The sequence below is a fragment of the Manihot esculenta genome, chromosome 18 (assembly GCF_001659605.2).
Source record: "Manihot esculenta cultivar AM560-2 chromosome 18, M.esculenta_v8, whole genome shotgun sequence".
Taxonomy (NCBI): domain Eukaryota; kingdom Viridiplantae; phylum Streptophyta; class Magnoliopsida; order Malpighiales; family Euphorbiaceae; genus Manihot; species Manihot esculenta.
Window position 1 is genome coordinate 15012473 of NC_035178.2, and position 72089 is coordinate 15084561.

The window sequence follows — 72089 nt, forward strand, 5'->3', positions numbered from 1 at the left end:
TTCCTTTAGATGACGATGAGGGTCTTCATTCTCCAAGCCTTGGAATTTTAGTAACATATGAATCATACCTGTTCGTAATTCCAATGGTGCATTCAGTATTGGGTATGTGATGCAAAGGGGTTGCTCTTCAGCGGCAGTAGCTACGGCCATATTGTCTCTTTGTTTTGTTTCAATTGGAGGCTCAGTTGGTGTTGAAGATGAGGTCTCTTCGGTGCGCAAAGGAGATTAGGCAAATGGTTGAGAGGCTTCCGAATTGGCCTGTTTTTGCAACTTGGTTGCTTTTCTCAACCTTTTTGCAGTCTTCTCAATTTCTGGATCAAACTGAATCCTGCTATTCTCAGATCTGGTCATAAAAATAAAAACAAATTGTTAGAGGTCCCCGGCAACGGCGCCAAAATTTGACGGGTGCTGAATCTGTCAATTTAAAATTTACTTCCCTTTTCTTGACTGATAAGAATTTGTAGATAGGGTAAGTGAGTATCGATCCCACAGAGACCTTAATCCTGTTTAATTTAGATGACCAATTTGAAATAGAAGAGTAGTTTAATACAAAAAGTGAGAACAAGAGAGCTTTTTGATGAAAGTGATTTTGCCTTGGGCAAGCTAAAAAAATAAACTTAAAAGAAAATTAATAAATAATGCAATTGAAATTGAAGAAACAAATAATAAAAAAAAATTTAGCTGAAGGTAATCAAATTGAGATATTTTGCAGTTGATCATTGGTTAGAAAAAAAATATTTCATATTATCTATTGTTTGGTTATAGTGGTCAAACACACGAACCCTATCAATTTTTTCTTATGAATAAATTAATTCACTTCGCGCTTAAATTAATTCCTAGTTAACTAACAACCCCAACACGCGTGTAGATTTAATTAGTCAACTGCATTAAGAGAGAAGAACCCAAACTTGATCAATAAAAACACGCGTTTTATTGAAATCAAATCTACTAATTTCTTAATATAAACTAATATATTAATTGTCACTTGTTATTAACCCAATTAAAATAATTACGGATTTAATTAGATTAATTAGCAATATGTTGTCTTCCCAAGAGATTCAATGGGCCCCTTGAATTCTCAAGAAAACAACAATAAATGTTTAGCAACTCATGGCCATAATAAAATTATAAAAATTAAACAAAAGGAGAAGAAGAGAAAAAAATGGAGAAGAGAGTGGGGGCAGCAAGAGAGGAAATGAGAGTGAGAAGTAGAATATAATTCTCTAGGTTGAATGCTAGGAGCCTTTATATAGGCACAAAAAGATAAAATTTAAAATAAAACCTATTATCCCTATCTTATCTCTATCATAATCTTATCTCTATCCTAATATGATTTTTATCCTCATCTGATTGAGTTTGATTCAATTTAACTCCACTTGAAGCTGATCTTATCCTTGCTTAGGTGCAAAATCTATCTTTATCTCTCTATCGCCTCGGGTTACAGGTTTGGTCAAGGTTGTAGCCTCCCAGTATAAAAAATCCTTTAATTAAGCCTTTTTTCTTCTTTTTTTCAACTTCTGCTCACAAACCTGTCCAAAATCAAAATCAAATTAAAATTAAATATTTATATCAAAATTACAGTAAAATCGAGGAATTAAATAAAGGAAAAATTGTGAGTTTTGCAACTCATCATCTCCTTTTAAGTAAAGATGTCCTTATGGATGGAGAAAGTGTATAATTGGGAGAACTATACTCAGTAGGAGCCGTCAATATTTTAAAACACATCACTAATAAAATAGTTTATCATTACTGGTTGGTTTTGATGGTTCGAGTCCATTCCCCTTAAGCAAGAAATGTCCCTTGTAAATGAAAAAAACTAGTGTCGTGAGAGTACACCATCATATGAGCCGATATAAAACTTTAACTAAAACCATAAAATATATATATATATATATCTAAAAAAAGGAGAGAAAATGTGGACCCCTTTGTTCTTTGGTGAAAATTACAATTTTGGAGATTTCATTGGCTAGTTAAGTATATGTTTCTTTATGTATTGACTTAAAATATTGAAATTAATTGTGTGGTCATATATTAAAAGTGGATTTATTGTATTTTGGCCTTGAACTATTGAAATTTCTTTTATGTCTTGTATACATCAATGAGATTTTACTGCAGAATGCTACTTGAGGAATGCTACTTGCTTAATGTATATAAATTTAACTCTTTAAGCCATTAATTTTAAGGATTGAAAATAACTGGATATGAGTTTTGAAAATAGAAAAATCAATGAGCACATGCTTAAGGGCAAGCCTGATCTAAGTATGCGAGAATTGATATTCTACATATTTGTGAGGTTATAATATTTTAAAATACTTAGATTTTAAGTTTAATTCTACTAAAACGGACTGATTTATTTGAATTTTGGTGTTTTAATATGATAAGCAAAGATTGGAGAATAAAAAGGATAAATATCATGTTTGGACTCTACGATTCTGAAATTAAGAGAGTCAAGAGCATAACCAAATATATAAGAAAACAAGGAAATAAAGTCTTCAAACTCTAACTCTCATATGTAATGTGCTAAAAACAACGTTATGGGCATAACCAAATGAGGGTTCAGCTCCCAACATGCGATTAAAGATCTTTGCCTATCAAAACATATCAAACTTGACTCTTTTAAAAAAAATAAACTACTAAATAAAAGAGAAATCATGGATATACCTAAATATACTTTTCCATCTAATTTTTGTTACTTGTATTTAGGCTAAACTAAGACTTTTAGTACTATATAATATGATATTTTGATATACAACATCATCTTTTACTTTTAATTAATTTTGATAGGTAGAAAAAACATTATTATTCTTCTTGTTGCATTTCAACCATAAACATGTGTGCCTTAATTCTCTTTTCATTTCAGTTGAAGAATAATTGAAGTTACAGTCCAATTAGTTATGAAATCTAATTATTTTTATTATTTTCTTATTATCTTTTGATATTTATATTATTATTGTAACTATTATTTATTATTATTCTATTGATTATTACAATAAAGGTTCATTTTGTAATTGTTAGGATAATGTATCGCTATTTAAGTTGATTAAATATATAATTGTTCAATTTAATATCAAATAAGTAGTAAATTAGATTATATAGGACATTCATAAGAAACAATATAATATAGCTTAAATGAACTGAGTGTCATGTTTGTTAGTTAGAATCAGACCTTTCTAATTTTTAATGTGATAATTGGATTAAATTATAAGAGTTTTCTCACGGTTATCCAAGAGTTAAAACTAGTCAACGAGCATCTTTTATCTAATTTAAAAATTAAGGAAGAATTGGAGTTTATTAAGAAATAATTTAGAATTCTCATTGTATTTGTGATGACCAATAAACCTGAGATTAATCATTTGACTGAATTCATCTTATATTGATTTTCTTGCTTAAATTTAATTGCTTTGTTTCTTTGAATTAATTTAGTTTATTTTATGATTAAATTAATTTTTATTTTCTTGCATTTAAAATTCTCATTTTATTTTTATTTGTATTTTCGGTCTTTCAATTAAATTAATTTCTTTTCAGTCTATGTGGAATCGACTCCGCTTACTATTATCATAGTTTATTTTATTTTAAAAAAATAAAATTTATTTTTAATGGTTTCGATACTCATCATACATTAAGAAATTAATAAATTTAGTTTAAAAATTAAGAAATTCTGCTTCTTTATTTTTATCTAAATTAAAAAGTCAAGAAATTTGGTATAAAAATATTGATTTTTGAGTTAAATTCAAATTAAATTAAAACTTTTTAATTAATTTAAATTAAAAATATATTAACTTGAACATTTTCAATAAATATATGAGTGAAGTTGTTGATCATTGAATTGATATAATAATCATTGATTTATGTGTTGTTTGAAAAAATTTATCTAGACCCAATTTATACTGACCTACAATATAAATATATGGGATTTTAAGTGAATCCAACTATAATTTTATGCTCCAGATCCTTCGAGACCTAGTGTAGGCAAAAATTTCTTGTTCCCGTAACTGTGTCCTATTCTAATCCATCCTCATTATGGCAAGTTCAGATAATAATATTCTTTAAATTATTATTATAACATTCAAAACAAATTGCTTCCCCATTTTTATCCAATGCTGGATTCAGAATCTCCTTCGATGAGACGAAATGAAATGCTAAGGATTTTTGGAAGTAGTACAGATCAGCTAGAACTTAGTTATTTTAGAAGGTAAATTAAATCACTTTAGCTGGGAATAAATATTTACATTAAACAAGCCATGGAGTAAATCTAAGCATACCGTACATTAAAATTCGGAAGATTTATTATTTATTTTTTTAGTATTGTCACTATTAATAAATCAGTTTCTTGATTTTAAAAAACCTATTAAAACATTCTTAATTTTTCTCTTCGTCAACAAAATCGTCATTCCATCCAATTCTATCTATTTCTGCCGTGTAGCAAAAAATCAAATTACCTTACTTCTTCTTCTTCTTTTTCTTGAACGAGAAAAAGGAGGAGGAGGACTATTTAAGGACTTTTTAATAAATTTCTAAAAATATAAGAACTGATTTGTTAATAATGACAATATCCAAAAATTAAATACGGAGGTTTATGGAGGGTAAAATTGGGTTTTAGAAATTTTCTATCTCACTCTTCATCTATTTTTAATGGAAAAAAAGGACGGAAAAATTATTTTATTGACGAAAAAAAAATATAAAGATGTTTTAATAAATTTTTAAAAATATAGAAATTAATTTATTAATAATGATAATATTCAAAAATTAAATAATAAATCTTCCTTAAAAATTTAAATTGTGACTCTCAATTCTAAACCGAGTCGCCTATAGACTCGACTAAAAGACAATTATTACATTATAATTTTGAGAAGCATCCATTGTAATTTTACATGATGTATGGTATATATTATTGTTAAAGCTTGCTAAATTAGTGGGAATGGATGACGTTTTAACTTTTATGATCCGTTTGTTTCACAGAAAATATTTTTTAAAAAAATATTTTCATAATTTTAGGTATCCATACATCCAAAAAATTTAATCAAAAAAAAATATTTTTTTATTAAAATAAAAATAAGTTATTTTTTGCATATTGAAATTCTTATTAAAACTTATATATAAATTTGTTAATAAATTTTATTTTTTAAATTAAAATTAAATAATCAAAATAAATTATTTTATTGAAAAATGTTTTTTATAAAAAATATTTTTTTAAAAAAATATTTTTTAAATATAAGTTATTTAAAAAAAAACGGAGCATTAATATTAAAAATAAAATATATTAATAAATGTATATATAAAAGTGTTAATAAAGTAAAAAATATCTTTTTATCTTAAAATGATTTAGTTTCTTTTAATTAAAAAAAATATTTTTCGTTGTATTAAATTTTTTAAGTGCACAAATATCATAAAATATGAAAAAGCATTTTTTTTAAAAATATTTTCCTCAAACAAACATAGCTATTAATTGAAAGTTGGAGTTGTGCCAAGTATACAAACCATTTTCTGTTGAACCAATGTCTCCACCACAACATCGTCCGATTTGACACAATCACTGAACAAGCTCTCCTTATCGGATCCAAGGCGTGGAGAGAAAAATTCAGGCATGTCAGATCTTCCCGCAGCTGTAAATGCCTCAACATCCTCAACTTTCCTAGACGAAAATAATCGATTGGGAGATTCTTTGGAAATCAATCTCCCTGCTGCTGGTTCTTCTTGGTCTTCAACAGCAACACCACCATCTTCCTCGTTCATTTGTTCTGCTACTTCTTTCAATTCTTTATATTCATCAGTTATGTCCTTATTCACTTCATCAGCAACAGCCATTGCGTTCTCATCGCCCAAGCATTTGGTTACGTTTTGGCTTTCTTCTTGCTGCACCAATGAGTCAGTGTTGCTCTCTTTCTCGCTTGTTTTATCAGCGGTTTTTATGTCTTTGTTCTTCCTGCTGATCCCTGCATCAGATTTCTTTCGAGAAATTGTGTTTCCTGTGGCTACAGCATGTTTTGATTCTCTGCAACCCATTTTTGTGAATCTTGAAAAGAAAAGATTCATGGAGAAGCAGAATTTATCAAGGGAGAGAGATTCTTGCCTGTGTGTTTTTGGTTATTCTGGTGATAATAAGGGACGCATCGGCACACTGCATGGGTTGGAATTTGGTGTCTCACAGTTTGTTCCGTTGTTCTTTGGAGGCTGAGATGAATACAAAGGTGGGTACCGTTGTATGCTTAGCCATTTGATTATAGCATGATAAGTTTCATATAGATTTGGCTACAATTCACCGTTGTATATACAAAATAATTTTTGGTCTGACTAAAAGTTCCAACTTTTATAGTTTTTCCATTTTAATATTAAATTTTCAATTTTTGCATTGAAGTCTAAAAATTCAAATTTTTAAGAAATTTTATCTAATTTAAAAAAGAGAATTAAAGTAAGTATTGTCTTATACACGTGACGGCCTAATATAATAATTTTAAATATTTTCTCGGCCGATGGTATATTTTTATTGAGATAGCTCCTCTAATTACGCCTATATGTAATCTGAATTTCTTTTATACTCAAATTATTTTGATTTTTCAAATTTATCCTTTTAAAAGAAATAAAGAAAGGAACATGCATCTCTCATGGAACACTCCATATATAATTGATGATCTCGCTTAAAATGAGTCGTCTACTCTACTCTTCACAGTGTTTGGATGAGGGTGAGGAAAGGATAAATATAACGAGTAAGTTATGTACACTTGTTTGGAAATGGGTGAGTTTACTGTGGACAACCTTTTGTTTGGGAGGTGATTTTTTAAAGTAATAGAAAGTTTTTCAAACGTTTAAAAATTTTAAAGCTGTGTTTGGGAGGATATGAGGTTTTTAAATTAAAGTTTTTGTAAGTTCTTGAAAATCTCCAAAAAAATTCCATTTCTACCTACCAAATTAGTGGATTGAGAAGTGTTTATCTTTAAAATTTTCAAGCACTTTAAAAAATTTTATTTTCTTTCCAAATAATAAAAAATTAGTATGATTTAAAAATCATAAAAAAATTATCCTATAAAACCATATTTTAGAAAATCTTACTTTATCTCTTCTCAATTAGAGTGTAAGGAGGGTGGGAGGATAAGTGTTTTTTTTTTTTTTTTTTTAATTCTCATTTCCTCTTTTTATCTCTTTTTCACCTATTTACAAGTATAAAAAAATATATACATTACCCCTCTTTTGTCTTTGCATTACCCCTCTTTTGTCTTTTTTATTAATTTACTCGTTCCAGACATGTAAATTTTTTTAGTATAACCCTTTTTACTCTTATTCTCCTTATCCTCTTTTTTCCTTCAATTGATTACCGTTCCCTTGCCTCATCCAAATGTAGTGTTAAAAGGATTAGCGCGTGCTTGATTTAGTAGTTAGATAAAATGGATATAACTATTATCTTAAGAGAAGCTATGTACAGTGCCAATACTTGCATTTTCAAATTTTGACAAGTTGTTTGAAGTAGATTGTGATGCTAGTGGCGTGGGAATAAGAGCTGTCTTATCTTAAGAGAAGAAGCCAGTTGCATTTTTCAATAAGAAACTCAATGATGCAAGACGCAAATAGAGCACTTATGATAAGGAATTCTATTCTATATTTCTGCTCTTAAAACATGTGAACATTAACTGTTTGCAAATGAGTTCATACTTTATTCAGACCATGAGGCCTTGAAGTACTTGAATACTTAGAAACAAATTAGTACTAATATGCATGCACGGTAGTGCCAATACCTGCAGAAATTTTCTTTTGTTTTGAAGCATAAATCGGGTGTACAAAATTGAGTAGCTGATCCTTTGTGCCGGAGAGTGATATTGCTGCTGACTTTGAGTCAAGAGATCATTGGGTTTGAGCAGTTGAAAGGAGAATATGCACAGGATGATGATTTTGCAAAGATATTGTCTCAGGTATCCACTAACGATTCAGTTTCTTCATTTTATTTATCTGATGGTTACTTGATGCATGAGAACCAACTTTGCATCCCAAAGACGTCCTTAAGGGAGAAGGTGATTAGTGACTTGCATGGAAGTAGATTAGCAGGTCACCTTAGGAGGGACAAGACTCTTGCAGCAATTAAGGAAAGGTTTTACTGGCTACACCTGAGAAGGGATGTCTATAGATTTGTGGAGAAGTGTTACACTTGTCAGAGATCCAAGGGTCAGTCCAAGAACACGGGGTTATACCTGCCTCTGCTAGTCCCAGAAAATATTTGGGAAGATCTATCTATGGACTTTGTGTTGGGACTGCCTCACACACAAAGAGGCATTGATTTTGTTTTTGTTGTGGTTCACAGGTTTTCCAAGATGTCACACTTTATTCCTTGCAGGAAAACCTCAGATGCAGTCACTGTTGTTAGGTTATTCTTCAAAGAGGTTGTTCGTCTTTATGGGGTTCCAAAATCTATTACCTCAGACCGTGACAACAAGTTCCTTCGCTATTTTTGGAGGACACTGTAAAAACTGTTTGATTCTTTCTTGCACTTCAGCAGTATCGCTCACCCGTAGACTGACGAGCAAATGGAAGTAGTCAACCGGACCCTAAGCAAACTGATTCGCAGACTTTGTGGGGATAAACCGAAGCAGTGGGATCTTATTCTTCCTCAAGCTTAATTTGCTTAGAATAGTGCAATCTATAGTGCTATTGGTCGTTCACCTTTTTCTATCATTTACACCAAGATACCACAACATATTTTAGATTTGATCAAGCTGCCAAAAAGGTACAAATGCTAGTGTTCTAGCAAAGCACATGGCCGAACAGATTGTGGATATATAGAAGGAAGTCAAGCAGAAATTGGAGCAAGCAAACTCAAAGTACAAGGAAGCTGCAGATAAGCATAGGCGACAAGAAGTCTTCCAGATTGGAGATGCAGTGATGGTATTCTTGCGCAAGAAGATGTTTCCAGTTGGTATATACAGTAAGCTGCAGCCCAAGAAGTATAGACCATATTCAATACTCAGGTGCATAAATAATAATGCTTATGTGATAGCTCTCCCAGACACCATGTGTATTTCCAAGACATTTAACGTGGTGGACATATCTAGGTATCATGACTCTGATGGTCCTTTGTATCTGAATCTTTTGCTCCACTCGAGGAAGATTTTTTTTTTCTAGTGGAGCAAACTGATGCAAACGAAATGGGCCGTAATATTTAGAATGGACAGACCGGCCCAAATGCGACCACTAAGCAGCAAAAAATATTTTTTGCTATAACTTTTACTACGAGTGTCAAAATCACTATTAAGAACCCAATTCGGAATGCTCATTCAGATATCTACACCTCCTACTCGCTGTTGGCTATGTATTGGCCCGTCACGAGACCTAAAAACGCTGTTTAAGGCTTCAAAATGACTTTTAAAGTTTTTTATCAATATTTTTTGAATTTTTATATATGCCAATCAAAGGCAAACGTCATATTTTTGTTGGAAAGTTTATTTTCTATTTATAATTACAGACTTTTTCTCTAAACCCATTTAGAATTTTTTTTTAAACGATTTTACGCTGCATCAAAAATGTTTTTGCCCCTTAGTGGTCGCGTTTGGGTCGTTCTGCCCATTCTAAATATTACGGCCCATCTCCACATCATTTATACACTACAAGAAACTTTCGGATTATCGATGGATTTTTCTGTTAGTAATCTAATAAAATCCGTTGATAAATAAATTACCAACAATTTACTAATGGATTATGATCCGTTGTTAAAAAACTTGTTGGTAAATTTTTACCAACTGCTTTCAAGTCCTTAGTAATACTAACGGAAACTTTAAATCCATTAATAAATTGAGAGAAAATTAATTTACTAAGAGATGTGAAATCTATTCGTAAATCCCGTTAGTAAATTGTTAATGGAATACAATCCGTTAGTAAATCCATTGGAAATTTAAATAATTTTAAAATAATTATTATTTTGATTATATAATAAATTTTATTATTAATATTATTTTTTATTAATTTAATGAGTTTTAAAATTATATTATTATTGATATTAAGTTTTTAATTTATGTTCAATGTTTATTAGAAATAAGAAAAAAGAAAATGAGAGAAAATAATAAAAAAGAAAAAAGAAAAAAAGAAAAAAATGATATAAAAATAAAAATTATGAAAAAGAAAGAAGAATGAGAGTCTGAGTAAAAAGATAATTAAAGAAATGAGAATAAAGAGAAAATGATTAGAGAAGAAAATAAATGAAGATAAAATAATAGAAAAAATATAGAAAAAAATAATAGAAGAAAATAATATTAAAGAAAATAATATGAATGAAAATTATAGAGAAAATAAAGAATATGAAAAGAAAGGAAGAAACAATAGAAAAGACAATGGAGAAAGTGAAAAAAAAATTATGGAGAAAAATAATGAAAATAATAGAAAGATAAAGAGAGGAAAAACATTACGAAATAAGAAAGTGAGTAATAAAAAAAAAGAAAATGAGAGAAATGGAAAGAAAATGGATGAAATGAAAATGATAAAATGAATGAATAATAAAATGAGAGGAGTAGGTGTTATATTTATAAATGAAAATTATTAATGGATTTAGTAACAAAATTGTAATCCATTACTAATTTATTAAAAAAAAGGTTTTTTTAATAAAACATTATCAATAAATTTAAAATTTGTTAATAAATTTTTTGATAACCGAAAAAATTAAATTTAAAAAAAAAGAAAGCAAGAAAGTTTATGTTAAATTTTATTTTAAATTTACCAAAAAATTTCTTAAGGGATGAAATTTTTATAAATTTAATATTTTTTTATTTATTAATTTAATGATAAAGTTCAGTAATAAATAAATCCGTTGATAATTTTTTAGGTAAATTACCATAATAATTTTTTAGGTAAATTATCAATGGATTTAGGGTTCGTTAGTAATTTAAAAACTTTTTAAAATTTATTAACAGACTTAAATCTATTAGTAAATTATTAACGGATTTATTAATTGATTTTAAATCTGTTATTAAGTTTTTACATAAAATTTTTATTTTAAAAATTAAAAATAAATTTCTCAAATCCGTTAAAATTAGTAATATATTAAAATATATTAGTAACGCAGAAATTTCTTATATTGGTATTTATATTGCCTCATAGAGTAAATGGAAAAGAAAAACATTAATAGGATTGCATTACTATCTAAACAATTGATAGCGCTTAGTTTAATATCAAAATATTTTATATAATTTTATTTTTAATTATGGTTTAGAAGATTTATATATAAAAAGTTATGTATTCTTGAATTCCAATTAATTTAGAATAAGGTAATGTGACTTATATAAAAACTTTACACAACTCTCTCGAATTAAATTTTTTTTAAATAAGTTAAACTTAACCTAAATTTAACATATACATCCAAGATGTATTAAACTATTTTTTTTTTCACATAAAAGAAATAGATTCCATGCGCATTAAATATATTTAGCTTTTTATAATTAAGTTGTTATTTTAAATATTATGAAACAAAAAATCATATATTAATGATTATTATTGCATTTATTAAAAATATAGATTTAAAAAAAGAAATATGATATATTATTGGGTAAAATTTCATATACTAGAAAACCAAAAGTCACATATTAATTTAGAGTTAATAATAAAACCCGTTCCTTTATGTAATATATACCCATTAACCATTATTAATAATAAAACCTATTAAAAAACATAAAATAATATGCATTTTATGCATATGTAACATATTTATGAAAAGTTCTGATCTAACTCACTCCAAAAACTAGTTTAAAGGTTGATAAATTATTGGTTGATAAATTTTTGCCCTAAGCAACAAACTTAAATAATTGCTTTATATAGAATTCTTCTTAAAAATAATCATGTAGAAAAGTATTACTTTTTTTAAAGATGACAATGTAAAAAAACATTTTTCTATCTAACAAATTTAAAAATTAATTATAGATAATTATCATATAAATGAATAGGCGAATTGGAATAAGTTTTCATATCGGAGACAGAGCGTTAGAAAAATAAACACCATAATTATAAGCATTACATTTTAGTAATAAAATGCTTGAATTATTAGGATTAACTTTCATTTGAAACACCCATCTTCTGTAGGTAAATTTACCAAAACTTGGTACCCAATTTCATGAAGTATACAGAATGCACAAAATAAGTTACTCCATAATATACTTACAAAAGCACCAAAATGCACAGTAACACCTAAAGGACAAAGCTACTTTAAGATGTGGCTAGCAACAACCACCTATACAGATCACTTAGGATGACAATAGTTTTGGTGACAGAGAAAGAACAAACAAAAAAATTTCCTAAGGCTCAGAATCTTGCTTTATAATATATGTGAAGAGTTTGATGAATAATATATATCCATGAAGAATGCATATGAACATTACTTATGAACAATACAACCTAATAAATAGAGAGCTATGATACCACGTAGTGAAGAAATTCTGTGTATTTCATTGAGAAAAGAAACAAATTTATATACTAAGAAGATTATTAATACTGAGCTGTGGAGATCCATACCTCTATACTATTAAGATTAATCTATTATAAAATTAAATAAAAATTATAATCTATTGAACAAACTAAAATCATTAAAAATTAAATACAAATTAACTATATAATTAATGACTTGTTAAAAAAAATTAAAAATCCTTCCACTTTTTATTAATTACTTCTATATTTTCATAAAACGAAAAAATTGTTAACATCTAATTTCGTTAATTTATACAAATTTAGAATAAAATCAACAAAATTTTAAATGTGGTAAGTAATATGTGATCAACTTTTTATAAATTTAAGTCTCCATTATATAAATATCTTCATATAAAATATTCAAAATAAAATTATTTCCTCTTAAAAAAATCATTTTCCTTAAAATGATTTACTTTTACTTTAATTAAAAATATAAATATAAAAAATATAAAAAATATAAAAAATATTTTTTATGAAATAAATAAAGTCTAAGTGTTCAATAATTTAAGTATACAACAGTTTAATTGTAAATATATATTTAACCTTTCTATCTCTATAATGATCAAGAATTTAGCCTCCGTTAATTGTTTCACACAGTAAACATTTTCTAAGAAAATATTTTCTTATTTTGCTCTAATTTGAAAATGATATTATCTTTGTACAGTTGGAAAATTCGGATTGAGGTGGTATTTTTTGAAATCTGGAGCTGTCCGTCGCCTTGGCTATAAGCTTGCCAAAGACTGTAATCCCCCAATTCGAAAATTTTCTAATTCAGCCTCTTTTTGTTCTTTTTCTCAAGTTTCGCTCAAAAACCTGTCCAAAATCAAATTTCAAGTATAAATTAATTATTTATATCAAAATTATAGCAAAATCATGGAATTTAATAAGAAAAAAGTAGTGAATTTTGCAACTTATTAAATTTCTCCACACTTGCACCTTTGCTTGTCCTCAAGCATAGAAATTCAAATCTAACAATAAAACATAGCCATGTCCTCAACTAATCTGAAATTTAATTTGTCCAAAACAAATAATCAAATTGTCATGCAATAGAATGATAGCAAAAATAGCTTAAATTTACCAAAATTCACTTCAACAAGTTTCATGTAAGCGTGTTTCTCAAGACATAAAGTTTGTCCTCAATTTAATTTCAAGTAAACAAAATATTAGAATGTCATATGTTATTAAATTACCCTTTTGAAAGAATAGAATCTTAGAAATTCTTAGACCAATAAAATTTAACGACTTAAAGGACTTATTTTTACACTTTTCTACTATATCTTGTATGAAACCGATGGAGTAAACATGAAATAAATGATTACTGAGCCACTTGTCCCAAATTATTCAGCTCAGATGGCTACTAGCTTCACTCATAATCACTAAATTAAAACAAATGGGGCGAGTTTTTAAACGGCCCACAAAGGGGTGATACTCTCCCAAACACTGATTTTTCCATACGGAATCACCTTAAGGGGTCATCAAGTACCGCACCACTCGAGCCATCGGGTTGGTAACCAAATAATCAAGTAACTAGAGGAATGAGTTATAGGAGTGTATTAATTTCTGATTTTTTTGCTTTTGCACTTTTTTTTTTTTTATACCTCTTAATTTTCACATAATCATATGGTCTAGATAATGTCCTTTAAATTATTCTCAACAAAGGGCAACAACTCATTTAAAAGAATATGCATTCATTATCAATTATTTAAATAAGAACCATACTTCATAAGCTTTCAGAACAAGCCTTAAAAATAAAACTAACAAAATGAACAATAATGAATTTATTCTATTTAAGCTAACATACAAATGATATAAGAACTTGAATTTTGTGAATTTTTTTTGAATAAAATTTAAAACTAAAAATAATACTGAAAAAACCCAGAAAAATTAAAATTCGAGAAATAATTCAGAAAGTGCAAGTGTTGAGAAACTGCTAAGAAACAGAAAATCTTACAGGCTTGAGCAAACCTCTAGCAATTAGCAGAAAATTAGCAGAAAAATTGTGCAGAAATAGCATAACAAAAAAAATTTTCAGAACATAGCAGAAAAATATGTACATCAACCTATCAACCAATCACAAAAACACTTCTATTCTAACCATTTCTTCCCCTCCTCCCCCCCCCCACACTTACTCCTCACATTGTTCTCAATGTAGACAAAATTCAAGCAACAAGGAAAGTTCACAAATAAATTAAAAGTGAGTCAAAGAGAACTTCCCTGAGGAGTAAGTCGTCGAAAACTCAGGCTGGTGGTGGTTAGGGTATGGGTAACCCCAAGTGAGAGAGGATGGCATCTAACTTTGCATCAATATTGTGCATTTTTACCTCAATTCTGACTAGGAGGATTTAATCATCAGGTTCTAGAGGTGCTACTAAGGTTATTGGCGCTGACTTGTCCTCTGTTCAAAATAAGCGTGATCGTGGTGGAATGATAGGACTTGGAGTTGCTTTAGAATCTTGGGTTTTACCTCCCATTCTTTTTTCATCATCATCACTGGATAGGCGTCTTAGCTTTCACCTGTGAACACGTCTGTCACGTGGTTGTGGCCGATGAAGAGAATGGCAGCATCAGGGACGGCGACGAAGGTGCCGAGGACCGTGCTGTTGGCTCAGCGACTGGAGAGAATGGTGTGGCCGCCATTGGGGACGCGACTACGAATCTGCCAGGCACGCGCAAACCAATCGCCAAGGTTGCTGGTGTCGTCAATGAGGCCTGGCATCGGTGCGATGAGGAGCAGCCTTTGATCGAAGGGGCAGCATTTGTCTGATCAGCAGCATCGGACTGGTTATTCGTCATTGAGGAACTTGCAATTTTGGAGAGACCCGCGAGGAAGAAAGAGATTAAGGAAAAAAAGAAAGAAAAATAGGGTTAATTTATATTTCTCTTTTTGTAAAAAAAATAAAACCAAGTAGAATAGAATTTACCTTCCTTTGGAGCAGTTAAAAAAATAATAATAACTTACCACTAAAAAGGTCCCATTAAGTCTAGAATTGTCTAGAAGGTTTAATCTGCTTTAAAAATAACATAAAAAAATATTGAAACTGAAAAATTAAAAGAAACTCACTGGTAACTCTACAGGATGGGGCATACCTGTAACCTTGGGTTGCCTCCCAAGCAGTGCTCTTGTTTATTGTCCTAGGCTAGACTTCAGTAGCATGTTAGATTTCATCCACTTCCATCTTCTTCCATCTTTGTATTCATTCATTACCCAAATTAACTTCATTTCTTTTAAAGGATTCAACTTAGAGGTGATTATGATTGGAAGTGTATTATTACTTCCCAAAAATTCATATTTCAAATGAGCTGGAAGCATTTTTAACTCAAGTTCTGGTGCCCTGTGGCTTAAAGTGTCCAATGAGTGGGCTGTTTCTTTGATTTCTTCGTTGAATTGCGATGTGCTATTATCAAGGCAGTCTATTGTCAAGTTTTTGGTTAAAACTACCTCTAACTTGTCTTCCTTGCTTAATCCAAATACTTCTTGAGCGAGAAAATTAACAATATCTATGCTGCAAAGAGAAAAATTATTATCAGAATGCTCCATTGCATCATATACATTAAATTTTATCTCTTCTCCATCAAACTCCATTGTGAGCATGCCCTCATGCACGTCGATTTTCGTTCTAGCTATACTTTCTTTGAAGTACAGCTGATACAAGTACAGCTGATACATTCTCCCCCACTTTAATCTTTTCGTGCCCATATAATTTTCTTTTATTAGTGCAAAAGACTTTTAGAAATTTCGCATACCTGGATATTTGCTTTATGGTTTCAAGAAGGGGTATGTTTACCTGGACTTTGCAAAAAATCTCTAAGATCTCTTTTTCTTCCTTTTCTCTTTTTGATTGAGTAAATCTTTTAGAAAAAGGAGGACGTATTACCTAAATTGGGGGTTGTTCTACCTTTGATTTTTTAGGCTGATTTTTTGCTGAAATTTCTATTTTTACTTCTGGTATCAGGTCCTTCGTACTGCCTTAGACAACCCTCTTCAGGCTGGCAGATTCCAACTCCTTCCCACTTTGCAGCGTAATTACGCTTGCATTTTATTTTGAATTTAGCACAGTTTGGGAGGGCAATTTCTTTTGAGATTCTAGCTTGCTCATTGATGTAGCAAGTTGACTCACTTGACTTTCCAAATTCTATATACTTGATTTCGTTTTCTGTTGAAAAGCAAGAGTGCTATTAGCAAGAGATTGAACAAGGTCTTCTAGAGACATACCTGATTTTGCAGCTTGATAGTTTGCTCTTGGCTAGAATTTTTGTCGTCAATTCCTATAGCTAAGGTTTGGATGATCTCTCCACCCCAGGTTGTGAGTGCTTGAAAACGAGTCATACTTTCTTTGTTATCCATTGAATCCTCCAATGTTATAAACCTGTTGTACATCTTCTTGAAGGGTATGATACATATCTATGGGATGATCGGCTTGTTTGCAAATACCACAAGTTTGTACATTATTTCTTGCAGCCAACTGTTGGATAGCAATGGTAAGTTGTCAAATTTTAGAATTTAAAGATGCAATACTTATCTCATTCGCATTCTTAGGAATGTCATCATCTCAGCCATACTGTCTAGAGTTGGCAGCTAATTTAGAGATTAAAGTTTTATCTTCTTCAGGTTCCATTTCCGCAATGACTCCTCCACTAGCAGCATCTATTATTCTTCGTTCTAATGGCAAAAGTCCTTCGTAGAAGTGAAGGTTAAGCTGTTTTAGAGTGATTCCATGTTTTGGACAACTTGCAGTTAATTTCTTATAACGTTCCCAATATTCATATAAAGTTTCATTTTTTCTTTGTTTGATTCTACTTATTTTCTTTCTTATAGATGATGCTTTGGTTGCTGGAGAAAACCTTTCTAAGAATAAGTCTCTAATATGTGCCCAAGTGGTGACTGAACCTGGAAGCAAATAGTAGAGCCAATCCTTAGCGGATTCAATCAAAGTAAAAGGAAAAGCTACTAACCTTATTTGCTCGTCAGTTATATCTTGTGGTTTCATACTTGAACAAACCATATAAAACTCTTTTAGATGACGATGGGGTCTTCATTCTCTAAACCTTGGAATTTTGGTAATATATGAATCATACTTGTTCGCAATTTCAAGGATGCATTCAACATTTGGTATGTGATGCAAAGGGATTGTTCTTTAGTGGCAACAGCTGCGGCCATTGTGTCTCTTCGGTTGGTGTCAATTGGAGGCTCAATTGGTGTTGAAGACGTGATGTCTTCGGTGCGCAAAAGGGATTGGGTAGATGGTTGAGAGGCTCCCGAATTGGCCTACTTTTGTAACTTGGTTGCTTTTCTCAACCTTTTTGCAGTCTTCTCGATTTCTGGATCAAACTGAAATCTGCTATTTTCAGACCTGATCATAAAAATAAAAACAAACTGTTAAAGGTCTCCGGCAATGGTGCCAAAATTTGATGGGTGTCGAATTCATCAATTAAAACTTTTCTCTCTTTCGTGGATTCAATATGAATTTGTAGATAAGTAAGTGAGTATCGATCCCACAAAGACTTTTAACTCTTTTTAATTTAAATGACTAGTTGAATAAGAAGAATGGTATAAAGTAAAAAAGAGAGAAGGGAATTTTTATTTGAAAAAATTGATTTTGCCTTGTCCAAGCAAACAAAAAAAAAAAGGCTGAAGGTAATCAAATGGAGAGGTTTGGCAGTTGATCATTGATTAGAAAAATAATTCATTTTATATCTATTGTTTAGTTAGAGTGGTCAAACACGCGAATCCCATCAATTATTCCTTATGGTTAAATTAATCCGCTTTGCGTTTAAATTAATTCCTAGTTAACTAACAACCCCAACACGTATATAGATTTAATTATTTAACTGTTTTAAGAGAGAAGAACCCAAACTTAATCAATAATAACACACGAATTATTTAAATCAAATTTACTAATTCGTTAACACAAATGAATATATTGATTGCTACTTATTATTAAATAATTACGGATTTAATTGGGTTAATTAGCAGTATATTGTCTTTCCAAGCCTCAAATTCCTAAGAGGATAACAATGGAGGTGGTGTTTCTCGAAAAAAAAAATTAATAGAAAATAGATATGAGATTAAGAGAATTTAATCACATAATCTCACAACTTGAATAAAACTTCAATTTGGATTTAACGTTCAACCGAAAAGAATAAATATGATGTTAGGTTAATTCTTGAACAGTTTTACATAGGTTTTTCCCCTAATAAAAAGATAAAAATCATGAATTTAAAATAAACTCTACTACTATCTTATTCTTACCTTATCTTAATTTGATTGTATTTGTTCCCATTTGAAACTGATTTTATCCTTGTACAACTGGAAAAATCGGATTGAGGTGGCATTTTTTGAAATCTGGAGTTGTCCATCGTCTTGGGCTATAGACTTACCCATGACTGTAATTCTCAGTCTGAAAATCTTCTCATTCAGTCTCTTTTCGTTCTTTTTTTAACTTTCGCTCAAAAATTTATCTAAAATTAAATTTTAAATAAAAATTAATTATTTATATTAAAATCATAGTAAAATCATTAAATTTAATAAGGAAAATCGATAAGTTTTGCAATTCTATCGATATCTTATTAATATTCATAACAAAGTTAGTTATATATTGAAAATATTAATTATATATTTAAATATTTTAAGTCTTCTTTATATATTTAAAGCTATTATAGTATAAATTAAATTATACATTCAATTCATTAAAATTAGAATTTTATATTTATATGTTGGTATAGCAATAATTGATTACTAAAGGCCCAGTTTTATTGAACAAGTATAATTAAAAGAGCAATTGACATAATCTACACATACCAAGTTTCTTTTTTTTTTTTCGACATGATTTTCGACATGTGATATTCTTTAAAAATTAAAAAGTGATATGTAGAATTCTTTTCAACCACATGTGCCATATTTTAAAAATTAAAAAGTGACATATGAAGAACTTTTCAATTAAATTAAATTATATTTATTATTATTTTTACAATTTTTTAATTTTAATTACTTATAATTATTTTCATTTAATTAGGAATAAAAATGCATAATGTAAATTATTATTATTATTAATACTTATTCATAATAAATATTTTAAAATTATTAATAATTATTATTACAAATATAAATATAATTTAATATATTTATATTATAAAGTATTGCTTTTATATTTATCATAAATTTTCGATAAGTGCTTGATTATAATTGATATTTAAAAATAATATATCAATACATAAGTTAGAAATTTTTAAATTTGTACTAACAATCCAAATTGAAAATAGTTGTATTTACAAATAAAAAATAATTTTCAAAAAATCACATAGAGAATAGTTTTCAATAACTTAAACGATAAAAAAAGTCATGTAAAATGAGAAAATTTTGAAATAGTGATTATAAAATTCATCACTAATTAATTTTAAAATAATTTATTAAATTAAATTTGAAAGCAGTTCAATTTTATAGTTTTATCACATTAGAGAGTATAATTATTTAACCCAAGTAATCAAATTGAGAAAAAGTTTAGATATAGATTAATTTAATAATACTAATAGTTAATCATTATTTAGAAAGTCAAATAAATTTCAGAATAAAATCTAAATAAAGATAAATATTAATAAATATAATTATAACATTGAATTTATAAATATTAATTATTGTGGTGCATAGAGCGGGTATCCTGCCGGTCTATATATCTATATTAAAGCTGAAACAAAAAGAAAGTTCAAGAATTTTTTCCATATTCAGTATTATATTTTTCTTTTTTCAGAAAATTTTAAGTTTTTATTTTTTTTTTATTTTTATTTGTCAATTTTAATTTAATATTTAGTTTATATTATGATAATTGAAAATTTTAAAAACGCAATCTAATCTAATTATCTAATCTAGTTCTAATAAAACTAGTATGATCTAATTTAATCATTTAACCTAATCATACTAAAATGTAACTTTTAAAATTTTGAATTATTTGAATTTCAATATTCTATTTTTCTTTTTTAATAAAATTTTAATTTCTTTTTTATATTTTGATTAGTTAACTTAATTATATTTTTTAATCATAATTTAATTTATTCATGTAACCTAATTCTATTCAAACAAACATCGTTCTAATCTAATCATCTAACCTTTTAAACTAAATTTTTAGAATTTTTTGAATTATATATATATATATATATATATATAAGCAATTCAAAATTTTTTTTATTTACACTCACATGTTTAGTCTAGTAATACATCTGAGTAAATTTGAGAAATCTCATGTTCTACTCTCCCAATTTTCACTTAAAAAAAAATATTCTTTTATTTAGCATTCTATTTTTTGTGATTTTATTTTTTTAATTATATTTTATAATTTTCTTTGTAGTAAATGCAGTTGAAACATTTTATCCAAGACTTCAAGTTAAAAAAGAAAATTTTCTAAATTTATTTTCTTCTCCTCCTCCTTTATATAAGTCATTATTTTTTTCTATTATTTTTGTAACTTTTTTTTTCTATGTAAGTTATTCTTTTTATCTCTTATTATTTATGTAATTTATTTTTCTCATTAAATTGAATTTTTTTAATCATTTATTAAGGTTTCTAGAGATATTAATTTCAATATAATTTTATAAGTATCTGCATATAATACGAAAATTAAACTAGTATATGTATAAAGTTGATATCTAAAAATATATTGATAAGAAATTGTTAAGTGTCACAATTAACAATTGTTAAATATATTGATAAGACAACTGCGGAGTATGACCCAACCGAGAAGAATGGGCATTTCAAATTTGAGAAGAGAATTTCGATATGTAAGATATGAAAATTTATAATTTAGAGCAATTTTGCCTTTTAATTAATTTTTTAAATATTTTTATAGTTTTACTTATGAAGATTTTATTTATATTATAAATAGTCTCACTTGACTATTAGAAAATCATTTTATAATTTTTGAAAAATTTCAATAAAACTGTAGGTTTTCGGCTTATATTTTCTCTTATATTATCCTAATCAAATAATATTAATTAAAATTTCAGACGAAATCTAATTAGTATTTTATTAAATTTCTAATAAATTCAGTTTAATACGCTGAAAGAATGAGTTTAGTTATTATTATTATTTTTAAATGGAATGCGTTTATTTATATTAACTATACTTTTATCTGCATGAATGAATAAAATTTTAGTTTAATGATTTTTAATATAATTTTTTATGTCAAATTTTTTGTCACAACTCACATAAGAGAAGATGAACTTGTGATAATTTTTATTAAACCCATTTTAAAATACACTCATTTTTTGTGTTTTAATTTTTTTATTATAATGTAAAATTAAAAAGTATCACTTTAATAATTTTATAATAATTTTAATTCTATATAATTATTCACATCGAAAAAATATATAATATTTGTTAATTAGATTATATAGATATATTTTTTAAAAATTGTCAAATTAATAAACAACATTGTGAGTATAAACTTTTTACATAATCTGTTGTTATGAAATAATTGCTATATAAATATGGGTGAAAGTGATTTTCTTTTATTGTTCAAATATCTTGTTATGTGGTGTTTATCCAATTTTTATAAATATAATTTTAGTAATTTATTTTTTATTAGAATAAAAAATAAACTATCTCACAATGTTGTTTATTAATTTGACAATTTTTTAAAAATATATCTATATAATCTAATTAATAAATATTATATATTTTTTCGATGTGAATAATTATATAGAATAAATATATATAATTGATTAAAATTATTATAAAAATTATTAAAGTGATACTTTTTAATTTTACATTATAATAAAAAAATTAAAACACAAAAAATGAGTGTATTTTAAAATGGGTTTAATAAAAATTATCACAAGTTCATCTTCTCTTATGTGAGTTGTGACAAAAAATTTGATATAGAAAATTATATAAAATATCATCAAACTAAAATTTTATTTAATTTAAATAATTATAAAAAATTAATAAATATAAATAATTAAAATATAATAAATATAATAATAATTTAAAAAATTTAAAATCTATATAAGGTGCAGACAAACGAATAGTTAATATAAATAAACTTATTCTTTCAGCGTACTAAGCTGAATTTATTAGAAATCAGAAAACCCCACATAGAATCCTTCATTACAGTTTTTATGCTCAGTCTAAGATGTTACTTTAAATTGTTAGAATAAGGACACAGACTTTCTTTGATTAGAATTTTATGTGTTTGTGTTTGTGGAAGCTCACCTCTATGCTCCATGATCTTGACATTTGGGATGTGTTGCAACTTTGAATGATCTATGCTTTCTACATCTATAAGCCTTGAAGAAAAGTTTGATAACCACAAAGTTTGAAGATTGATAAGGAATTCAATACCTTGAGGCACTGCATTTAACGCAAAGCAAGAATCGATCCACAATTTTTGAATATCTGGCATAACTCCCTTCTCTATAATTATTCCTTTCAGCTGAGGAAAATTAACCAACAATAACTCTTTAAGCTTATCAAAGCCACTGTAGAAATGTAGACTTTCTCCCACGAAGGAATTAATTAGATAAAGACATCCCAAATTAGGTAGTGCGGCAACTTGAGGGAGTAGATCTTCCTTGAGCAATTTTTCAAATCATGTATAATATAAAAAATATTTTTAAAATCATGCAGGATCCGAAAATATTTTCGGATCCTGTGTGTCAACGCTGATAGTTCGCCAGTCATACTGGCGAACATTCTTGTTCGGCACTTATGTTGCCGAAGAATGAAAAGTTCGGCACCATGGGTGCCGAACTACGCTTGTTCGGCAATATGAGTGCCGAACAAGCCTCATTTGTGCCACCGAAGCAACGAAGCTGCTCCCGTGGCTCTCCCGTGGCTGCAGGGTGCCGAATACACACGAGGGAGCTGCAGGCGTGGCATGTTCGGCACCCAAGGTGCCGAACACGCACGAGGATCAAGGCCTCGTCAGAGATAGGATCAAGGCTTCGTCAGGAATCTCTGATGAGATTTTGACCGAAGAAACTGTTCGGCACTATAAGTGCCGAACCCTTTATCTTTAGCTGAGTAAAGATGGCTTGCACGGCCCTGCAGGCCCTGTATGCATGCACGTGCATTGGCTTAGGTGCATGCAGGCGTGACATGCTACAGGAAAATTTCTGAAGCATGAAAATAAAATATCTAAAATAATTATAAATTTAAAAAATTAAATTAATTATAAATGTAAAAAATTAAATTAATAAAATATATTAAAAAATTAAAATTTATTTATTGCTATCAATTAAAAAATAATAATATTAATTTTTATATATTTAAAATTATATATTTTTTAACTATCATATATTTTAAATAAAAATAAAATATAAAACAAAACAAAATGATAAAAGAATTTTTTAACTATGGGGCATAGGAAATTGTTTGGCATAACTACTGCCGAATAAATTTCTGTAGCCTGAAAAAAATATGTATAAAATAAATATATATTCAAAAAAATTTACAAAAATTAATAAAATATTATAATAAATTAAAATTATCTTTTAATATTAATTAAAATATATTAATATTATTATTATAATTTATAAATATAAATTTTCTAATTTATTATTTAATGAATTTATATATTTGAAATTAAAATAATTTCTAAATTTAAATATTCTACGAAAATAAAATTTATTTGACTGTTAATAATAAAATTTAAAAATTTTTAAATAAATATAAATTAAGAAATAATAAAATTTAATGGTTATTTAAAAATATAATGTTTTAATTTTTGAAAATATTTAATACGTTTTATTTTTTATTTTAAAATTATTTTATATTTTATTTTAAAATTATTTTAATAAAGCGTTCCAATTTTAATTTTAAAATTATTTTGTTTTTTATTTTTAAAACTATTTTAATAAAGCGTTCTATTTTTTATTCAAGAAGAAAGCTCTTCGGCAGAAGAGCTTACTAGTGCATGCAGGGCCGTACGTGGCCCCCCAAGAAAAAAAAAGCAGAGAGGCATGCATGTACCAGCACGCATGCATGTACGGCATTATTGCACGCTGGTGCATGCACGTGATTTTACGGTCCGTGACCCTACTTCGGCAGGGTTAGTGCCGAACTCCCCGCCTATAAATTCCCCCTCCGGCGCTCTATACATCATCCCATTTCCAATCACTCTCATTTTTCATTTCCGATCACTTTTATTTTTGATTTCTCTATAAAATACGCCATCCATTCCAATCACTCTCATTTTTCATTTCTAATCACTTTTATTTTCAATCTCCCTATAAATTACTCCATCCATCACTTTATAATTTATTTTAAATCTGCATTATATCTCAATAAATTTCATTCTATAAATTATTTCTTTCCCTCTATAAATTTCACAAAAATTTTATTTCTACTCTTATCGATTCGACTACAAAAGAAGAAACGCAGGTAAGTTATAAATATTTTATATTCTAAATTTTTATTTTTTTATATATATATAGTAAATGGTGGTAAAATGAATTTTTTTTTTTTTATCAGAGAAATGGCGGTTCCTGCATATGCTAATATTCATTGGGATGGTAATATTATAAATAGTTGTAATGATTACGATTATGAAGGAGGTTTTTCAAAGATTATTCCAATGGGTAAACAGATAAGTTTTAATCAACTTGTTGGTAAAATTGCTCGTGCAATTGGAATATCCGGGAGTAATGAATTTATAGAGACAATTAGTTTTAGAAAGCCTATAATTGTTGATGGATCCTTGAAATTTGAATGTATGGAGATATGGGGTGAAGATGATATATCTAGTATGTTTAATTACTTATATCTAATTGGTGGTATACCTGGTATTGAAATATATGTTAAGATACTTCGTTATGTTGATACTACAAATGACGATGCTGATATTGGTCCATCTGGAACTGCTGTGGAATCAAATGATGAACCATGTGAAGAACAAAATGTTGTTCATGATTATGGTTTATCTGATAGTCTTGCAGGGCCATCAATTAATTTATCTGATACAGTACAGAATGAGAACGAGGATGAGGACGAAGATGATGATGACGATGACGATGATTCATGGATGTCTACTGAGGATGATGATGATGACAATGGTCAGGAGGATCGTGGGAGTGAGTCTCGATATTACAACACACAATTTTCTAATCCTATTGTGCCTGTTGTTCATCCCCCCCCATATGCAGAAATAGACTTCGATTTGCTGAGGGTAGATCCTTATGATAGGCCAGAAGGTCGTTCCTTTTGGGATCCTTCTAAAGAGTTTTCAGTTGGGATGATATTTTCTTCGAGAGATGCAGTGGCTGCGGCTGCAAAAGAATATCATCTGAGACATCATCATCAATTTTGTTATCATGAAACAAGAGAGAAGACTTATTCCATAAAGTGTAAAGACAAAGACAGTGGGTGTGCATGGAGGCTTCGAGCATCCAAGAAAGAAGGAGAGGATGTATGGAAGATTACGAGATACAGTGGACCACACACATGTACGAATCCTCAGGTGACAAAAAACCATAGCCAATTGGATGAAAATTTTATTTGTTCATTTATCTTTGCATTAATTGAACAGCAGCCCGATATAAAAATTGCTGCCCTACAAGCTGAAGTGCGGGATAAATATGGATACGAGCCGTCTTATCAGAAAACATGGAAAGCTAAGCAGAAGGCAATTGCAAGGCTTTATGGGGGTTGGGATGAATCATACAGTCGTTTGCGTAGATTCATGACTGCTCTTCATCACTTTAACCCAGAAACAGTATACATGATTGAAGATAATCCACATTGGATAAATGAACGATTAAATCCAATGTGTCGTGTATTTGACCGTATGTTTTGGGCTTTTAAGCAATCGATTGAGGGATTTAAACATTGCCGACCTGTTATCTCAATCGATGGGACATTCTTATACGGAAAATACACCGGGTGTATACTGTGTGCAACCGCACTTGATGGAAATAATCAACTATTTCCATTAGCTTTTGCCATTGTGGATAAGGAGGACGGGGACAATTGGTCATGGTTTATGGATTGCTTAAGGATCTTTGTAACCAACCGAGAAGATTTGTGTGTAATTTCAGATCGACATGCTGGTATTTTGAAGGCGATGCAGAAAGACTGGTGGCAACCTCCAGCTGGTCATCATCGTTATTGCATAAGGCATTTTTTGAGTAATTATAATAAGACATTCAAAAATGCAGCAATAAAGGAAGCGTTGCGCAAGGCAGGTATGTTTCATGCTTCAATACAAATTATGCATAATTTTAAAAATTTAATGTCACATCTTACTTATGCTAATTTTAATTTTATGAACTTGTCCTTTATATCAGCGAATGAAAATCAGAAAAGAAAGTTTTACGAAGCAATGAATAATATTCGGGAGGTGCATCCTGAATCATACGATTGGGCAATGAAGACAAATTTAGAGAAGTGGACAAGATCACACGATGGTGGACAGAGGTATGGCGTGATGACAACAAATATGGTTGAATCTCTGAATGGCATGATGAAAGGATTTAGAGCGTTGCCTATAACGGCAATGGTGGAAAAAATATTTTTCCAATGTGTTCATTATTTTGATACGCGGAGGACAACTTTTTTGGAGCAACAAAGTAAGGGCTATGTTTTCACTCAGTCTTGCAGTGAAACTCTGCGTGCTAATGCCATTAAAGCCAATGGACATAGAGTTAGACGGTTCAACAGTCAGACCATGGTTTGTGAAATAATTACAGCAAATGGTAGGCAAAAACAAGTGGTCAAACTCATGGATCAAACATGCACATGTGGTAAATTTCAGGAGATGAGGATACCATGTTCACATGCAATTGCCGCATGCATGTCCCATTCAATTGACTACGAACAGTTTATATCTGAGTATTATAAATTAGATCGTACCATGCAATGTTACGCGTACACATTCCACCCTCTTGGACACCCTGACTATTGGCCTCCAACAGATGGACTTCCTCATGTGCCTGACATTTCTAGGATCAGAAAGAAGGGACGTCCGAGATCTTCTCGAATACGTAATGAGATGGACTGGAGGTCAAACAAAATAAATGAAACATCCAGAGTCCATTGCTCAATATGTGGCAGGGTAGGGCACAATAAGAAAACATGTATGGGTGGGGCACCAAGTAGATAGATATTGTAAAGAATTCAATTAAATATATAAATATGTTCCTTTTGGGTTAAAAACTGATTTATTTGCCGATTATAGTTAGCATTAACTACTAGAATAATATGCGGAATTATTTTTATATTTGTTTAATTTTTTAGTAAAATCTTCCATATTTTATAGTTAATTAAATTATAGTAACATTGTGAATACTAGTGGCATATGATTTTAAATAATTAAATTAAATTTTGAATAGTCTTCCATAATTTGAAACGACTAGTAAATATTGAATGATAGAACAAATTTCTCCTACCAAAATGTACCCAAACTGTCTCATTTAACTCAAAAAAAGCAAAAGCTTTAAGCTTATATTCTAAACTTATAATTTTAATAAATTAAAATTAATTTTTTACCATTTATTATAATTTTATTTATACATTTAAATTAATTTTATTTATATATTTAAATTAAGTTAATTTATAAATTTAAATTAATTTTAATCAAAGTTTAATTTATAGATCAACACAATGTATTATATCAACACATTTTCAATCAACAAAATTTTTTATATGACTAATAAATAATTACTAGAGTTTGCAACCATTAATTGAAAAGCATTAAAACATTTAACATAACATAAATTATTATTAAGCATATGATTACAACTCAAACTCATTCTATTATCAGCAGTCATTTCCAACTTCACGCCAAGATCATCTGTTGAGTAAACACCAGAAACCTACAGAAGCAACACAAAATGAAGTAGTAATCACATGGTATAATTGGTAGCATTTAAATCATGCTCAATTATGAGAATATGTTTATTGTTCATTTCATTTTTAAATGTAATTCAATTCCCTTTTTCTTCTTATACCAAAAATCCGGCAGAATTTCCCCTGAAATATGGGTTTATTTCCACCTGTGAATAGAAATAGCACACTTCTATAAACTTCAACCTTATTTCATACACCTATTCTTACATCAACACAATCTCAACACAATCTCAACACAATATTTTATACAACACAAAATCAATACAATAATTACATAAATAACACAATCTGAACACATAATTAAATCAATAGAAATAATCTCACGCACCATTTTGACATCTAGAACGAACTCAAAAGCACCTTCCTCTAGTTCCCCAGAAAAACCTATCATGTATAATTATCACCTGCATTTCCCAGAATAAAAGTGAATCGTAACACTCAATCAATATCTTACAATAGGCTCAACTAATAACACAGCAAGAAATTAAACTAATCGTAATGCAAATAATTTAACTAAAATAAATTATTTTATACATATTCAACTCACAGTCAGTGATGACCACCAGTACCACAGCCTCGATGTCTCCTCTCATGTGGAGCCCGTAAGCGACCTCGCCATGGTCCTGGTGCCAATAACTGTTCAGGATCAAGTTCTTCCTGTGCCGGTGCGTTTACGTCTAGATCTTGCACGACAGCAGCAGAAGGATCTGAATGTCTAAACTGACCGACACCACTCGGGCCATATCCTAATCCAGCGTTATATCCCGAAAAAATATTTTGTGCACTTCCGCCTGACATATGAAACTGTCTCGAAGACGATGGTGCATGCATAGGCTCGGGCGCAAATGCAGGAAACACTGATCCCATTGGCGTGTACGGGACACCATAAGCACCGGGATTAAACATAGAAGGCACATGAGATGAGATGGGCACGTTAGATGAACTGGGTTGATCTTCGTGGAATGATTGCGACCGATGATACTCCATAGGGGGAGGCACTGGATTCACATCCCTATCACCTTGTTCAGCATGGATGTGACCCCTTCTTCGGCCCCTACCATATCCACCAGCCCTACCCCGACTACCACGTGCCACAGAATCGGGAATAGGCGGGTTATCTGGGTCATCCATGTTGGACGGTGCAGCAGGTGCTCGATGTGGAGCTGGCAGTTGTGTTTGCCGCCTCTCTTCCATCATACAGAATGAAACAGACTGTATGAGGTCACACATAGCTGTCATACTCCCCGTGGTCGGGTTTGTAGCAATAGCGTACATGTGCTCCAGACCATCCTCCTGCACAACATAGAAGAAATTACATATTTTAGAATATGCAGTTATTAATGTTGAAAATGACAAATCAAAATCAATTATTTTTTACCCCGGTTCCCATTGCCGCTCCTTTCACTGAAATCCAGCGTCTGGACACCCTACGGTACCACTCCATATACTCTGAATGGAAATGGAGTGGCTCTGTTGCTGGCGGGCCAGTGACTATTCTTGTATCCCGTGTGTTCCAGCGCGCGATCCAATGAGAGTGGACTTCTGCCCAGTTCGTGTCGCTTTTACGCAAATCCACATCGTGTAGTGCAGCAGACTGATGAGGTTCAGCAGGAATATGCTGCTGCATCCCAAACTGTCGCATGACACGATCCGGCTGATGCCACTCCACAATATGGAAGCAGATAAGTGGGACAACAGCCCTCCAAATGTCCCGTCCTTGGCGACAGTATTCGGGCAGCGACTGAATCAGGCCATCACTGTACGGCTCCCAAAGTACCTGCAATGAACATTTAATTGTTATGCAATAATTAATGTAGGTTCAGAATATTAGTTCATTTATTAATATTAGTACCTGCTCGGGTAATAATCTATCAAGCTGATATCGCAGCTCCACGAGCACGTGGGTGACTACCTCCGTAACATGTCTGGCATTACTCCACCTGCACAACAATTTATATTAGCAAATATTTATTTAAATATTTAATATTAAATATGAAATAAAATTTAACGATTACATAATATCACATACCTGCTGCCTAGTGGAGCATCATGATGTGGTGCTCTGTCTGACAGTGCCGGCGATACCGCTGTGATCCGGTCCCATGCCCATATCTGAACTATAAATAAGGGACCAGACATTTGCATAACTTCAGGATTTGTCGCCTTACATAACTGTCTATACAACCATGCCAGACATGCCCCACCCCAGCTATAATTACCAGCGTCCTCAAGATCGGCTAACAAAGGTAGAAACATTAAGTTCACCCGCGACGCAGATGTATCACCAAATATGGATCCAATCACTCTCATCATGTATGCTCTTGCAAACCTATGAACAACTTCCTCATCAGCATCATCGGGAAGTTGACTAAATTCCTCAGCAAGCCAACTTAGTTTCAAATAACACCCTCTAATGGCATTATTAGGTGGAACGACACCTAATAACGCCTCACAAACTGAAGGCCAATGGTGGCGTGATCGGCCTGTAACAGCTGCACCATTGACAGGCAACCCGGTTATTAGCCCCACATCCTGAAGGGTTATAGTCATTTCTCCTTCAGGAAACATAAATGTATGCGTCTCTGGTCGCCACCTCTCAACAAGAGCCGTAATTAAGTGCCAATCTAATGCAAAAAAACCTAACCGGATTACACCATAAAAACCCGACTGTCGTAGATAAGGTATTATTTGATCTGGTATTTCACCCAAATGTAAAACTGTACCCGTTCTTCTACAACCTATTGCCCCACTTTCTATATTTTGTTGCCATATAGCCTCAGACCTATGTTCGGCTTGTCCATATAGCAACGATGGATCATTGGGACCAGGTAAAATATAATCGCGTCTGTCACGACGGTTGCGCCTTTCTTCCATATCTAATTATACAAATTCACACCACAAAAAAATGTTATACTAATACACATTCACCAATTAAACAATATTCAAACATCATTTACTCACTAAATAAATGTATATAATTTAACACTACAATAACATACATATTCTACACATATTATACCATAAAATCACAACAAATACAACCACTTCAAAAATATTCTATCCAAAAATCATAATAAATATTCTATTAAAAATCTCAATAAATATTCCATCACACCAATATTTCATCCTAAAATCACAACATAATTTCATTCATAACTAAGTCTAAATTTAACAGCACATTACAAATTTAAAAATAAAACAATACATAATATTTTTCTAATATTTTGAGTTTACAATTAAAAAAATTATTAAATTTTATTACATTTTTAATTATATTCATTTAGCAAAATTAAATTTCATTACATATTAACAATTATTTAAAATAACTTAAACATAAATTAAAATTATTTCTAATCAATATACATAATATTATAATACAAAAAAAATTATATTTAAACAATAAAAAAATCTATCGGATTACATAATTTAAAAAATATATATATATATATTCTTAAAAAAATTTCATATTTTTTTCTTTGAAATTATACTTTTTAAAAAATCTTAAACTTTATTTGATTTTCGAAAATATTTACATAAACTGAAACATATAATAAAATTACTATTATATAATTTATTTATTAATATGATATAAAAATAAAATAAATATTAATTTCAAAATAATAAAACATTATTACAGATGAAATATTTTCAAAAATAATACTATAATATTTAAAAAAAATATTAAATTTTATTATTTATTATAAAATATTTAAAAAACTTCAACATTACATAAAATTAATAATATATAATTTATTTATTATTATATTACAAGAATAAAACAATAAAACATTATTACGGATGAAAAATTTTTAATAATAAATTTATTATATTTATTAAAAAAATTATTTCTTTTAATTTTCTTAATTATTATTTATTTTAAAAATCTTTAATTTTATTATATATTTAACAAAATTTATAATAACTTAAATATAAAATTAATTTATTATATTTATAACAAATATTATTATAACTATAATATTAACTCATTAAAAAAATTAACTATTTAATTTATTAAATTTAACTTTATTTAAATTTTTAATATTTATATAACCACTTATATTAATAATATTTTTGGCTTTTATTTTTTGCTTTTCTAAAAATAATTTCTAATAATTATATAACAACTTCTTTTTATTTTATCATAATTTAATATTTTATTTTTTGTTTTTATTTTTATATATTAAGTGAAAAAATTATATATACATATTTAAAAAAAAAACAAGATCAATAAAAAATAAGATCAATAAAAACCTGGTGGAAAGAGATCGCTTGTGCTGGAGAAGAAGATTTGCTGGAGAAGAAGATTTGCTGAAGATGAAGGCTTCCGGCGATGGAGCGAGAGAAGAGAGCTGCGCAGAGGAGAAGGAGGATAAAAATTTTCAAGGGGGAAAGAGAAAGAAGAAGAGCGAGACTTCGGCTTTAAAGCCAAAGTCTCCTCTGTCCAGGACTGTGCATGCAGAGCCGCGTGGCTCTGCATGCACAGAAAAGAGTTCGGCACTATCAGTGCCGAACTCTTTTCGCGGTCAATGCTTCGTCAGGAATCTCTGACGAATCATTGAATTATGCATGTTCGGCACCATTATTGCCGAACATGCCACGCTGCAGCCACGCGAGCAGATTGCTCTGCTCATGTGGCACGGTTCCACTTGTTCGGCACCCATGGTGCCGAACAAGTTATGTTCGCCACTCATAGTGGCGAACATCATGAAGTTCGTCATTATTGATGGCGAACTTCTGGGTTCGCCAATATGACTGGCGAACTATCAGCGTTGACACACAGGATCCGAAAATATTTTCGGATCCTGCATGATTTTAAAAATATTTTTTATATTATACATGATTTGAAAAATTGCTCATCTTCCTTCAGTCTAGACCAATGCAACCATAACACTGTTAGGTTTTGAAGTGAGTGAAACCAATGTGGTACCCTTTTCAGTTTTCCGCCTAAACTAAGGTTTTGAAGTTGGGGTGGGGGAGTTTCCAATGCATCCATTGGAAGGAACTCTGCTTCATTATTTACACAGAGACGCAAGGTTCGTAGTAGTTTCAAGTTCTGGATTGAAGAGCACAGGTCATGTTCATCTGCTTCCCTCAAATTTGAAATGCCCATTCTTCTTAGTTGGGTCATACTCCGTAGTTGTCTTATTATATTGCTTTTGGCTTCAATATAGTACAAGACTTGCAGTTTCTTCAATTTGCTAATTTCAAATGGTACTTGCACTCCACTACATAATAGAAAATCTCCGAAGTCCGTATTTGCAATCTTCTTGCTCAACATAGTTAGATGATACAAGTTCTGCAACTCAGCTACTTCACTCGGAAGTTCTTTTACATTTGTTTCTCTAATGTCTAAACTCTCAAGATTTCCGAGTTTTCTGATAGATTTGGGAAGTTTTGCCACCTGAGTTCCTCTCAAGTTCAAGTACCTTAAGTTGAATAGAGTCCCCAACTCTTCTGGTAATACATCAATTGCGACATTTTCCAAATCTAAAGACCTCATTAATTTCAAGTTTGACAATGATGTTTTCGAGAAAGATACAGAACAATCCACAAACACAAGTAGTGAACGAAGATATGACATATTGCCAGACAATTGAAGGTCCCCATCATTTGTTTGGATAGATATGCGGCGAGCTTGATGAAGTTGGTATTCGTTAATCTTTACTTTTCCATCATATACAACACCAAACTTCTCTCTCTCCAATATTGATATGCCAATTTCACGCAAAAGATCATGCATCTTACAAGCATTTGGTCTCCCACATGCATTTCGGCTTTCAACTTGAAGCATGCTCCGGAGTGTGAGTTCCATGAAATAGCTTTCTGCCACTTCAAGTGGTGTAGCTCTTTCAACATTTTGAACAAATCCTTCCGCTATCCACAGTCTAATGACCCTTTTTCGTCGAACTTTATAGTCTTCTGGGAAAAGGCAACAATACAAGAAACAATACTCAAGTGGGGATGGCAAGTAATTGAAACTAAGCAACAAAATGCTCTTGACTATTTCTAGCCTTGGATTATTGTTTAGTTGCCAATTCAAGTTGTCACGAACACTACTCCACTCACTCGTTGACTTTTTGGAACACATGAGACCACCCAAAGCCACAATTGCAAGAGGAAGTCCATCGCATTTTTTCACCAGTTCTAATGCCAGAGGTTTAAGCTCTTTTGGACAAGATTTATCAGGATAATGTAAGAATGCCTTCATGCAAAAAAGATCCCAAGCTTCTTCCTTCTTCAACGGGTTAATAGTGAGCTTGTGAGTTCTAACATCAGAAGAAAAAGATCCCACATCTGCATTTCGAGTTGTAAATATGATCCGACTTCCAAATTGATTATTGGGAAGTGATGCCTTTATGTTTTCCCATAAACTTATATCCCACACATCATCCAAGACAACTAAGTATGCTTTGTGCTTCAAATAACCCATAAGAAATTCTACGAGGTCTTTGAAGCCCTTTGAACACAAATCATTAGGGACTTGTTCCTTCCTTGATCCGTGGCATTCTTTGATTAACTTTCTGAGCAAATCATCTCTCGTATATGTCTGAGAGACAGTAATCCATGCATAGCAGTCAAAATAGGATTTCACAGTTTCATTGTTGTAGGTCTTAGCAATTATAGTTGTCTTACCAGATCCTCCCATTCCAACCACTGCAATAAGTGTTTGATGCTTTTTGTTGTCCATTAACCATGTTTTCAACAACCGACTTTCATCTACAAACCCTACAACATCATCTTCTTTCACAAAAACTGCTAAATCCCTTGGGTACAATGGCGAATCATAGTGGTCATTGGAACCTTCTATACGATCATTTCCAAATCTTTTTCTTCTCTCATCCATGCCTATGATGTTTTTATTGATCTGTCGTAGCTTGGAGGCAATCTTGTGCTTCTCCAATAGAGATTTTGGAGTACGAAAAATTCGATGGACGACTGTGGAATATTGTTTCCGATACACGTAATACATGTACTCATCAATGAGGTCTTCTATTTGGTGTGCGATGTCCCTCACCTCTGCAACCCATGTCTCCTCTCCTTTTGACATAACTTGCTTTCTCGCAGCATCCTGTAGGAAAGATTTCATGCTTACAAGTTCTTTCCTGATTTCATCAAGTTCATATTTGATGCCTACTAACAATGTTGCTTCCTTTTGAAGAGCAGACACTATGGTTTCAATCACATGGTCAACTGCCATTGAGACCATCTTGGCCTACTATGTTCACCTATTTTCGACTCTTCCCTAATTACGCCACTGCATTTAACACCAATATTATTAGTCCATAACCATAAAAATAAATAAATAAATAAATATAAAGCAACAATATTACGTTTATCGCTTTTTTCATTAAATTCCAAAAACTTTACGGATTAATTAATATTTACTATTTTAAAAATTAAATGAAATAGATAATAAGATTTTACTATACGTGGTTGTCATCATGGAGGGAAAAATAAGATAAATAAGAACAAAGTAGAAAAAAAAAAAATATTCCTCATGTTTTCAGATTCACAAATTGATTGAAATATAAGATCGTATTACCTATTATTAGATGCGTATCCTATTTAGTGTGAGTTTTTTTTTTCATAATTTATATAATTAAATGGAAGATTTATAATTTAGTCCCTGAATATTGCTATTATTAACAAATCGGTTCCTACATTTTCAAAAACCTATTAAAATATCCTTATCTTTTCTCTCCGTCAACAAAATAGTCATTTCGTCTACTTTTGCCATTAAAAATATAGTAAAAGACCAAATTACCCCTCTTCTTTTCCTCATCCTCCTCCTCTTCCTTCTCATCGATTCTTCTTCCTCTTCTTCTTCTTTGATTATTCATTTTCTTCTTCTTTGATTATTCTTTTTCTTCTTCTTCTTTAATTCTACTTCAATTCTTCTTCGATTTTTCTTTTTATTCTTCTTTTTTAAGGAGGAGGAGGCGATTTTTTTTCTTCTTCTTTTTCTTCTTCATCATCATCTTCTTCTTCTCCTTCTTCTTTTTCTTTTTCTTCTTTTTTCTTCTTTTTCTCCTTCATCATCATCTTCTTCTTTTTCTTCTTCTTTTTTGAGGAGGAAGAGGAGAAACTATTTCATTGACAGAAAAAAACGATAAGAACGTTTTAATAGATATGAGAAAAGATAAAAATATTTTAATAGATCTATAAAAATGTAGAGTACTTGTTAATAATAGCAATATCCAATGATTCTTTTATTGACTTCTGTAGTCAATTTGTTAAAAACAAAGTATTGAGTACTTTGTTACAAAAATAAATTAAATTTTACAAAATAATTATATTTTACTTTAAATTCTTTGTAAAGTGATTTTTTTTTATCGATCATAGGTGATATTAATGAAAAAAATAAAATTAATTAAAAATAACAATAAAATTCAATAATATTAAATCAGTTCAATTTAATTGCTATAGTATTATATGAAAAGTTAATTCAGATTAATTTCTATAGCTTTTATTTGAAAGCTGTAGTAAGAAAATATAATTCAATTCATTTTAATTCATGAAAAAAATCTCTTTATTTAAAATAAATTTAAGATAATATAATGTAGTTCATTTATTTTAAATAAATTAATAATAAATTTAAATTGATTTATTTTCTTCATTATTTTTATTGTTTTTAACTAAATATAAATATTTCTTTTATAAATAAAAAATATTCTTTCATATTGAAAATATTTTTTAAACACCATTATTAATATTTTTACAATATTTAAAATTTACACTACATAATTTTTTATCATTAAAAAAATATAAATTAAGATTTACACTTTTTTTAAGTGAAAAAAATAATATAATAAATTTCTTAATATCAATTATAAATGCATTAAATATTAGTAATTAAAAAAATTGAAATTAAAATAAATAAAATAAAAAAATAAAGTTTTCAAAAACTAATTAAATAATTTTAATATAAATAGTTTTAAAATGAAACCATTTCTTACAAAATATTAATAATTTTGATAAGGTTTATTTTTAATGTAAAATCAATTCTTACGAGACTTCTAAAGAGTTAAATTTTTATCTTCTTAATTTTGTCAAACACAAAATTTAATTAAAAATTAATTTTTTTAAATTTTTTCCAAAATTGTCATTCTAAAGGGATAGTATTGTTTTTCAAATTCCGATTATGATTTAATTTGGAGTGTGATTCAAGAAACTCAAGAACTAAGCGCAATTTTATGTGTTAATATTATTCTGGACTTGACGTATTGACTTAATTTCTTTATCACTTAATTTCATTCAAATATTAAATTCAAATTACATTCATAAAATTGTGTAATCAAGTTATAATTCAAACAAATAATATTATATTCAAATCATATAAGTACATAATCATATATTCATTTACCTTCAAAGAAGGATGGAGGGCTATGTGAGAGAAGAAACAAGAGCGAAAACCTTTCCACTAATAGCCTGTCCAAGAAAAGATGCCAAAACATTGGTCAAAGCAATTTGAGAGTAATATACAAATGATTGAATGTCAAATTCCTTATTGAAAATTGTGTGTAATGGCACTGAATCGAATCAAAATTTAAGTTATTTAAATTCGATTAATAAAAAATTTTAAAATTTAAATTTGAACTCGACCTTTATTAATAATAAATTCATTTATCATTTAAATGAATTAACTCTGGCTTGAACTCGAGGTATTAATAAATTCGACTTAATTAATTTAATAAATTTTGAACTAAAAATCTAAAAATACTTTAAATAAAACTTAGTAAAGAGAAAATTTTTCTTCATCTCCGTAAACTTCGGATGTAATTTAGTGCAGCGACAGATTTAACAGTTATATTTAACATTAGGTGCAATGATAGGAAAAATAAGCCTATAGCCCAGTGATTATAACTATTAGGGGTGAGCAGTATTTGATTTAAACCGAAATAATTGACCGAACTGATTAATTTTGAAATTTTGGTTTAGTTTTATTTTTTATTCGGTTTGGTTCGGGTTTAAATTTTTAAAAAATCGATGATTTCAGTTCGATTCGGTTTTAGATTCAAAAATTTCGATTACACCAAACCAAACCAAAATCACCAATACTACGTCATTTTCAATAGTTCCTTATTTGCCCTAAATCTAAAAGTCATCTCGTTCTCATCTGCCACATCCCACAGAGGTTCACAATCACGCATTCACACTACCCATTCCAGATTCCACTCTGCCTGCCCTCACCTCACACTCACAGTGTATGTGCCTCCATCCACCACTTCCAGCAGCGCTTCCACCGTCCAACCTCCACTCTCCTCCCAGCGACATTGACTGATTAACCATCGTCGAGTAACTCGCTAGTATGTTGCGGCTGCATGACCCAGTGACGCTGACTCCTCCTCACCTCAATCCTCCATCGCTCTTTAGTCTCTCTCTTCGCGTAATCATCAGCGTCGCGTCGGCCGTCGCTGCTGTCGTGTGTTGTTGTGTGACTTATGTTGTACATCTACATCGTTGTCGTGCATTGCCGCGTTGCTGTTGTGTCGTACATCTCTCACGCCTCCAGCCCTCAGTTCAGTCGGTTGTGTCGTCTGTGTGCTGTTGAACTTGAGGCAACCGTACAAGATAAGTAAATATTTTGAAAATCAAGTTCCATTAGATCTGTTGTCCTTGTGATGTTGTGTCCTGATTTTATATATATTAGAAATTAGATATCCTAGAGCATGAGCATCAATTAGATGTCCTAGATCTGTTGTTCGTGTGATGTTGTGTTGTGTCCTTATTTCAGCATCTTTTACAAATCAAGTTCCATTAAATATGATGTTGTCCGTGTGATGTTGTGTCCTGATTTTATATATATTAGAAATTAGATGTCCTAGAGTATGAGCATCAATTAGATGTGCTTCATGTGCCTTCTAAGAGGAAGTTGTTGTGAAGAGATGTTGGCTTGCTCGCTACTGGGGCTTAGCTGTATAGCTGGGTAATCAACTTGATCCATTTTTATTTAAGAGAGTGAATGAGTGCATACTTTTAGTTTGTGCTTCTTTCTTTGATGAGGCACTTAGATGTAGTGACATTAAGTGATGATTAATTCTGCACAATTTTTTAGAACTGTGAAGTGTGTGACTTGATAGATCTCCCAACTACCTGATCCGCATATGATGTAATGACTTTGAATAGTATTTTTTTCCCTCTTTTTGGTTAATACTAGTGAGTCATTATCCTTTCCTTTTGTTGCCTGTTTTGTTGTTAACATGTAATATTGTCATTCAATGTGTCGCTTGTCTGTTGATTTTTTTGGTCTGGTATCATGACATTTATTAGGCACTACTAATTTGACTTTCCTGTACCTATGACAAATAACTTCATTTTTCATTATGCAAGTTTTGTTATTTTGGGGAAAAAATGCTCTATTCTAATTGCAAACACATTTATGCACCCTTCTTCTCTACTGATAGTTTCTTTTATGGCTATTAGGCATTTGTGCTGATGTGGCTGTAGCAAAGCATGAGAATTGGTCTGCTCTAACTCCTTTTCCATTTGAAATTGTCATTTTTGTTGGACAAAAGGCTAAGGAGGAGTCTTTGGATAGAGGTTAGTTTACTACTTTATTATTAACTTATTTGTTGTTATTGTCTATTGTAGTTGGCTGTTAAGCTAAAATAAAATATTATAATTTATTTATTTACAGATGGATCAACAAGAACCATCAAATCATATGTCACAAACTCCAATTGCTTTAAGCAACATTGAAGCTGCCGAGGCAACTTCCAAAATGAAGAGGAAGAGTATGAAGCCAAGATCAGCTGTGTGGGACCACTTCACTAAATTTACTGATGATATGGAAACACAAAAAGGCAAGTGTAACTATTGTGAAAAGAAGTTTTATTGTGATCCAAAAAAAAAAGGCACATCTACACTTAGACATCACATGTCTACATGCATAAAAAAACCCCATAGTGTGACTACTAGACAATCACAATTGTCTTTACAACCACTTTCTTTTAGTACACAAGAGGGAGGGAAAAATTATCAATTAGGCACGTTAAGTAGTTGACATTTTGATCAAGATGTGGCTAGACGTAAGTTAGCTAAAATGACAAATATTGATGAGCTGACATTTATGTTTGTAGAAGGGGAAGGGTTTAAGGAATGGGTTGAATGCATACAGCCTAGGTTTTGAATTCCATTCCGTTGGACTGTTTCAATAGATTGTTATGACTTATATTTAGAGGAAAGAAAGAAATTGAAGAGTTACTTTCAAAAGTCTAGTCAGAGAATTTGCATTACTACGGACACGTGGACTTTATTGTAAAGAATTAATTATATGTGTATCGCTGCACACTACATTGATGATAATTGGACACTTCATAAAAAAATTCTTAATTTTTGTCCAATTTAAAGTCATAAGGGTGATGATATTGGCATGGCTGTTGAGAGTTGTTTACTTAATTGGAAAATTAAGAGAGTATTTACAGTGACTGTGGATAATGCTAGTTCAAATGATGTGACTATTATATATTTAAAAAAGAAAATCAATGGTTGGGGATTTGGGATTTTAAATTGCAAATATCTTCATATGAGATGTATTGCCCACATAATTAATTTGGTTATGGTTGATGGATTGAAAGAAAATATTGAAGCAGTAAAAATGGTTAGAGAAGCAGTGAGATATGTGAGACAATCTCTTGCTAGATTGCAAAAGTTCAAATCATGTTGTGAGATGGAGGGGATTCAAAGTAAATGTCATTTATCTTTGAATGTTTCCACTAGGTGGAATTCCACCTATTTGATGTTGAGAACTGCGGAAAAATTAAAAAATGCATTTGATAGATTTAGAACTTTTGGTCTATGTTTTAAGTTTGATCTTGTGTCTAGCAAAGAATGTGATGGTGTGCCTGATAGTTTGGATTGAGACTATATTAGAAAAATTGTAGATTTCTTGGCTCATTTTTATGATCTTACATTAAAGATTTCAGGTTCTAGATATGTCACTTCCAATTTTTTTTTTTATGAGATTAATTCAATTGATTGTTTGTTATAAGAGTGGAAAATTAGTGATGACCTAACTTTGGCAAATATGGGTGAGAAGATGAAAGCAAAGTTTGATAAATATTGGAGGGATTTTAATAAAATGAACAAACTTATTTATTTTGCGGTTGTGATGAATCCTAGATACAAAATGGAATTTATAGGTTTTGCACTTTCTATTGTGTATGGGAATGAAAAGGGTTTGGATTTAATATATAAAATTAAATCAGTTGTATATGAGTTGTTTGATGAATACAAGAGAATGTTTGCTAATGAAAATGCAAACATAAATTATGGTCATACACATTCAATTACAACTAAAAATTTGGATGATAAATTATCAAAAAAGAGATTAAGGATGAATTTGGGTAGTTTTTGAAACATAAAATTGAGATTAAAAAAGCTAAAAATAAGTCAGATTTAGATTGCTATCTTAATGAGAGTATTTAAATGGTGGATGAGAAGAATGAATTTGATATATTACTTTGGTGGAAACTTAATTATAATAAGTTTCCTATCCTTTCCCATATGGCTAGAGATAGTACTCGGGGTAGAGTACTTGACCCTTTTAGGAGTTTTTTGACTCCTAAAGTTATTGAAACTTTAATATGTGAACAAAATTGGCTCAGAAAATCTCATTATCGTAAGTCCATTGAAGAATAAGTAGCAGATATGGAAAGATTTGAAGAAGGTATGTAGAATCTTATTTAATTTTTTATATTATTATTGGCTTAAATGTTTTATGCTTAATAAATATTAAATTATTTTTCTCTTATTTTTTAAAATTTACAAATTGTGAGGTAAGTAGCAGTGCTAATGAAAATAGTCAAAATACCGTCAATTTGGATGGTTCATATAAAATAGAATGATTTCAAGGTAGATCTTGTTTTCCTTATTATTATTGAATTGATTTTGATAATTTTTTGTAGTTATTCTAATATGTTTTATGCTTGCAGGTGAAATATCAGTTCAAATTTGAAGAATATGGTGGTCAGAAACTTGATGGCAAAGATGGAGATGTTTTTATTGTTTAATGTTCAGTAGTTCGAATCATGTAATTTTAGACTTTTGGATTATGTAACCTTCTTTATATTTATATTGTACTATAGACTATATTTTATATACTGTATGAATATGATGTGTAAATTGTAAAATAGTAGAGCATATTATTATTGTAGTAGATTAGAGATGTTAAATTTTAATTTTTATATTATTTTATGATTATTATTAATTTTTTATTTTTAAAATTTAAGATTAAAATATTTCAAATTTTAAAACACTAAAAATCAATGACAAAAAAAAAATTAATGAAAAGTTTAAAAATCGTTTAACTGATCGAACTGACCGAATCAAACTGAACTAAATTGGTTCGATTCGATTCAGTTATTTCTCTTATTCGATTCGGTTCGGTTTTTATAAAGTTTATCAATTCGATTTTTAATTATTTTAGTTCGGTTCGATTTTAAACCGAATCGACCGAATGACAACTCCTAATTATTATATCCCGACTTTTTTTCTTGGTTTTGGATTCGATTCCTAATAAATGATCTTTATTGAAATTTATTTAGAAAAAAATATTATATAATAATATATTAAATATTTAAAATATTTTAATATTTCAATATTTATTTATTTGTAACTTTAAATATTATTTTTTTATCAAGTACTACTTATAAAATCTTTAATTAATTATATAAATTACATTTAGTATAAGATTGACGAAATAGTACTTTGTTAAATAATTTTTTTCTAAATATTTATATTAAATTTTATATAAAATTATTTAAAATATATATAATAAATATATAAATCTATATATGAATGTTCTTTTACACGAGAGAGAATTTTTATTTAATTTATATGATTTTAATTAAAACTGCGTAATTTTATTACTAATATTAATAGATATTTTTATATTAATTTTAATAATATATTATTATAGATTATTAATAAATTATCATTTGATTGTTTATATATTATTATTTAAGTTTAGTTTAAACATATGATTATATAAAAAATACAATACCTATAATATAAATATAAAATATTATATAAAATAAATATATTAATGCAAATATAATCGACTTAAATTATATAATCATATATATATTATACTTAAATTTTATCGACTACGATTTATATTTAAATTATATAAAATTTTAATTTATACAATTAAGTATGAGAATAATCATAAATATATATATATATGAAAGCAGTAATAATAAAAATAATTAAGAGAGACTTAATAGAAATATTTTTTAAAATATATAAAGAGAGTATCTACGTAGAAAGATATGAAATATAAATTAACAGTACAATTGTATAATAAAATTATATAGTAAAGGATATAAATATATAAATTAATAATATATGATTATATAATTTAAATTTATTTAATTTTTAACAATTTAAAAATTAAGAAAAAGACAAATAATATAAATAAATATTAAAAATAAAATATTTATAAATTTATCAATTAAAGAATATTTTTAAAATTACTTAAATTTTAAGAGATATTACTTAATATTTATTAGTAGTATTTATTATTTTACGTTAAATGTATTTTTATCTGATATATTAAATTCTTGCCTGCACATAGCAGTGATAGTAGTAGTTTTTTTTTACAAATTTAAAATAAAATTATAAATAATTATATTTTATAAATATATTTTTTATAATATTTATTTTAATAAATTTATAAATTAGACTATTATTAAATTTATTTATGAGACTTAAAACTCGCGGTCCTTTAATGAACCAATTCATGAGTCTTTTAACAAGTCGACTCACAAGTTTCTTAATGAATTAGCTTGCGAATCTTAATGAATCCATTCATAATTTTAACGAAACAAATATTATTAAATTCAAGTTTTGTTCATTTAATAAACGAGTCTAAAGAATTTGGCTTATTTAAAAAATAAATCAGTCAAATTTTAATCGAATCGAACTTCAAAATAGCTCACTAATAGTCGGTTGATTTACACTCCTATTAAAAATGTTTGATTTATTTATTTTTTAATTTTTATTTAAATTAACTTACAAATTATTTCTAAAAAAAACTCAAAAATTAAATTTAAACTCAATTTTAATTGTGACAAAATTTTTTAATTTTTTAATTTTTTAATTTATTGATTAAAAAAACTCAATTTTTCTAAACTAAATTTCTTAAAATATTTTAATTTAACCTTTTAAATAAATAAACAAATTCAATTTTTTTCTTATTTTAGTCTAAATTGAATTTTGCTTTACTGTTTTAAACAAAAATGGAAAATAAGTTAAATTAAATTTTGCAAAAAATAATTACAAGGGTAGAGTGAGCATGTATAGATCTAATTAGTATGGGGCTGTTCAGTGTTCAATATAGAGTTCTTTTTGGTGTTATAATAATTATTATGATTAAATCAATATTTAAAAGTGATCGGAGAAAAAAATATTTGAATTTTTTTTATCAAAAAGTCAAACAATATTAAAATGTCAAATCTTTTATTTATTTAAAATAAATAAATAAAACACAGCATGACATTAAAAACTCTTAGTAGATCCCCTGGGAACAATTGCATAAGAATTTTACTTTAAATTTTTAATCGATCAATTCCTTAAAATTCTTTTTTAATTCATCGATTTGTCCAGCTTTTAGAGAAAATATGCATCTTTAAGAAGAAGAAAAAAAAAAAAAACTATCTATACTATCCATCGATCAAATAAAACATAGACAAATAATAATAGATCTCCATTAATTTGTGAATAATCCAATTCTGAAATGCATCTCTAAGTAATATTTCAGCTAGGAAAGACGACTTATCCAAAAACGTAAGATCTAAAAATATACACTACGAAAACTCTATTATAAAAAAAATAAATAGAAGAGTAGATTAGAAAATTATGCAAAATCAAAGGACTTACTGTGAAAATTAACAGATTCCGTATAGAAGGGGAAAGCCTTAGGAGAGAAGAAGGAGGATCGCTGCCGGTCTGGAGGAATATTAAGGAAGGTTTTTTTTTTTTTTCTCGAGAAAGGAATATTAAGGAAGCTGTGGAGAAGGGAATGTTCTTGCAAATTACATTATCGACCGAGGAAGACTTCATAAACAGTGAGTCCACTGGTGACTCTGAAATGTGTGGCTGGCAATTTAAAGGCCACTGGTGACTCTGAAATGTGTGGCTGGCAATTTAAAGGCAAAACTCTACTTTAATCCTTAAAATATGAGTCAATAGTTATATAAGTCTTTAATTTTTTTTTTAAAAACACCATTTAACTATTATAATAGATCAAATCAACGCGATAGAAAATGATTTTTCTCATTTTACTGCGGTGGGGTTTACATCTTTAGGCAATTTGGAGCATTCTTAGAGTCATGCGCTCTATTGTTTCTCGGCTGACTCTTAAGGCTAAAGATAGTCAAGGGCTCTACTCTGGGCACTTTGTCGTGGCTCGGTGATGCCCTCCATGGAAAGTTGCTCGGTGGTTCCTTGCTCATTTTTGGCTGATAGTGGGATGGGAAGGTCATGCATGCAAACTTTCCTTTGCTCTTCAGCCTGTGGTTAGCTAGATTTGACTTTATAGTGAAATGCCTACCTCCTTCAAATCTGAAGCCTCTCATCTCCTTCTGCTCCCGTTAATAGATTGCTATGTTTGCATTTCTATGGTTGTATCCTTTGGCTCAGTCTGTATTAGAGGGGTTTTCTTTGGGGTTTTAGTAGGAGTTTTGGTGGTGGAGACATCTCTGGTTCTGGCCGGCAATACTCTTAGGTGGCCTTGCATGTTGATGTCTCACCATCGAGTGTGTGGTTTTGGTTGGGGATTAAGCCTTTTCTTTCTTAACCATGTTCTCTAGCTTGCTCTAGGCTTTGCTTGTACTATGTGTTGGGCTTGGAGCCCATTTTCTCATTTTGCTGTGATGGAGTTTACATCTTTCTTTAGCTTGCTCTAGGCTCTACTTGTACTATGTGTTGGGCTTGGAGCCCATTTTCTCATTTTGCTGAGATGGAGTTTACATCTTTAAGCAGCTTAGAGCATCCTTGGAGTCGTGCATCGCTCTATTCTTTATCGGTTGACTCTTAAGGATAAAGACAGTCAATGGCTCTATTCTAGGCACTTTGTCGTGGCTCGGTGATGCCCTCTATAGAAAGCTGCTCGATGGTTGCTGGCTCATTTTTTAGTAACAGTGGGATGGCGAGTAAAAACGGAATAAATTTATTCTGTATATAATTATATTAGTCATTAGTCATTTATTAGTGTTGTAATTCTTTGATTAGCCATTTATTAGTATTGTAATTCTTTTCCTACTTTATCTCTAAAATTCTTGTATAAATATACTTTTATTATTAATAAAATATATGGTTAACCAAAACTTTTTATGGTATCAGAGCCCTAACTGCCTAAAATCTTTTCTTCTTCTATTTGTTTCACTATGAGTGGGTGATCAAATATAATTTAGCCATATTTTTACTATTATTATTATTACTAAATTATATATTTTTCTAGCTAATTTTGTATTTTTACAATATTTTTACAGAAAAGATGAAGAATGAAGGATTGATAAAAAAATGGCCTTAAAATACATGAAGAATTTATTTGACCAAAACAATTTTGGCAAATCACCAAGAAATGGCCAGGGAAGCTGCACAAATAGATGGGAGCCTAAGCTGAAACCCAAAGTATCTTGCAGAAATGATTGGAACAAGTGATTTGCCCAAATCGACTGTCACCAGCAGAAAAGTGCAAAGCGCGGAAATTGCAAAAATTCAAATTTTAAGAATTCTATATTATCTCAAACACATCAAGACACATTTGAAGCATATCAAACACTCTGCAAAAAGAATTCATTCATCAAAAAAATTCTATTTATGAAGAAATACAAGCAAGAAAGGGATCAAAGACCAAGTCAAATAAGAATTACAACTCATATAGGACTTATCTAGGGTTTCTCATCTATAAAAAGGCAGCAAACAACAACAGCAAAGAATCCAATTCTCGGCAGAAACATCAGCAGCGTCGCATCTCTCTCATTTTCTTCTTTCTTTTTCTCTTTATGTATTCTTTGTCCACCATGAGTGGCTAAACACCTTTTCTCTAGTTAGAGTTGGAGAAATTTTAGTTTTGTTATGAATTGGGAGATCTGAAATCTCCATTATCAAACTTTTATTTTTCAATATTTATGCAACTTGTTCTTTATATTATTATTGCCTTGCTATTAGAATCAATAAGGGCCCTTTTAATTGCGAAGTAATAAATTGTTAGTTTGAATGATTTAGGTTTGTAATTGCTTAGATTGTTTGAACACAAGTAACACTTAGTTGCATGATCTAACTTAATCACGCGGTTGGCGAATTTAGAATTAGATTTCTCTATTTCTTAAAGCAGTTAACAGTTGAAAAGTGAAGAATCCCAATGACGTTTCTTGGCAACTTATTAACTAGTGTTTGAATAGCGAACATTTCCTAATCAAACTAAACTTAAGGAGGAATTTGGTTGTGTGGAGTGTCTTCCACAACCTAAAGTAATTTATTGAAATAAATAGAAGAATTAAAGTATCAATAATCAATTCCAAACTGAAATGGATCCTATACTTCAACTAGAGCCTTTTTATTATTGATTTACTCATATTTTATTTATTGCTTTCTTTACTACTTTAGTTTTAATCTTAGGTCATCATCATAAAAAATCACCCCCTTTATTTTACTTTTATTAATTTGCCCAAGTCATTGTTAGAAAAATCTCTAGTATCAAATCCCTGTGGATTCGACCCTATTGCCACTATCTGCAGTTCTTAATTGTTAATTACTAATAGATTTATTTTTTTATGGCTTCGATAACTGCTATCAAAAATTGGTGCCGTTACCGGAGATTTGATATAGCTAACGAGTTTTGCTTTTATGACCAGGGTTGGCCGTAAAGAAGCTCTTTTTTATGATCCAGAAATTGAGCATACTGCCAAGAGCTTTAGAAAGAAAGCAAACTTGAGGAACCAAGCCTCAAAACCATCTTCATCAGCAACAACAACTAATTTGAAAACTGCAATACATTCTGCTGCACAAAACACAGAAATAGCTGTTGTACCCAAAGTAGAATCTCCTGCTGCACCTGCTGTAACACTTGCTGTAAAAGCAGCTGCACCTGAAACTAAACCAGTTGCTAAACCTGCTGAACCTACTACACCTGCTGCTATATCTACTGCACAAATCACTGTTGTATCTGCTGCACAAATTGCTGTTGTACTTGCTGAATAAGTTGTTGAACCAGCCCCTAAAACTGCACCAGAACCAGCCCAAAACCAAAAATTTTTGCTGAAAAAAATTTCAGAACCAGCCCCTAAAACAACAGTTAAATCAGCTACTATAAAGGCAGTCACAACAGCATCTGAAGAGGCAGAAAATATAGCAGCTACTGCTCTTGAATCAGCTGCTGTCCTTACTGAATTTGAAGCTGAAAACGTTGAGGTAAGAGCTCCAATGGTACAAGAAAGGACTCTTCACAAACTAGCAACACTCGTGGGTGATGAAGCACCATGGTACATCACTTACCCATATTTGACAGCCCCTTTTGAGCTTAAAACTGGATTAATTCACCTACTTCCAAAATTCAAAGGTTTGAAAAATGAAGATCCAAACAAGCACCTTAAAGAATTTCACATTGTGTGCTCAACAATTAAGCCTCAAGGTATTTCCAAAGAGTATGTTAAATTAAGAGTTTTTCTGTTTTCTCTTGATGATTTTGCTAAAGATTGGCTGTTCTATTTACCACTCGAATCCATCACTTCATGGGATGGGATGGTGAGAGTTTTCTTGAGTGAATACTTCCCAGCCTCAAAAGCTATTGGCATCAGAAGAGAGATCGTTTGTATCAAGCAAAAGGATTATGAAGAGCTATATGAATATTAGGAAAGATTCAATCGATTGTGCACAAGCTGCCCTCAATATAACATCTCTGATAAATCCCTTATTGAACATTTCTATGGAGGCTTGTTAGCTTCAGAAAGGAGTCTAATTGATGTAGCGTGTGGAGGATCAATTGAGAACAAGACACCTCAGGCCATAAGAGACTTAATCTCCACCATGGCATCATCCTCAAAACAATATGGAGATCAAAGAGAATTGCCAAGGAGAGTTAACGAGGTAAGTACATCTTCCTTAACCTCACAAATTATTGATTTAACTTCTGTTGTCCGTAGCTTGATTGTAGGTCAGGCTCAACAAGTTCATCAAGAACAATAAGTCAATGCCATTGGAGGATTTAATGGACAGCAGAGATATGATCCCTACTCTGACACCTACAATTCAGGTTGGAGGGAGCACCCAAACTTTAGTTATGCTAGAAAAAATCAATATCAAAATTATCAACAAAGAAATCCAATCCAAGCAACACTTCAGAAATCTAATGTGCCCATTAAAGAGATCATAAAGTCTTTAGCAAATACGGTGCGAAACCTTCAACAACAAATGAGTCAAATGGCCGCTGCCATGAGTAAGCTAGAATCTCAAGGGAAATTACCTTTCCAAACAAAGATTAATCGAAAGCAAAATGTTAGTGCCATCACATTGAGAAGTGGGAGAGAACTTCAAAATGACAGAATTGAGCATAGGACTGCCTAAATGCACAAATAGGCTGCTGAAGAGAAGCTACCGAAAAGTGATCTAGGAAGTCGATTTGCCCAAATCACTAGCCAAATGGACAAACAGATAGAATTGTCAGGTAGAATCGATTTGCCCAAATCACCAAAAAGGGCAAAAATTGATTTGCCCAAATTGACAGACTAGGTAGAATCCAAGCAGAAGCAGAAAATAGTACAACAACCTGAAGAAAAATTCAAAATTCCACCTCCCTTTCCAGCAAGGGACACCAGCTAGGAGGATGTGGAGAACAGGAAAAATTTGAAAGAAATAGAAATGGAAGAGACAGCATGCTGCACAAACTGGTCTAGAGGCGATTTGCCTAAATCACCTGTACAGGCAGAATTCAATTTGCCCAAATCACTTGTACAGGCATAATTTGATTTGCCCAAATCACTTGAACAAGCAAAATTCAATTTGCCCAAATCAACAGTGCAGACAGATTTTGATTTGCCCAAATCATCAGTGCAAGCAAAATTCGATTTGCCCAAATTCAATACCAGATTGCAGCCACCTTTTATTAAGAAATATGGATTGGAGTTCGAAGTGCTGCCAATTACCTCAAAAATTCAAACATAGGGGCTAGAGGCACACCTCACTTGAAAGAGGAGAAACTAATCATGTCACTTCATGAGTACATGAAAGAAATAGGATGGGTTATAACCAAAACGAAATGTGTGTTGCACTTCTTACTTAATTCTATTGGACTATTTTTCCTCCCCCAACTGCTTGAGCCTTGATCAAGTCAGGAAAGTCCGGCCCGCGACTTTAAACCAGGGCGCTATTGGGAGGCAACCTAGAGAAGGAGATTTGCCCAAATCGATGGGCAAATCAGCAGAACTTAACTACGGTAAAGGTGATTTGGCCGAGTGATTTGCCCAAATCACTATCCAAATCAGCAAAACCTCCAGCAGCTAATCAATCTGCAGAATCTCGCCTTGACAGAATGGAGGCCCAAATCATACACATGGAAAGCATGCTGCAGGTGCTGGTTCAACACTCATACCTGCAGACTACCATCACACCTGATTTGGCCAAATCACCACCCCAAAGAGTCCCTTTCTCTTAAACTTTCATATTTCTTCTGCATTGAGGACAATGCCTAAAATAGGTGTGGGGGTGCATTTTTCTGATCACTTTATTATTCATGTAGTTTTAGTTTTCCTTCATAATTATATCTATCTCTTTTTTACACATATTTTGTTCTTTTATACACATCTTTCACTTTCCACACACATATTTTCCTTCATAATTACCTTATTTTCACATATTCACCAAATTTTTTTATTTTTTTTCTTACTTTACTCATTATGGTAACTAGGTTAAATGAGCCTCCTATCTCATGACTCCATTGATTTACCAACTCTTTAAACCTGAATTGAATCATTTGCAGTGAGTTGCATTCATTTTGAGAGTTTTTTTTTTTTTGAATTGAATCTTCAAGCTTGTCGTGGTCAAGAAAGAATAATAAAAAAATAAAAATGTATGTAATGAAAAAGGCTAACGCAGCATTTGATGTGTTGATTTGTCCAAATCATTGTGAAGATTAGAATAAAATCAGTAAAACTAAAAGACACAAATCCAAAAACTTGTTCCAATAGCTGACTGTGCAGTTGTCGAAGCCGGTAAAAAATAATCTTTTTGGTTATCTACAATTTTACAACTGTAGATAGTGGTAAAAGGATCGAATCCTCAGGGAATTGATACTTACCTATTTTTCTATCAATAACCAAGTAAAGAAATTGAAAACAAAAATAAAAGGGGGGGGGGTTTGAAGTTTGATGAATTAAACTAGAATTAAAAGCAAATAAGCAAAGTAAATAATAAAGTAAAGGAGATTTGATAGCGGTTGTCGAAGCCGTCAAAAATAAACCTATTATCAACCAACAAAATAAATTGCAGATAGTGGCAATAGCGTCGAACCACAGGGATTTGACACTACGAATTTTCCTATTAATGACTTGGACAAGTAAATAACAAGTAATTAAAAGAGGGGGGTTTGATTTGATGAATTAATATTAAATAGCAAGAGAAAGCAATAATTTAAAAAGATGAGAATTTCAATGGGAGAAGGATTCTAGTTGAAGCATGGATCTATTTCAGCTTGTTTAGAATTGATCATTGATCTTTTTTTTGATACTCTTATCTATTTCAATAAGTTAGTTTAGGACGTGGAAGACGCTTCTCACAATCCAAATTCCTCCTTAGTTTTAGTTTGATTAGGAAACGTTCGCTACTCAAACTCTAGTTAACAAGTTGCCAAGGAATGTCCTTGGGGCTTTTAGCATCGAACAACTGTTAACTGCATTAGGACTTAGAGGAACCTAACTCTAACCTTGCCAACCGCGTGGTCAAGTTTAGATTATGCAACTGATTATATTTGTGTTTAAATAATCTAAGCAATTACGGACCTAAATTATTCAAACAATATATTACTCAAGCAATTTAAAAGCAACAGGCCTTAATTGATTCTAAAAGCAAAGTAATAATTATAAAAAGATCAAGTTGCATAAATATTGAAGGTAAATAAGAGTTTAATAATGGAGATTTAAATCTCCCAATTCATCACAAATATGAAATTCACCAACTTCAACTAGAAAAGGTGGAATTTAGCCACTCATAGTGGACAAAATCACAAAAGAAAGAAAAAAAGGAAGATGGAGAGGCTGCTGCAGACTTGCTGCTGTGATTCTGCAGTGGAGAGAAGATGTGTTTGCTGGTTTGGACTGCCTCCTTTTATAGGTGAGGAATCCCAATCCAATTAGGTTTTGGAATCCTAAATTAGATTAGTCCTTGTCTTTGATCTCTTCTTTAATTGTGAATAAATCTTCTTCTTGAGGAGGTCTATCTTAAGAGTGACTCTTTGAGACGCCCTAGGATTGATCTTGAAGTGTTTGAGAGGGGTTAGGACTTCTTTATTTTAAATCTTGAATTTCTGCACTTTCCCGCTTCTGCTGTATTTTCTGCTGTCAACGTGATTGGGGCGGTGATTTGGGCAGATCGCTGCCCCAATCGCTTTCTGTGAGTCAGTCCAGTTTTTAGCTTTCTGTCTCTGCTTCCTCTACTTGATTTGGGCAGTGATTTAGGCAAATCGTCATGCCCAAATCATTTCTGCGTGTTGCCTCCGGGTTTCTGTTCCTGCGGGTGACTTGGCCAATTCATTGACCCAATCAGTCTCCTGTGAGATAGTTCAGATTTCTGCTTTAGCTTGATCTGGATAGTGATTTGGCCAAGTTACTGACCCAATCACTTTTCTTGTCATTTTCTGCACTTTTTCTCCAGTTTTCCAATTTCTTCCTTTTCTGTAAAAACAAGACAAAAACCATAAATTAAGCTGAAAAATGTGTAAATAAGCAATAATAAAAATAATAAAAATGTGGCTAATTTATGTTCGATCAAGATTCAATAATGAGAAAAGTTTAGTTGAAGAATTGGATCCACTTCAGTTGTTGGAATTGATCATTGGCACTTAGGTTCTTTTATTTGACTCAATAAATTAATTATGGGGGTGGAAGACACTTCTCACCACCATATCCCTCCTTAAGCATAGATGAACTAGGAAATATTCTCTAATTAATCACTAATCAACAAGTTGTCAAGGAACGTCCTTAGGGCTTTATATTCATACAACTGTTAATTGCATTAAGAAATAGAGAGACCTAATTCTAACTACCCAAACGTATGGTGATCTTGCTAGATTATACAATCTCCTTGATTTTTACACCAAGAGTTACTTGTGTTTGAATAATCCAAGCAATTATGGACTTCAAATGTAATACCCGGCTAGACCCCGGCATCGGAATTCCAACCCTCCGACGGAATCTCCGTTGGAATTCGGAATTCTCGGATGTCGGAGCCTTCTAGAAGGGTAAAATAAAGGTTTTCTAAAATGTTTTTATATGTTTTATGGTTTTAATGAAGAAAGAAAATCAAGTTTTGAAAGAAAAAGCCATGGAGGAGAAACCCAGATTCGGCCGCCAAACATGGAGAGCTTGCGGAAGCTCTTTTGGCCTCCAAAGGTGGTCTGGCCAGCCACTTATAAAAGACCCCCTGTCCGAAAATGGGCGAGTTTTTCTCTCCATTTTCGAGCATAGGTGAGTTTTTGCCCTTCCATGGTTGTTTTAGTTGTTTTCTTCAAATCCTTCAAGATTTTTATGAGTTTTTACCTTTGGTTTGAAGATTTTAAGCTTAGATCAAAGTTTTGAAGCTTAGAAACCTCCGGAGCTCGATCACTCCCAATCTCCAAGTTTGGATCACTCCCAATCTCCAAGTTTGGATCACCTCTCCTCTCGATCTTCAAGAGGCAAGCGTAGATCCTCACCTTCTTTTATGTTTTAAGTAAGTTTTGAGGTGTTTTAAAGGTGTTTAATGCATGACTAGAGTAGATCTAAAATGTTAGGGTTCATGTTAGTTTAATGATAAATGAATGTTAAATGTAATGTTTGTTGGGGTTTTAGACTAGTTTTATGCCCTTATATGCATGAATGAGTGTATATGTATGTTTTAGAATAGTTGAATGCATGTTGTGAGATTTTAGGAGGCTAGATGAGAGAGGCGAATCGAGTTTTGCATTCTGGAGAACCCAGGTTCGGCTGCCGAAGCCATGTTCGGCCGCCGAACCTGCCTATGGAGGCAGCTTTAGGCCGCCTAAACTCGCCCCCGAAAGTTGGACTTTTGGCTCTGGAGGGGAGTTTCAGCCGCCGAACCTGCCCCCGAAAGTGGGTGACTTTCAGCTCTGGAAGGACTTTCGGCCGTCGAACCCTGCCCCTGAAAGTGTCTGACTTTTGGCTCTGTAGGGACTTTCGGTCACCGAACTTGCCGCCGAAAGTCCCCTGCCCAGCCTTCCTTTGGATGTCTTCTATGCATGTTTTATGATGTTTTAGGGGGTTTTTGGGGAGTTGTTTAGAGTCATGTTAGAGTATGTTTGGTCCCTCATTTGAGTCCACCTGTGTAGGCTCGGACCTGAGGAACCGAGGTGATCAGCAGTGAGATAGCTGCTTCAGAGTTAGTTCAGAGTCAGCCAGAGGTGAGTAGAACTAAACTAATCTTTTATTTCGAGAAATCAAATGTTTTAAGCATGTTCATGCATCATGATATGTAATAGGTTATTTGCATTAGAATTCACGAATATGACACATTGCATTATTCATTGTGGGTGTGGATGGACAACAGGACGACCCATTAGCCCTCTAGATATTATGTTATGTAATAGAAGTCTTGAGGAGCTCCACCGAAGGCCGGGCACAGAGTACAGGAAAGACCAGGTGAGGCCTGCACTACGCCCCTGGCACAGAGCTTATGTATGTAATAGAAGTCTTGAGGAGCTCCATCGAGGGCCGGGCACAGAGTAGAGGAATTTTTGGATCAGTCCATCCATGATGTGAATTGTTTGTGTTGTGACGCATTCCATGAAAGCATACGTTTATTAAATTGTTTTCACTGTTCTGCTCACTGGACTTTTGTAGCTCACCCCTCTCCCCTAACCCCCAGGTTTGCAGGAGCACAGGTAGCTATGGGAAAGTCAGCAAGGTTATGATATAGTCTATGTAATAGATTAGTAGTGGACATGTAACATAATATAAGGTATTATTCAGTAATGTAATGAGGATTAGTATTGTGCTTGGCCCTAATGTATGGTTAATCCCTTTTTGTACATGATCCTTATGTTAATGTTTTAAATGATGAGATATGGTGGACCAAGCTTGATGTGTGAAATGTTGATCCTACTAGAGCATTTGATGACGGCTCTAGTATGGGGTTTTTATGTTCACAGATATGATGTATGCACAGGTCAAGCTTGGTAAAAGAAAAGTTTAAAATTTTTATGAAAATGTTTGATCATGTATGGGATTTTATCAGGTACACAGGATGTATAGTAGGCTTGCTACAAGTCCCGGCGACCTTAAGTCGATCTGGATCCTAGCGCTGGTAGCAGTCTGGTATCCGAGTCGTTACATCAAACTACTCAAACTAACAAATTATCACTTTTCAATCAAGAATCAATGGGCCCTATTGATCTAAACAACAAAGCAACAATAGAATTAAGCATGAAATTGTATAAATATTGATAAATAAAAGAATAACATCATAGGTTCAGATCTCCCAATCCATTAACAAACTGAAGTTTCTCCTAATCTTCAACTAGAAAAAGGGGTTTCAGCCACTCATGACTGAAACTAACATTAAAATCAAAGAAAGAAAGCAAGATGAGGCAATCGGGTTGGCTGGGCGCCTACTACGGTGTGCGGCTGCTGGTGTGGTGATTCCCGAAAAAGAATTCTCTCCTTATTGCTGGATGGTTCTCTATTTATATCTGAATGTGAAGCCCTAGGTTCCCTTGATCTGATGGAGTTATTTTCCAATTTGGATTTGGATTCCTTTTGGCAATTTAATTTCCTTGTGATTTGGACTACTTGATGGGCGGGATTGTATTGCTGAGTTGTCCTTGTGAGTTTTTGAGGTGTCTTTAAGTGTTTGGAATAGGATAGACTTCTAAAAATTTGAATTTCTGGTTTCCTGCTTTTCTACTATTTTTTGTTGCAAAATCTATTTTGTGCTGTCTCTCATTCTGTCTCTGTTCTATGGGACTTGTTTGCACAGTTGTTTGGGCAAATAGCTGATCAAGCAGCAAGTCTGCACTACTCTTCATCCTTCTCCCGTTTCTGCTGTAGCTTGGTTTGGGCCGTTGTTTGGGCAAACTGAGCTTGGCACGCCAGACTTGTTCTCTTCCATCTTTTTTGGACAGTTTTTAGTCCATTTTTCATCAAATCACCATTTTACACCATTTTCTGCAAAATAAGATCAAACTACAAAATTAGATAGAAAATGTGTAATTTAACATCAATAATAACATGTAAAATGGGCCTAATTTTGGTTTGATCATATACCCCACACCTAGCCTTTTGCTTATCCTCAAGCAAATAAGCTTAATCAAACAAGCTTTCCTTGCTACTTGATCATTTATTTCCACTTAAGTTCTTACCTTAGACCCCTAATTTGAAGCATTGCAGTGAAGTGTGCATGCACCAAGGTTACTTTCATCTTTCCTTGTTTCCTTTTACCTACTATGGTTGAGAATTGCTTTCCTCAAGAGAGAGATTTACTTATTCATGCACATATTTTTGTTTAGTTTAGACTTTTCCTAGCTCTTGGAGTAACTTGCCCCTTTATTTTCACTACTTTTCTTTTCTTTTAAGCTTTTTGCACTTTTATCATTGCTTGAAAAAGTCACCAACCTTTTGACACGAAGGTGTATATTTATGATACCCACCCCCGGTTGAGTTGGTCACTTGTTCAAGTGGCTACTAGCTCTGCTCATAGTCTTTGACCATTGGAACAATTTTTAATTTATGCTTTGTGGTCTTTGGCTTTGCTGAATTTTCTTTTTCTTTTTCTCAATGATTTGGTCAAATCAACACCAATCGCTAAAATAAGTCGTATTTCCTTATTCACACATCTTTCACTTTTTTCACTATTATCTCTAATGAGTAATGACATACATCTTTCACCATAGCAAGCTCAAAGATTCAATTCAAAAAGAAATTCCTAAAAATGAATACCATTCATTGCAATTGATTCAACTTAGATTTAAAGAGTTATCACATTAATGTGGGTCATAGAAAGAAAGCTCATTCAACATAGCCTATTGTGTTTGAGTAAAGCATACAAAAAAAAACTGTGACTAAATGAACATGTATGTGTGTGTAAATTGAAAACAAAAATGAAAAAATTTTCACCTATGTACTCTAATTAAAAATTAAAATATAAATGGACATAAAGGAAGCAAAAAAAGAATGTATGAGGCATTAAAATTCAGAGATATGCACCCCCACACCTAATTCATGCATTGTCCTCAATGTAATGGAAATATTAAAGTTTAAAAGGGAAACTGAGTTACACCCCTGGTGTGTTTGTTTGGGCAAATAGCTGACCAAACTAGGTGTCTCGGTGTGCAGTTGGCAGTAGGTGCTGCACCAGCAACTCCAGCATGCTCTCCATGTGTGTCATCCTGGCTTCAAGTCTACCTAGACGAGCTGCTGCTGTCTGTTCAGCTGCTGGTGGTTGTTGTGCTGGTTGCTGGTCTGCTTCCCTCATATTTGTGTGACGCCCAAATACTCGTTCATGTCTCGAGACAACAGGACCTGCAGGAGAAATGCAAGAAATGTCGCCCACTTCGCGCAGCAACCCAGCTTTTGAGAGAAGAGTGGGCAGGAGGTTTTGAGAAGAAGAAGAGTTGTGAGATGGAAAAAAAATGAAACACAGAGTTTAAATGAAAAAGGTATTGCCCTGTTCTGTCGATTTTCTGCCTGGGTTGTTTGCCTGACTGTTTGGGAAAACAACGTCTTGCGGTACAGTCTGGCTTGTTGCTGGTATTCTTCTCGCGCATGGGCCTGTTGTTTTCCCAGTTGTTTGGGCGAACAGCTGGTCAAACAGTTTGGACTTGTTGCTGAGTGTTGCGCGTGTCCCTATGGTTTGGGCGCACAGTGTGCCAGACTCCCTTCTACCGTTTTTTTTTAGCTGTCTTAGTTGTTTGCCCAGTTGTTTGGGCAAACAGTTGGCCAAACAGCTTCCACCTGCAAAACAACTTAAACTTGGAATTGGGTTAAAGCACTTGTTCCTGCAATACACACCTGTTTTGCCCTGCTATTTGGGCAAACGAACACATATATGGCAAACGAACTCATATATCTTTCTCTTCTCTCTCCCTCTTTTTTTTTTCTTTTTAAACAAGCTTGGCTCCTATGGAGGATGATTTAGTGGAACATCGTCCACTACTTGTATTGTAAACCCTTCATAAAACAGTTTCAGACGATACCCATTCACTTTAAAGACCTTCCCTGTTTCTAAACTGCAAATATCTACGGCTCCATAGGGATAAGTGTGCTCCACTATGAATGGTCCAATCCACCTAGATCGTAGCTTTCCTAGAAATAACTTTAAACGAGAGTCGAAGAGTAGGACTTTATCATCAACCTTGAATTATTTTCTTGAAATATGATTAACATGGAAGGCTTTGATTTTTGCTTTATAGTTCCAAGAAGTCTCGTATGCATCTCGTCTTATTTCTTCCAATTCTTGGAGTTGTAACTTCCGATGGGGTCCAGTCTCCTTAAGATCCATGTTGCAGTTCTTAACAGCCCAGTAAGCCTTATGTTCAAGTTCAACTGGAAGATGATAGGCTTTTTCGTAGATCAATCTATAAGGAGACATTCCTATTGGTGTCTTATATGTTGTCCTGTATGCCCATAAGGCATCTTCCTACCGTACACTCCAATCTTTTTGACTAGGGCATACTGTCTTTTCTAAAATGGCCTTGATTTCTCTATTAGATACTTCAGCTTGCCCATTAGTTTGAGGGTGGTAGGCGGTGGATTTTCTGTGCATAACATGGTATCTTTTGAGAATGTTTTCCACTACCTTGTTATAGAAGTGAGTCTCTCTATCGTTGATGATTGCCTTGGGTAATCCATGCTTGGCAAAAATGTTAGACTTCACAAAATCTACCACCAACTTTGCATCATCGGTCCTTGTTGCTCTGACTTCTATCCATTTGGATACATAATCCACAGCGAGGATTATATAAGTATATCCAAAGGATGGTGGGAATGGTCCCATGAAGTCTATACCCCATACATCAAAGATCTCGCAAACCATGATAGGATTTTGCAGCATTTGGTTTTTGTTGCTTAGATTTCCAGACTACTAGCATTGTGCACATGATCTGCAAAACAAATAGGCATCTCGAAAAATTTTAGGCCAAAATAGTCCACTTTCAAGGATTTTGTGGGCTTGTAACGATCCGAAAATCGGACCGCTACCGGCGCTAGGATCCAGGTCAGCTCGCCGGAACCCGTAGTAAGCCTGACATAAAACCTGTAAACCTGGTTAATCCCATACATGATCAAGAATATACATAAAAATTAAAACTTTTCTTTCATACATTCTATCATACACCAAACTCAACCTGTGCATGCACTGAACATAGTCATAATCATAAGCATTGACCCCTCTGTGGGATCTCACTAATGCCCCAATGGGCGGTGTAACATATGTTGAGTTGGTTTACATAAACATCACAAAACATCTAAGATCATGTATAAAAAGGGATACCTTACACATTGGGTCAAGCACAATCTCTAATTCTCAATATCCTTACATACATTACTATTCATAACTTTACATCATTTTACAATTTATCATGTCCACACTCTATCTATTACATACACATGACTTCATTACTCTTGCGGACCTCCTGGTCTACCCTGCACCTACAAACCTGGGGAATTTGGGAGAGGGGTGAGCTACTAGAGCCCAGTGAGCAGAATAATAAAACATTTAAAACGTATGATAACATGGAATGCATCACATCACAATCATATCACATCAATGATGAATTTGTCACCAATAGTCCTCTACATAGTCCAACTGTGCCAGAACGTAGAATGGGTCCTGGTCTTTCTCTTACATGGCATAACATAACATTCCAATATGCCAGAACGTAGAATGGGTCCTGGTCTTTCTCTTACATAGTGCCAGCAAACGTAGAATGGGTCCCACTGGTCTTACATTCCGTACCGTATATATCACATCGTCACATCATAGATCGAGGGCTATGGATCATCCAACATTCATCCATAACAACAACAGTAGAGTATGCAATGCAACATATTCGTGAATTCTAATGCAACAACCTAGTATATCTCATGGCATTAATGATGCGTGAAACATGCTAAAATGTCCATTTATTTGCTTTAAAAACGTAATGAGTTATTCCACTCACCTCTGGATAGCTCTGACCAGACACTGGAGCAGCTGACTCACTGCTGGGGTCCTCGGTTCCTCGGGTCCGAACCTACACAGGTGGACTCAAATGAGGGACCAAACAACTAGAACATAACTCTAAAAACATCCCCCAAAAACCCCCTAAAACACCTCAAAACAATCATGCCAAAACATGCAAAGGAAGGCTGAACAGGGCACTTTCGGCGGCAGGTTCGGCGGCCGAAAGTCCCTCCAGAGCCGAAAGTCAGGCAGGTTTGGCGGCACCTTCGGCGGCCGAAACTCCCAGACAGAGACGAAACTCATGCATGTTCGGCGGCACTTTCGGCGGCCGAAACTGCCCTCCAGAGACGAAAGTCCTCTTTCGGGGGCAGGTTTCGGCAGCCGAAAGGCTGGCCTCCCAGGCAGGTTCGGCGGCCGAAAGTCCTTCAGCTGCCGAACTTGGTTTCTGCCAAAGGGCAAAAACTTGGTTCCTCATGCACATTTGCCTCCCAAAACCAACCAAACATGCATTTCTCCTAATCTACAACATACATACTAAAGCGTACAAGTTCCTAGGGGCATCAAACTATCTTAAACCCCATCTACAACACATCAAGCATCCATATTGCCCAAAAACATAACATAAATCCATAAACCTAACCATGAGCTAAACATGCATTCTACCCCATAGATCTACTTAAAACTTACTTAAAACATGCCATAAGCTTAAGATCGGCCCTTACCTCTTGAAGATCGAGAGGTGAACGACCCTAGCTCGGAAAAATGGGAGAGAGAGAGTTCCTTGAACCTCCAAGCTCCAAAACTTGTTCAAATGCTCAAAATCTTCAAAACAAGGGTAAAACTAATGAAAATCGAGAAAGATTTGATGGAAGGAACTCAAAACCGGCGAGGGATGGCGGAGAGCTCACCTTGACCGAAAATGGGGAGAAAAACTCGCCCGTTTTCGGCTAAGGGACCCCTTTATAGGTGGCTGGCCAGGCCACGTTCGGGAGCCGAAAGTGCCTCCGCATGCATGCCATGTTCGCCGGCCGAACCTGGTTTCCCTCACTTATGCTTTCGGGGGCCTAAGGCACACCCGAAACGCATGCATGTTCGGCGGCCGAACTTGAGGTTCGGCGGCCGAACCTGAGTTTTCCTTAAAGGTTGTTTTCATGCAAAAACTCATTTCCTTTTTACTTAAAATCATGAAATACATTAAAACATTTTATGAAAACATGTTTCTACCCTACCAGAGGCTTCCGACATCCGAGATTCCACCGGACGGTAGGAATTCCGATACCGGAGTCTAGCCGGGTATTACATTATCCCCCCCTTAAGAACATTCGTCCCCGAATGTTCACCAACTAACACATAGCATGGCATAAACAAAACATACATACAAGCACAAGAACTCACAAGGAACTAACCTTAGAAAAGATAAGGGTATTGCTGGAGCATGGACTCCCGTGTCTCCCAAGTGCATTCTTCCAAATTGTGGTGGTTCCACAGGACTTTCACCATTGGGATTTCCTTGTTTCTCAGCTTCCTGATCTGGGTGTCTATGATCCGTACTGGCTGCTCAACATAAGTGAGATCTTCTTGGATCTCCACATCAGGCTCACTAAGAACCTTGCCCGGATCTGACACAAACTTCCTCAACATGGAAACATGGAAAACCGGATGGATTCTCTCCATAGAAGCAGGTAAATCCAGCTTGTACGACACATTCCCAATCTTTTGCAAGATTTCAAAGGGTCCGATGTATCGTGGGGCTAGTTTACCTTTCTTCCCAAAGCGAACCACTCATTTCATAGGAGACACCTTGAGCAATACCAGATCCCCCTCCTGAAACTCTACCTGTCTTCTGCGGATGTTTGCATAACTCTTCTGTCTGCTTGCAGCAGTCTTGATCCTTTCTCTGATTATGGGTACTACCCTGCTGGTAATCTCTACTAGCTCAGGCCCTGCCAAGGCCTTTTCTCCAACTTCTTTCCAGCAAACAGGTGATCTGCACTTCCTCCTATACAAAGCTTCATATGGAGCCATCCCGATGCTAGCATGATGGCTGTTATTGTAGGCAAACTCCACCAAAGGTAGATGCTGCCTCCAAGAACCGCCAAAGTCCAGCACACACATTCTGAGCATATCCTCTATTGTCTGGATGGTCCTTTCTGATTGTCCGTCCGTCTGTGGATGGAAAGTAGTGCTAAAATCCAACCTGGTACCCATGGCGTTCTGCAGACTCCGCCAAAATCTGGAGGTGAACTGGGGCCCTCTATCGGACACTATTGAAACAGGAACCCCATGCAGCCTGACGATCTCATCAACTTGTCCATAGAATAGCCACTCCTGACAGGGATGAAGTGAGCAGATTTGGTGAGTCTGTCCACAATCACCCATATGGAGTCCAATCTGTTGGACGCCGCCGGTAACCCCACTACGAAGTCCATAGCTATATTCTCCCATTTCCACTCTGGAATAGGTAGCGGGTTAAGCATTCCAGCTGGCTTCTGATGTTCCAGCTTCACCCTCTGACACACTTCGCAGGCTGACACAAACTGTGCCACTTCTTTCTTCATAGCTGGCCACCAATAAACCTTCTTCAGATCTTGATACATCTTGGTGGCTCCGGGGTGAACGCTGTATCTTGCATTATGAGCCTCTCTCATAATGTCTCCTTTTAGCCCTATGCCATCTGGTACACACAATCTGCTCCCATAGCGGAGGATCCCTTTGCTGTCGAATCTGAACTCACTATCTTTGCCTGACTGAACAGTCCTGGCAATCTTCACTAACTCTGGGTCCTCATGCTATTTCTGAGCCACCTGCTCCAGAAACACGGGTGCCACTCTCATCTGGGCTACCAAAGCACCTGTACCAGACAACTCCAACTGTAGACCTTCCTTAATGAGCTTGTGAAACTCCTTCACCACTGGCCTCCTCTCTGCCGATATGTGGGATAAACTGCCGAGTGATTTCCGGCTTAAGGCGTCTGCCACAACATTCGCCTTACCCGGATGGTACTGAATCTTGCAATCATAGTCACTCAGCAGCTCCACCCATCTTCTCTGTCTCAAGTTCAAATCTCTTTGACTCAGGATGTACTGTAGGCTCTTATGATCCGTAAAGATCTCACATTTAACCTCATAGAGGTAGTGCCTCCACATCTTGAGTGCAAAGATTACTGCTGCCATCTCCAGGTCATGTGTGGGGTAATTCAACTCATGCTTCTTCAGCTGCCTAGAAGCATAAGCAATCACCCTTTCATTTTGCATTAACACACAACCCAAACCCACTCGGGATGCATCACAGAAAACTGTGAAATCCTCATTGCTAGCTGGCAAAGCTAACACTGGTGCTGACGTTAACCTCTTCTTAAGCTCTTCAAAACTCTCTTCGCACTGGTCAGTCCACACAAACTTCTGATTCTTCCTGGTTAGTCTGGTCAGAGGAGCTGCAATCTTTGAGAAGTCCTGAACGAACCTCCTGTAGTAACCTACCAAACCCAAGAAACTTCTAATCTCTGTCACTGAAGTGGGTCTAGGCCAGTTAGCCACAGCTTCTATCTTCTTGGGGTCCACCTCTATCCCATTTCCTGACACTACATGCCCCAAGAATGAAATGCTCCTCAGCCAGAACTCACACTTAGAGAACTTGGCATACAAGCCATGTTCCCTCAAGGTCTGCTGAACTAACCTCAGATGATGGGCATGCTCCTCTGCGTTCCTGGAATACACCAAGATATCATCTATGAAGACAATAACAAAGTGATGCAGGTATTGGCTAAACACTCTGTTCATGAGATCCATGAATGCTGCAGGGGCGTTGGTTAACCCGAACGGCATCACAAGGAACTCATAATGCCCATATCTGGTCCTGAAAGCTGTCTTTGACACATCTTCCTCCCTTATCCTTAGCTGATTGTGCCCCGATCTCAGATCTATTTTGGAGAAACAACCCGCTCCTGCTAGCTGGTCGAATAGATCGTCGATCCTTGGCAGAGGGTACCTGTTCTTGGTAGTGACTTTGTTCAACTGCCTGTAGTCGATACAAAGTCTAAGGGATCCATCCTTCTTTTTCACAAACAAGACTGGAGCACCCCAAGGTGAGGTACTCGGTCGGATGAAGCCCTTTTCTACCAGCTCTTGTAACTGCTCTTTTAACTCCTTCAACTCGGCTGGGGCCATCCTGTAGGGAGGGATAGAGATCGGTCTAGTTTCAGGCATCAACTCTATCTCGAACTCTATCTCCCTAGCAGGTGGTAAACCTGGAAGCTCGTCTGGAAAACATCCTGAAATTCTCTGACAACTGGCACCGAGGCTGGCTCCCTGACCTGACTATCTAGCTCTCTCACATGAGCCAAATACCCCTGAAATCCCTTCCTAAGCAACCTACGAGCCTGAAGAGCTTATATCAGACCTCTAGGTGCACCCCTCTTGTCTCCTCTGAAGACGACCTCTGACCCGTTCTGATCTCTGAACCTGACTACCTTGTCTCTGCAGTCCAAGGTAGCACCATGGGTAGATAGCCAATCCATCCCTAGAATGACGTCGAAGTCTATCAAATCTAGAACCACAAGGTCGGCGGAGAGGCATCTTTCCTCAATAAAAACTGGACTGTACTGGCAGACTGACTCTGCTACTGACGGGTCACACTTGGGTCCACTGACCCATAGGGGACACTCTAACCCAGAGACTATCAGACCCAACCTTTCAATGGCTCTCAGAGCAATAAAAGAATGAGATGCACCCGGGTCCATTAATGCATACACATCAGAACACCCAATGACGAGATTACCTGACACCACGGTGTTGGATGTGTTAGCTTCCTGCTAAGTCATGGTGAAGATCCTGGCTGGAGCTGATGGACCTTCACCTCGGGAACCAGAAGAAGAGGCTGCCCCTCTTCCTCTACCTCTGCCACTGCCCTGAGTTGTGGCTGGAGCTGCTGGCTGTGCCACACTACCAGAAGCTGTCTGCTGGGGCTGGCCCATAAAAGGTGCTCTAGGACACTCCCGAGCCATGTGTCCCTCCTGTCCACATCTGAAACATGCATTAGTCCCAGCCCGACACACTCCCTTGTGTGGCCTCCCACACCTTAGGCATTCTGTACCATCTGAGCCTGAGCTCGAGCCACCGCCTAATCCCAGACCGGACTTCAACTTACTCCAGAACTTGTTCTTCTTCGGCTTCTTGGTGGTGTTATTCCACCTCTTGCTGCCTGAGCTCTGAGAAGAGAGACCTGGCCCTCCTCTGCCTGGGGTCTTAACCCCTGAAGACTGGGTCACTGACTGCTTCACTGACCCCTCAACTATAGCACTAGCCTCCATCCTTCGGGCCATATCCACCACAGTGTGGAAACTTTCCCTCTCAACTGACTGAATCAAAGAGGAGTACCTAGAATGCAGTTTCATAACATATCTTTTGGCTTTCTTCGAGTCTGTATCTAGAGCTTGCCCCGAAAAAGGCAATAGCTCCAAGAATTTATCCGTGTACTCCTCTACACTCATGTGTTCTGTTTGCCTCAGTTGCTCAAACTCAATCATCTTCAGTTCTCTAGAACTGTCTGGAAAAGCCCATCCAGCAAACTAATTCGCAAATTCCTCCCATGTCATGCCGTCTAGTCTCGGGTCCACATAACAGTTGAACCATTCCCGTGCCTTTTTGCACTATAAGGTGAACCCTGCCATCTGAATGGCCCTACTGTCATCTGCCCCTAGCTCATCAGTTATTGTCTTCACTACTCTCAGGTACTCCAAGGGATCATCCCCTGACTTGTATTTGGGAGCATCCAGCTTAAGGTAATCTGTCATCTTTACTTTGCTCCCACCAGCTGAGCTAGGTCTAGAAGGTTGACTAACTGGGGCTGCTGGTTCTGTAGGTGGTGGAGGTGGGGGTGCAGCATTCCCCGAGGTGGGGTTTGCCGGGTTAGGATAGAAGGGTGAGGGTGGATAAGCTGGGTACTGTGTGTAAGGTGGATAGAAAGGTGGATAAGGCATGTAGGTAGGGTAGGGGTTAAAGCTGGAATAATCCGATGTGCCTCCCATCGGATACCCTGAACCCTGTGGGAAGGGTGGATAATGGGGTGGAAAACTATACCCCGAGGCTTGAGCGCCTCCCTGTGACTCCCCTGTCCCTTCTTCCGCCATGCTGACATCCAGATTCCCATCCCTCCTCTGATCCTCTTCCATAACCTCCCTCACATCTGAAGAACTTCCTCCTCTATCAGTCCCCCTTCTGCTAGCATCAAAAGACCTTCTAGGGTCCCTTGACACTCTTTCTCTGTTTGATCTACATGACATTGCCCTAGGCAATGCAGGAGGACGGGCGCTCGTGCCCTCATCCTCAGGTGGTACTCTAGTCAATCTTGCAGATCGACGGGTTCCTCTCATCCTGTTTTCTGAAAAACAGTACACATCACACAAACATTAGCATCATTTGGTTCATGTGGAAACATATGAACCCGCATCACATATATATCATTCATATCATAGCATCAATGCACATGTATATAATCATGGCATTTCACATCATCATACAAGACAGGACTCAACATCCTATCCTAGTGGACATGATCTTCCTATTGTGCTTGACCTTCTAGAACATCTATGAGCCCGACACTCTAGGTCCGATCCTATGAACCTAGGGCTCTGATACCATTCTGTAACGATCCGAAAATCGGACCGCTACCGGCGCTAGGATCCAGGTCGGCTTAAGGCCGCCGGAACCCGTAGCAAGCCTGACATAAAACCTGTAAACCTAGTTAATCCCATACATGATCAAGAATATACATAAAAATTAAAACTTTTCTTTCATACATTCTATCATACACCAAACTCAACCTGTGCATGCACTGAACATAGTCATAATCATAAGCATTGATCCCTCTGTAGGATCTCACTAATGCCCCAATGGGCGGTGTAACATATGTTGAGTTGGTTTACATAAATATCACAAAACATCTAAGATCATGTATAAAAAGGGATACCTTACACATTGGGTCAAGCACAATCTCTAATCCTCAATATCCTTACATACATTACTATTCATAACTTTACATAATTTATAATTTATCATGTCCACACTCTATCTATTACATACACATGACTTCATTACTCTTGCAAACCTCCTGGTCTACCCTATACCTGCAAACCTGGGGAATTTGGGAGAGGGGTGAGCTACTAGAGCCCAGTGAGCAGAATAATAAAATATTTAAAACGTATGATAATATGGAATGCATCACATCCCAATCATATCACATCAAGGATAAATTTGTCACCAATAGTCCTCTACATAGTCCAACTGTGCCAGAACGTAGAATGGGTCCTGGTCTTTCTCTTACATGGCATAACATAACATTCCAATGTGCCAGAACGTAGAATGGGTCCTGGTCTTTCTCTTACATAGTGCCAGCGAACGTAGAATGGGTCCCACTGGTTTTACATTCTGTACCGTACATATCACATCGTCACAACATAGATCGAGGGCTATGGATCATCCAACATTCATCCATAACAACAACAGTAGAGTATGCAATGCAACATATTCGTGAATTCTAATGCAACAACCTAGTATATCTCATGGCATTAATGATGCGTGAATCATGCTAAAATGTCCATTTATTTGCTTTAAAAACGTAATGAGTTATTCCACTCACCTCTGGATAGCTCTGACCAGACACTGGAGCAGCTGACTCACTGTTGGGGTCCTCAGTTCCTCGGGTCCGAACCTACACAGGTGGACTCAAATGAGGGACCAAACAACTAGAACATAACTCTAAAAACATCCCCCAAAAACCTCCTAAAACACCTCAAAACAATCATGCCAAAACATGCAAAGGAAGGCTGAACAGGGCACTTTTGGTGGCAGGTTCGGCGGCCGAAAGTCCCTCCAGAGCCGAAAGTCAGGCAGGTTCAGCGGCACCTTCGGCGGCCAAAACTCCCAGACAGAGACGAAACTCATGCATGTTCGGCGGCACTTTCGGCGGCCGAAACTGCCCTCCAGAGACGAAAGTCCTCTTTCGGGGCCAGGCTTCGGCAGCCGAAAGGCTGGCCTCCCAGGCAGGTTCGGTGACCGAAAGTCCTTCGGCTGTCGAACCTGATTTCTGCCAAAGGGCAGAAACTTGGTTCCTCATGCACATTTGCCTCCCAAAACCAACCAAACATGCATTTCTCCTAATCTACAACATATATACTCAAGCATACAAGTTCCTAGGGGCATCAAACTATCTTAAACCCCATCTACAACACATCAAGCATCCACATTGCCCAAAAACATAACATAAACCCATAAACCTAACCATGAGCTAAACATGCATTCTACCCCATAGATCTACTTAAAACTTACTTAAAACATGACATAAGCTCAAGATCGGCCCTTACCTCTTGAAGATCGAGAGGTGAACGACCTTAGCTCGGAAAAATGGGAGAGAGAGAGTTCCTTGAACCTCCAAGCTCCAAAACTTGTTCAAATGCTCAAAATCTTCAAAACAAGGGTAAAACTAATGAAAATCGAGAAAGATTTGATGGAAGGAACTCAAAACCGGTGAGGGATGGCGGAGAGCTCACCTTGGCCGAAAATGGGGAGAAAAACTTGCCCGTTTTCGGCTAAGGGACCCCTTTATAGGTGGCTGGCCAGGCCACGTTCGGGAGCCGAAAGTGCCTCCGCATGCATGCCATGTTCGGCGGCCGAACCTGGTTTCCCTCACTTATGCTTTCGGGGGCCTAAGGCACACCCGAAACGCATGCATGTTCGGCGGCCGAACTTGAGGTTCGGCGGCCGAACCTGAGTTTTCCTCCAAGGTTATTTTCATGCAAAAACTCATTTCCTTTTTACTTAAAATCATGAAATACATTAAAAAATTTTATGAAAACATGTTTCTACCCTACCAGAGGCTTCCGACATCCGAGATTCCACCGGACGGTAGGAATTTCGATACCGGAGTCTAGCCGGGTATTACAGGGCTGTTTTTTGTGGTCCAAAGTGTCCACCGCAACTGTATGTATGGAAAAATGTAAGGACTGAGGCTATTTCTTGATCTGGGATGCATCTCCTTATCACTTGGTCAAAACAGTGCTTCCATAGGTATGGTTCATCCCAAACATAGTATTTTGCACTCTTCTTTATTTTTTCTTTCGTGTGCTTAGGCATATCGGAGGGTAAGTCATCTGTGGCTAGGTAATTCACAATGTCTGCATACCATGGTTCCTCAATTTGGGCATAGAATGAATATTCATTGAAGTCAATTTCACTTTATGCATATTCTGGAAGTTGCTGTATGGAGATCTGATGTTCGGGCAAATAGGATTCTGCCTTATCCTATTGTTCGGCCAAACAACTTTCTGCTTGTGTTACCTACATAACTTGTTTAGGCAAACAAGTGTCTGCCTGCTTTTCCTCTACTGGTGGTTTGGACAAACAGCAGTCTGCCTGTGCTAGTAGTCTGGACAAACTGGATTCTGCCCGCTCCTGCTGTTTGGGCACACAACGATCTTCCCTTTGTTCTGCTGCTGCTTGTTCGGGCAAATGGCATTCTGGCTGGGCTATCTGCTCATCTAGTTAGGACAGACCACAGTCTGCCTGTGTTGGGTGCTGGGCCTGTTTGGGTAAACAACAACTTGCCTGTTTTTTCTTTGCTGTTTGTTTGGGCAAACAACAGTCTGTCTGCTGCATGCAGCAGACTGTTTTTGTCCTCTTTGGCTCTCTTTGGTTTCCTTCACCTTCTTGGCTGGCTTCCCTATAAAAGTCATCGTTTAGTATATCATTTTGATTCATTTCAAAAATTTCTTGGCTCAAATAATCAATAATATCTAAACCATAAACAGGGGACATGTCATTGGGGTATTTCATGGCATCATAAAAATTAAATTTTATTACTTCCCCTTCGAATTCCATGGTCAATGTGCCATCGTGCATATCTATCTTAGTCCTGGCCGTGCTTAAGAAGGGTCATCCAAGTAAGATGTCTGAGGTAGTGTTGCTATTGTCTTCCTCCATATCAATCACATAGAAATCTGCTGGAAAGACAAGTTGGTCCACTTGGACTAGAATATCTTATAGAACAACTTTTGGATATACTACAAATCTGTCGGCCAATTGTATGACCACTCTAGTGTCCTTAAGTGTACTTGCATTCAAAGAGTTATAAATAAAAAGAGGCATAACATTAATTAATGCACCTAGGTCACACATGGCCTTCTTGATGCCCATGTTGCCAATTTTGCAAGAGACAGCAAACATCCATTTGTCTTTGCACTTGGCTGGAAGTTTCCTCTTTATGACAGCTGTAACAACCTCCCCCACGCTTACCTTTTCCTTCTCAACATGTTTTCTTCAGTTTGTGCACAATTCTTTCAAGAACTTTGCATACCTTGGTATTTGCTTTACAACATCAAGCAAAGGTATGTTAATTTCCACTTTCTTAAAGGCATCAAGAATCTCTTTATTCTCTTTTTCTTTTTGTGATTTTGCAAACCTTTTTGGAAAGGGAGGTGGAATCTTGAATGTTGCTTGCTGATCTAAATTCTGTTTATGTGCTGGTTCTGTCTGTCCAGTCTATTTGGGCAAATAGCTTTCTGCCTTGTCCGACTGTTTGGGCAAATAGTTTCTGTCCTACTGTGCATTTTGTCTGCCTGTTTGCCTAGCTATTTGAGCAAACAGTTCTCCTGGTTCACTTTCTGGCAAATTTTCTTCAGCAACCTGTTCTTGCAATTGTGAACCTCTTTCATCAGCCCTAACATCCTGAAGTTCTCTCCCACTTCTTAACATGATAGCACTTGCATTTTGCTTGAGATTAATCTCTGTTTGGGAGGGTAATTTCCCTTGAGACTCAAGCTTACTCACGGAGGTGGCTATTTGACCCATTTGCTATTGGAGGCTTTGCACAATATTTGCCAATGATTTCATCATCTCTTCAAGGTGCAAGTTGGAATTCTGAGGTGCTACTTGGGCTGGATTTCTTTGATAATTTTGGTAGTTGTTGGCCCTATCATAGCTGAAGTTTGGATGCTCTCTCCAACCTAGATTGTAAGTGTTCGAGTATGGATCATGTCTTAGCTGGCCATTGAATCCTCCAATTGCATTTACTTGCTAGTCATCCTCTTGAAGTGTAGGACATTGATCAGTTGGGTGTCCCACATGTGCACATATCCCACATGGCCTAATTTGCTGAAATTGTTGAGCTTGTTGGGCTTGACCTATAACAAGACTTCTCACTGCAGAGGTTAGTTCAGAAATTTGAGAAGTAAGAGCAGATGTACTTACCTCATTAACTCTCCTTGGCAGCTGCCTTTCATCTCCATCTTGCTTGGATGCGGCTGCCATTGTTGAAATCAACTCTCTAATTTCTTGAGGCGTTTTATCTTCAATTGAACCTCCACATGCTAGATCAATGAATTTTCTTTCGAATGGTAGCAAACCTTCATAGAAGTATTCTATGAGTGATTTGTCTAAAATGTCATGTTGAGGCAGCTTGTGCACAATCT

General features: G+C 33.8%; 2 protein-coding genes across 6 annotated transcripts; both read right to left on the minus strand.

The window, feature by feature from the left end:
* Nucleotides 1-22447: 22447 nt before the first annotated feature.
* LOC110606933 (disease resistance protein RPM1) lies at nt 22448-46012 on the minus strand. 4 transcript variants are annotated; one of them, XM_021745944.2, is made up of 4 exons: nt 45140-46006; nt 37623-37687; nt 33116-35513; nt 22449-22981 (listed from the first exon to the last, which is right to left on the minus strand). In XM_021745944.2, exons 3-4 carry the CDS (start codon nt 35463-35465, stop codon nt 22551-22553), a joined length of 2781 nt encoding a protein of 926 aa, XP_021601636.1. In that variant the 5' UTR covers nt 35466-35513; nt 37623-37687; nt 45140-46006; the 3' UTR covers nt 22449-22550. The 4 variants fall into 4 exon arrangements, 3 of the variants coding, with proteins under 3 accessions (XP_021601638.1, XP_021601637.1, XP_021601636.1); XM_021745946.2 differs by lacking the exon at nt 37623-37687 and having other exon boundaries at nt 22448-22981; nt 45140-46007; XM_021745945.2 differs by lacking the exons at nt 37623-37687; nt 45140-46006 and adding an exon at nt 36024-36071 and having other exon boundaries at nt 22448-22981.
* On the minus strand, nt 28083-33079 carry LOC110606934 (serine/threonine-protein phosphatase 7 long form homolog). 2 transcript variants are annotated; one of them, XR_002486586.2, is made up of 7 exons: nt 32510-33079; nt 30288-31134; nt 30111-30198; nt 29637-30035; nt 28806-29551; nt 28587-28662; nt 28083-28224 (listed from the first exon to the last, which is right to left on the minus strand). XR_002486586.2 is itself a non-coding variant. In XM_021745948.2 (6 exons), exons 1-5 carry the CDS (start codon nt 32733-32735, stop codon nt 28808-28810), a joined length of 2304 nt encoding a protein of 767 aa, XP_021601640.2. In that variant the 5' UTR covers nt 32736-33079; the 3' UTR covers nt 28167-28662; nt 28806-28807. The 2 variants fall into 2 exon arrangements, 1 of the variants encoding a protein (XP_021601640.2); XM_021745948.2 differs by having other exon boundaries at nt 28167-28662.
* Nucleotides 46013-72089: the final 26077 nt, after the last annotated feature.

Coding starts and splice junctions, on each gene's coding strand:
- LOC110606934 (XM_021745948.2), bottom strand. CDS start 32,735: ATGCAGAGCCACGCGGCTCTGCATGCACAGTCCTGGACAGAGGAGACT. Junction 30,199..30,287: donor GATGCTCCACTAGGCAGCAG/GTATGTGATATT, acceptor ATTGTTGTGCAG/GTGGAGTAATGCCAGACATG. Junction 29,552..29,636: donor GAGCGGCAATGGGAACCGGG/GTAAAAAATAAT, acceptor TATGTTGTGCAG/GAGGATGGTCTGGAGCACAT.
- LOC110606933 (XM_021745946.2), bottom strand. CDS start 35,465: ATGGTCTCAATGGCAGTTGACCATGTGATTGAAACCATAGTGTCTGCT. Junction 22,982..33,115: donor TTGGTCTAGACTGAAGGAAG/ATGAGCAATTTT, acceptor TGCTCAAGGAAG/ATCTACTCCCTCAAGTTGCC.